The sequence below is a fragment of the Elephas maximus genome, chromosome 27 (genome assembly GCF_024166365.1).
Source record: "Elephas maximus indicus isolate mEleMax1 chromosome 27, mEleMax1 primary haplotype, whole genome shotgun sequence".
Classification (NCBI taxonomy): Eukaryota; Metazoa; Chordata; class Mammalia; order Proboscidea; family Elephantidae; genus Elephas; species Elephas maximus.
This window is the reverse complement of record NC_064845.1, coordinates 31,853,499-31,925,587: the sequence shown is the minus strand read 5'-3', so window position 1 is coordinate 31,925,587 and position 72,089 is coordinate 31,853,499.

Sequence of the window (72,089 nt, the reverse complement as noted above, 5' to 3'; positions counted from 1 at the left end):
ACAGGTCCTGGACCACCTGGTGATGTCGATCCTGATCCTGTACCGATACCGAAGCTCAATAGAGCACCACCTATCCCATCACCAGATGGAGATCATGAAGCAGAGCTGGATTTTTACCCTGGGCAAATTCCAAAACACACTCAAGGACTACTTCCTGAATCAGGTCCTGCTCTTGCAGCAACATTGGAGCTGGGTACAACAACAGGTCCAACATCACCAAGTTCAACACTGGCACCTGACAGAGAGCCTGCTAAAAGAATGGATTCTCTCCCTGGGCCAAGACCATAAGGAGCTCCTGGACCGCCTGCTGAGGTCCATCATGCACCTGGGCTAGCACTGGAGCTCCATAGAGCACCATCACCAGCTCCAGCACTGGCAGCAAATGGAGAGCCAGCTGGAAGATCAGATTCTTATCCTGGGCTACATCCAGAGCTGGCTCCTGGACCACTGGCTGATGTCAATCCTGCTCCTGTTCCTCTACCAACACCAGAGCTCACTGTACCCCAAAGGCCTCCATCTCGATCTCTGGCCCGGGCACCAGGAGAAGAGCCTGATGGAGGGCTCAATTCCCATCCTGGGCCACCTACAGAAATGGTTCCTCAACCACCTGCTCCTGCAGGAACACTGGAAGTCCTTAGGGCACCAGGTATTTCATCACCAGGTCCAGCGATGGCGCTAGACAGAGAGTCAGCTGGAGGGGTGGATTTCCATCCTGGGCCACCTACAACTAGTGCCAGACAAAAAACTGATATGGATCCTGCTCCTACTCCAACACTGGAACCCCACATAGGCTATAAAGTCCTCCACCTCTAGCTCTGCCTCGGGCACCAGATGCAGAGCCAGTTGCCCTACCTCCTCCACAGCAGCTCCTCCACAGCCAGGGAACATCAACCTCAGAACCAGACATTTTCTTCTATTCACCTCAGTGGGTATTTTTTTTTTTTTTTGCTTTTGTTCTAGTACTTTTCCAGCTCAATTTATATTTATAGCTTATACTATATTACCTGGTAGATTTCTTATTAAATAGAGTTTTGTATTAATAGCTTTCAAGTGTGCCATATAGTGGCTTTACCTACTTTCATAATCCTATTCAACCATCACCAGTATCTACTTCAGAACACTTTCATCACCACTGTGATGGTTCTTGTTATGCGTCAACTTGCGTAGGCCATGATTCTCAGGGATTTGTCAGAAGTTATGTAATCCTTCTCCATTTTGTGATCTGACGTGAGCAGCCAGTCACTTGGAAGAGAAATTTCCTTGGGGATGTGGCATGAAAATTAATATATCTTCTGGGGTATGCAGTCACTAATCTGGCCAATGCCTTTTTCTCTCTTCCTGTTTTAAAGGGCCACCAGAAGCAGTTTGCCTTCAGCTGGTAAGGCCAGCAATACACCTTCACTATTTTTTTCGAGGCCACATCAACTCTCAAGCCCTATGTGATAATTCAGTCCACAGGGAACTTGATTACTTTTCCCTTCCAAAAGACGTCACACTGGTCCATTACATTAATGGCATTATGCTGACTGAACCTAGTAAGAAACAAGTATCAATACTCTAGACTTTTTGGTAAGACATTTGCATGCTAGAGGGTGGAAAATAATTCTGACAAAAATTCAGGTGCCTACATCTCAGTGAAACTTCTAGGGCTCCAGTGAAGTGGGGCATGTTGAGATATTCCCTGTGAAGTGGAGGGTAAGCTGATATATGTGGCCCTTCCGACAACCAAAGAAGAGGCACAACACTTGTTGGGCCTCTTTGGATTTTGGAGACATCACGTCCCTCATTTGGGAGCACTCTTCCAGCCTACTTATCACATGACTTGAAAAGCTGCTAGTTTTGAGCAGGGCCCACAGCAAGAGGAAGCTTTGGAACAGGTTCAGGCTGATGTCCAAGCTACTCTGCCACAAGGGCCACATGATCTGGCAGAACCAAAGATTCTAGAAGTGTCAGTGGGAGACAGAGATGCTCTCTGGAGTCTCTGGCAGGCCTCTACTAGTGAATTACAGTGCAGATCCTTAGGATTTTGGAGCAAAACCCCACCATCCTCCATATTTAATTACTCTCCTTTTGAGAAACAGGTTTTGGCTTGTTACACAGCCTTAGTAGAAACTGAACACTTAACCATTGGACACCAAGTCACCATGTGCCTTAGCTGCTCATCATGAACTGGGTGTGGTCTGACAAACAGAGCCATAAAGCTGGATGTGCTCAGCAGCACTCCATCATTAAATGCAAGTGGTATCTATCATATCACGCCTGATCAGGACCTGAAGGCTCAAGTAAGTCACATGAGGAAATGTCCCAAATGCCCATGGTCTCCACTCCTGTTACATTACCTGCCCTTTCCTAGTCTTCATCTATGGCCTCATGATCAGTTGACTGAGGAAGTGAAAACTGGTGTCTGGTTTACAAATGTTTCTCTGCATGATATACAGGCACCATTTGAACATGGACAGTGGCAGCAAAGCACTACAGCCCCTTTCTGGGACCTCCCTGAAGGACACTGGTGAGGGAATAACCTCTCAATGGGCAGGACTTCAATCAGTGCACATGAGTTTTCACTTTACTTGCAAGGATAAATGGCCAGATATGCAATAGTACACTGATTCATGGGTTGTGGCCAATTTTTTGACTGGATAGCCAGGGACTTGGAAGGAACATGATTGGAAATTTGGAGCCAAGGAAGTATAAAGAAGTGGCATGTGACAGAGCTCTCTGAACAGGCCAAAGAAGTGAAGATATTTGTATCTTGTGTGAATGCTCTGACTTACACAGCGTTTTCTAAAGAAGCAAAACTGGTAAAGTGTATAAAGATGTATATATAGAGAGAGATTTATATCAAGAGAATGGCTCATACGGCTTTAAAAGCCATAACATCCCAAGTCTGTGGGTCAGGATAGACGCCTATTCTGATTCACGTAGCCTCAGGTGCTGGTGAATCCAATATCGGTAGGCTGGAGAACACAGCTGTTGTTCACAGTCTGTGAAGATGAACCAACTTCAAGATAGGCAGGCAAGACCGCAGGGAAAAGGGTAGCTGAAGTCCCAAAAACTGGAGGTCAGACGAGCAGGGCCAGCTACAGAATTCCGAGCAAGCAAAAGCTCCCGAGCCCTGCCAGAATGTCTGCACACACTGGATGCAGACCACATGCCCAAGGAAACTCCCCTTCAATCAACTGGCTATTCACACCATATTGCACCATTGGGGTGATCACATACGAAATCTCAACAGGGAAGTGACCACAACATAATATGACGACCAAAACTCTGAGAATCATGGCATAGCCAAGTTGACACACAATCTTAACTATCACAGTTCACCCCTTATCAATTTGGCACCTGTAAACATGTCTTCAACCATATATAATCTCTGAATAAAGATAATTACAAAGTCATTCTCATGTCTAACGTGATATAACGAACACACAACCAAAAATGTACTAGGTCTGTTTACATCTTATATTTTATAAATGGAGAAAACAAAAATATTTGATGCACACATACAAAGCAGAAATACTCATAACTGTTACAGCCCTCGTTTCTGGAACTGATCACGTGGTCGTAACTAGTATTTAGAACTACCTTCTTCCATCACCCATTCCATATTCCCTGTCCTCAGCAGCACCTCAGCTGGTCGTGGCTCTCTGCGTGGTGGGGTGACCCAAACTATCATTCCTAAAGGGTCTGGGCCATTAGTAGTCATGTCGGAATGGAATTGCTGTAATTTTCCATTGACTTTTATCACAGGGCACGTGTGATTGTTAAGATTGTGTGTGTCAACTTGGCTAGGCCATGATTCTCAATGTTTTGGCAGCTGTAGGATGTTGTGATCACTTCCCTGTTGAAATTTGATATGTGATCACCCCCATAATGGAATCCTCTGAGTGGTATCAGTGTAGGTAGGGCCTGTGGTGGCTCACTTCCCCCTCAGCCTTTATCTTTTTGCCCTCTACTACCTACTTCCTTTTTGCTCACCATGCCAAGGCTCTTGATTTGTTCTGGATCCTGCACCTGTCTCTTGTTCATTCGACCTCCAGTTCTTGGGACTGGAGCTAGCAGCTTACCTGCTGATCTTGGGATTCATCATCCTTCACAGCCTGTGAGCAGGAGCCCTGCTCTCCAGCCTGCTAATCTTGGGTTTGCCAGCCCCTGTGGATACACGAATCAAGGGAAGCCTCTATCCTGATGCACGGACTTGCAACTCTACAATCGCGTAAGCTGTTTCCTTGATGTAAATCTCTCTCTATACATATTTATACGCTATTCTAGTTTTGCTTCTCTAGAGAACCCAGCCTAAGACATTTGGCACTGAGAGTGGTTCTAGAGATGAATTGTAAGGATGAGTTTTCTAAATTAGCTCCCAAGTCTGCTTAGAGTCAAAAATGTTGATGACTTTGCTTTCAGTAGTAAAGAGGGCACTGCTAATCCATGGCATGAGGTGGCAATTCAAATATGCAAATTCTCACCACCAATAGATCAGGTGCTGGAGAAAGGTGAGGCTCTGAGTGATTGCATATGTGATACCTTTCAAAAACTTTCTCATACTGAGATGTATAAGGAAGCTGGTTGGTTGGTCCTACTTTCACTAGACAAACTGGTGAAAGAAAGATGTGCTCAGGACTTCAGTGTCAAAGCTCGAGTGCAGCATAAACAACCTCAAAGTTTCCACTTGTACTTTGAAAGAAAGCCTTCTTTCTTGTAGCAACACTGCTGATATTGCCAAAAACCAAACCAGAGTCTTACTGTAAGACTGGCTGAATTACAACACCACTTCAATTGCCAACCTCAGAGGTGTCTGAAGTTAAAGTGAGGGCATTGATTGGGAAGAAATGAGATCCTGAAACTTGGGATGGGGACATATGGGCAGATAATAAGAAAGTTGGAGACACTGAGCCCCTAAATTTCATTTAATCACCCCGTCCTATAGAACCACTTCCATCTGAAGAGACTACGTCATGTTTGTCTGCTATACAACCCTGCCCAGTAAAGGCATTAGCCCCTCCACTTCCATCTAATGAGATTAGCCCCAGCCCAGCTGCCTCTAAAGAGCCCTTGCCTGAGTCATTGCCTGGGGCATCATCTGAGGCAGATGCTTTACAACACAATGCTGAATGTTCTCAAAACAATCCCACACTACGGATTCTGACTTCAAGACCTATAACTAGATTTAAGCCCCAGCGAGTCCCAAAAAGCTGAAGTAGAAAATGTGACCCAGGAGGAGGTATGCTACACTCCAACAGAACTGCTTGACTTTTCTAATATGTACAAACAGGAACCTGGGGAATAGGTGTGGGAATGGTTATTAAGGGTGCAGGATAAAGCTGCAAGGAACATAAAGATGGATCAGTCTGAGTTTATTGATATGGGTCCACTAAGCACAGATTCTTCATTCAATGTTTTACCTCAAGAAGTTAGGAAAAGATCTAATAGTTCCTTTGGTTCGGTTGCTGAAGCATAGATTATGCAGTGCCCTACACTAAATCAAGCTGAATTTCCAGACCTGCCTTGGTATACTGTAGAAGAAGGTATTCAGAGGCTTAGGGAAATTGGCATACTAAGATGGATTTATCAGGTTTAACCCACACACTCACACATGGATGCCCAGAGAACACAACTTTTACCACAACTGTGAGGAACAAATTTGGGAAGGGAAATCCAGCATCCTTGAAGACTGCTGTGAGTGCTATTTTATGTAAATCAGATTTGACAATGGGAACTGCCCTAACTATATTAAGACAGTTAAATACAATGGGGTTGATTGGACTCCTTAACAGTGGAAGCCAAGTGGTTGCACTCAATAGACAAAGGCAAGAGGGACAAAGACAAGGTGGGCATGGTTACAGTAATAGGCAGCAGAGTCAAAGCAGTAATTAGAATAGTCTGACTCATATAGACTTATGACTACTTAGTCATGGTGTCCCTAGGAGTGAAATAGATAGGAAATCTACACTGCCAAAAATTTATACTCTTAATCTCTCTCCTAGCCTTCCTCAAAGGGACTTACGACCTTTTATGAGAGTGACTTTTCATTGGAGAAAAGAAAATAATCAGACTTTTTGGGGTATACTAGATACAAGCTCTGAACTGACACTAATTCCAGGAGACCCAAAACAGCACTGTAGCCCACCAGTCAGGGTAGGGACATATAGAGATCAGTTTATTAATGGAGTGTTGGCTCATGTTTGTTTCACAGTAGATTCACTGGGTCCCCAAATCTTCCCATAGTGATTTTTCCAGTTCCAGAAGGTAGTATTGGAATAGATATACTCAACAGCCTGCAGAAGCCCCACATTGAATCCCCAACAAATGGAGAAAGAGGTATTTTGGTAAGAAAAGCCAACTGGAAGCCATTACAACTGCCCTTATCTAGGAAAATAGTAAACCAAAAGCAATACTGGATTCCTGGAGGAACTGCAGACATTACTGCCACCGTCAAGGACCTGAAGGATACAGGGGAGGTGATTCTCAACACATCTCCCATTCAATTCTCTTATTTGGCCTGTGCAAAAAACAAATGGGTCTTGGAGAATGATAGCAGATCATCAAAACCTAACCAGGTTGTGACTTCAATTGCAGATGGTGTTCCAGATGTACTTTCATTGCTTGAGCAAATTAATACATGTCCTGGTAGCTGGTATGCAGCTATTGACCTGGCTAATGCCATACCTGTTTGGAAGGACCATCAGAAGTTTGCTTTCAGCTGGCAAGGCCAGCAGTGCGCCTTCTTTTGCCTACCTCAGCGCTCCATGAGCTTTCTAGCCCTGTGGCATAATTTAGTCGGCAGAGATCTTAATTGCCTTTCCCTTCTGTAAGATGTCACACTGGTCCACTACATGGATGATATTATGCTGATTGGACCTAGTAAGAAGAAGTAGCAGTGACTTTGGACTTATTAGTAAAACATTTGGCTGCTAGAGGGTGGTAAACTAATCCCACAAAAACTCAGGTACCTACCAGCTCAGTGAAATTTTTAGGGGTCCAGTGGTATGGGGCTTGTCGAGATATTTCTTCTAAAGTGAAGGATAAGTAATTGCATCTGGCTGATCCCACAACTAAAAAGTAGGCACAATGCCTAGTGTGTCTCTTTGGAATTTGGAGGCAACATATTTTTCATTTGGACATGCTACTCCAGCCTATTTATCAAGTGACTGGAAAAGCTGCTAGTGTTGAATGGGGCCCAGAACAACAGAAGGCTCTGCAACAGGTTCAGGGTGCTGTGCAAGGCGCTGTGCCACTTAGACCATGTGATCCAGCAGATCCAGTGGTGCTTGAAGTGACAGTGGCAGATGGAGATTCTGTATGGAGTCTTTAGCAGGCCCCTATTGGTGAACCACCACACAGACCCTTAGGATTTGGAGCAAAGCCCTGCCATCCTCTGCAGATAATTACTCTCCTTTTGAAAAACAGCTTTTGGCTTGATACTGGGCCTTAGTGGAAACTGAACACTTAACCACGGGCCACCAAGTCACCATACAGGCTGAGCTGCCCATCATGAACTGGGTGATGTATGACCCACAGAATCATAAAGTTGGATGCACACAGCAGCACTCCATCATTAAATGGGAGCAGTATATACAAGATCAGGCCCGAGCAGGACTTGAAAGCATGAGTAAGTTGCATGATGAAATAGCCCAAATGCCCAAGGTCTCTATTCCTATCACATTACCTTCCATCTCCCAGTCTGCACCTGTGGCCTCATGGGGAGTTCCTTCTGATCAGTTGACTGAAAAAGAGAAACTTGTGCCTGGTTTACAGGTGATTCTTTGCAATATGCAGACACCACTCAGAAGTGAGCAGTGGCAGCACTATAGCCCCTTTCTGGGACCTCCCTAAAGGACAGTGCTGATGGGAAATCCTCCCAATCGGCAGAACTTCGAGCACTGCACCTGGTTGTTCACTTTGTTTGGAAGGGGAAATGGCCAGATGTGAGATTGTATACTGATTCATGGGCTGTGGGCAATGGTTTGGCTGGATGGTCAGGGATTTGGAAGGAACATGACTGGAAAATTGCGAGACCAGGATTTACGGGAAAGAGGCATGTGGATAGTCCTCTCTGAATGGGCTGAAGAAGTGAAGACATTTGTGTCATGTGAATTCTCATCAAAGTGTGGCCTTGGCAGGGGATTATTTTAACAATCAAATGGATAGGATGATGTGTTCTGTGGAAACCAGTCATCCTCTTTCCCCAGCTACTCCCGTCATTGTTCAATGGGCTCATGAACAAAGTGGCCCTGGTGGCAGGAATGGAGGTTATGCATGGAACCAACAACATGGACTTCTACTCACCAAGGCTGACTTGGCTACAGCCACTGCGGAGCACACAATCTGCTGGCAGCAGAGACCAACACTGAGTCCCCAGTATGGCACCATCCCTTGATGTGATCAGCCAAGAACCTGGTGGCAAGCTGATTACATTGGACTACCTCCATCATGGAGAAGGCACCGTTTTGTTCTTAATGGAATAGACACTCTGGATAGGATTTGCCTTCCCAGTATACAATGCTTCTGCCAAAACTACTATCTGTGAACTTACAGAATGTCTTATTCACCATTATGGTATCATATACAGCATTGCCTCTGATTAAGGGACTCACTTTATAGGAAATGAAGTGCAGTAGGCCCATGTTCGTGGAAGTCACTAATCTTACCATGTCCCCCGTCATTCAGAAAAGCTGGTTTGATAGAACAATGGAATGGCCTCCAAAATCACAATTACAGTGCTAGGCAGGTGGCAATACCTTGCAGGTTTGGGGCAGTGTTCTCCAGGAGGCTCCATTTGCTCTAAACCAGCGTCCAATATATGGTACTGTTTCTCCCATAACCAGAATTCATGGGTCCAGGAATCAAGGTGTGGAAATGGAAGTGGCACCACTCACTATTACCCCTAATGATCTACTCATAAGATTTTTGCTTCCTGTCTCTGCAACCTTATGCTTTGCAGGTCTAGAGGTCTTAGTTCCAAAGGGAGGAATGCTCCCATCTGGAGACATGTCACTGATTCCATTGAACTGGAAGCTAAGAATACCACCTGGCCACGTTGGGCTCCTTATGCCTCTGGATCAACAGGCGAGGAAGGGAGTTGCCATATTGGCTGGTGTGATTGATTCCGAATACCAAGAAGAAATTGGATTGATATTACATAATGGAAGTAAAGAAGAGTACATCTGGAATTCAGGAGATCCCTTAGGGTATCTCTTAGGACTACCATGTCCTGTGATTAAAGTCAATGGAAAACTACAGCAACCCAATTCTGACATGACTACTAATGGCACAGAACATTCAGGAATGAAGGTTTGGGTCATCCCACCAGGCAAAAATCATGACCTGTGTTTGATGAAGGCAAAGCAATGTGGAATGGGTGGTGGTAGAAGGTAGTTCTAAATACCCTTTACTGCCAGTTACAGCCATGTGACCAGTTGCAGAAACGAGGACTGTAATTGTTATGTGTATTTCTGCTTTGTATGTGTGCATCAAATATTTTTGTTTTCTTCACTGATAAAATATAAGATGGAAACAGGACTAGCGCATTTTTGGCTGGACGTGTGTTAGCTGTATCACGTTAGGTGCAGGTGTGACTTTGTAATTGTCTTTATTCAGATATTTTGTATGGTTTGGGGAGATGTGTACAGGTGCCAAGTTGACAAGCAGTGGACTGTGATGGTTAAGACTGCGTGTCAACTGTGGGTGGGCCATGATTATCAGAGTTTTGGCAATTCTACAGCGTTGTGATCACTTCCCTGTTGAAATTTGATATGTAATCACCCTCATGATGGAATCCGCTGAGTGGTATCAGTGGGGGCAGGGCGTGTGGCAGTTCACTGCCCCCCCGCCTTCATCACTCCTCCCTCCGTTGCCTACTTCCTCCCTGCTTGCCTCACAAGGTTTTTGGCTGGTTCTGGACCCTACAGCTACCTCGCGTTCATCTGACCTCTGGTTCTTGGGACTTGGGCTAGCAACTTATCTGCCAGTCTTGGGATTCATCAGCCTTCACAGCCTGTGAGGGAAAGACCTGCCCTTTGATAGGCTGCCTATCTTTGGTTCGCTAAATAAGAGCTGTCACATGAACAGACATATGCACACCCATGTTCACTGTGGCACTATTCACAACAGCAAAAAGATAGAAACAACCTAAACGCCCATCATTAAATGAACAAATAAAGAAATTATGGTACATACTCACGATGGAATATTATCCGTGAAACACCTCACAACATGGATGAATCTGGAAGGCATTATGCTGAGTGAAATAAGTCAGTCACAAAAGAACAAATATTATATGAGGCCAATATTATAAGAACTCAAGAAAACATTTAAACAGAAAAAAGGATTCTTTGACGGCTACAAGGGTGGGGAGGAAGGGGTAGGGGAAGCTGTTAACTAGATAATAGACAAGGATCAACTTCAGTGAGGGGAAGGACAACACACAGTACAGGGGAAGTCAGCACAGCTGGACCAAAGCAAAAGCAAAGAAGTTTCCTAGACACATCCAAACACTTTGAGGGACAGAGTAGGTGGGACTGGGGTCTGGGGATCATAGTTTCTGAGGACATCTGGGTCAATTGCCACAACATACTTTATAAAGAAAATGTTCAACATCCCATTTTCGTGAGTAGCATCTGGGGTCTTAAAGCTTGTGAGCTGCCATCTAAGATCCAGTGATTGGTCCCATCCCACTCATAGCAAAAGAGAATGAAGGAAACCAAAGACACAAGGAAAATATTAGCCCAAAGGACTAAAGGACCAAATGAACCAAAGATTTCACCAATCTGAGACCTGAAGAACTAGATGGTGCTTGACTACCACCAACGACCACCGTGACAGGAAACACAACTGAGGGTCCTTGGGCAGTGCAGGAGAAAAATGTAGAACAGAATTCAAATTCACATAAAAAGGCCAGACTTAACCATGTGACAGGGACCGGAGGAACCCAGAAATCAGGGATCCCGAACACTCTGTTATCCCAGAACTGAAACCATTCCCAAAGCCTATTCTTCAGATAAAGAATAGGCAGGGTTATAAAACAAAATATAATACATGTGAGGAACATGCTTCTTAGTTCAATCAGATATACGAGACCAAATGGGCAGCTCCTGTCAAAAAGCAAGACAAGAAGGCCGGAAGGGACAGGAACTGGACAAATGGACACAGGAAACCCAGGCTGAAAGATGGAGGGTGCTGGTACATTGTGGGGACAGCAACCAATGTCAAAAACAATATATGCATAAATTTTTGAATGAGAAATTGACTTGAGCTGTAAACTTTCACCTAAAGCACAATAAGAAAAAATGGTAATTATAAAAAGATTTCACCAAAAGAGTAAAAAGACAGCCTACAGACTGGGAAAAAGGTTTTGGCTATGACAAATCCTACAAAGGTCTCATCTCTAAAATCTATAGGAAAATCCAACACCTCTACAACAAAAAGACAAATAATTCAATTTAAAAATGGGCAAAGGATATGAACACACACTTCACCAAAGAAGACACTCAGGCAGCTAACAGACAAGTGAGGAAATGATCGCACTCACTAGCCATTAGAGAAATGCAAATCAAAACTACAATAAGATACCATCTCACCCTGACATTACTGACATGAATGAAAAAAAAACAGAAAATAACAAACGTCGGAGAGGATGCAGGGAGCTTGGAATTCTTATGCATTGCTACTGGGAACATAAAATAGTATAAGCATTTTGGAAAATACGGGGATTCCTTAAAAAGCTAGAAATAAAAATGCCACATAATCCAGCAATCTCACTCCTAGGAATATATCCTAGAGAAAAAAGAGTCATCATACAAATAGATGGATGCACATCCATGTTCATTGCAGCATTATTCCTGATAGCTAAAAGATGAAAACAACCTAAGTGCCCATCAAGAGATGAATGGATAAACAAACTATGGTACATACACACAGTGGAATACTACCCAACGATAAAGAACAATGACAAATCTGCAAAACATCTCACAACATGCATGAATCTGAAGGGTATTATGCTGAGTGAAATAAGTCAGTCACAAAAGGACAAATATTCTGTGAGACCACAATTATAAAAACTCATGAAAAGGTTTACAAACATGAAGAAACAATCTCTGATGGTTACTAGGGAGGGGAGGAGTCAGTATGGAAAAACACTAACTAGACAATAGATAAGTGGTAACTTTAGTGAAGGGTAAGACAGTACACAATACTGGGGGTGTCACTTCTACTTGATCAGGGTAAGGTCATGGAAGCTTCATAGACACAGCCAAATTCCCTGAGGGACCAAATTACTAGGCTGAGGGCTGGGGACTATGGTCTCAGGGGACATCTACATCAATTAGCACAACATAGTTTACAAAGAAAATATTCTACATTCTACTTGATGAGTAGTGTCTGTGGTCTTCAAAGCTTGTGAGCATCCATCTAAGATACCCCACTTGCCCCACCCCATCTGAAACAAGGGAGAATGAAGAAACCAAAGACACAAGGGAAAGATAGGTTCAAAGAACTAATGGAAAACAACTACCACAGTCTCCACTAGACTGAGTCCAGCTCAACTAGATGGTGCCCAGCTACCACCACCAACTGCTCTGACAGGGATCACAATAGAGGGTCCTGGACAGATCTGGAGAAAAACGTAGAACAGAATTCTAACTCCAAAAAAAAAAAAAAAAAAACCAGGCTTACTGATCTGACAGACTGGAGAAACCATGAGAGTATGGTCCCCAGACACACTTAGAACTGAATTTATTCCTGAGGTTCACACTTCAGCCAAAGATTAGACAGGCCCATAAAAGAAAATGAGACTAAATGGGCGCACTAGTCCAGGGGAAAGGACGAGAAGGCAGAAGGGGACAGGGAAGCTGGTAATGGGGAACCCAAGGCAGAGAAGAGAGTGTTGACATGTTGTGAGGGTGGCAATCAATGTCACAAAATAATATGTGTATTACTGTATAATCAGAAACTAGTTTGCTCTGTAAACCTTCACCTAAAGTACAATAACAAAAATGAGAATGAAAACACAACAAAAACTTTTAGGATACAGCAAAAGCAGTGGTCAGAGGAAAATTTAAAGCAATAAATGTATACATCAATAAAAAAGAAAGGGCCAAAATCAATAGTTTAACCCTACCACTCAAACAAATAGAAAAGAAGCAGCAAAAGGAGTCCCCATTCAACAGAAATAAAATAAAATAAAGTTCAGAGCAGAAAAGAATGAAACAGAAAACAAAACAAAAAATAGAAAGAATCAACAAGACTAGAAGTTGGTTCTTTGACAGGATCAATAAAGCTGAAAAACCACTGGCCAAAATTGAAAAAGGAAAAAAAATCAGAAGATGGAAATAACCAAAATAAGAAATAAGATGGGTGATATAACAACAGTACCAACTGAGGTAAAAAGGATCATAAAAGAATATTCTCAAAAATTATATTCCAACAAATCTGACAACCCAGAAGTAATGGACTAATTTCTAGAAACACACCACCTAGCTAAACTAACTCAAAAGAGGTAGAAAATTTGAACAGGCCAATAACAGAAAAAGAAATTGAAGATGTCATTAAAACAACAACAACAACAAAAAGTCCCAGCCAAGTCAGCTCCACTGGAAAATTCTACCAAACATTCAGAGAAGAGTTGATACCAATTCTACTCAGACTCTTCCAGGACATAGAAAAGGAAGGAATAGTCCCTAATTCATGCTATGAAGCCAGTAATATCCTGATATCAAACCAGGCAAAGACATTATTAAAAAAGAAAATTATAGACCAAGAGCCCTTATGAATATAGACGCAAAAACTCTCAACAAATTTCTAGCCAACCAACACTACGTAATGATTAAAGGGACAATTCATCGTGAAGACTTAACTACAATAAAACCTATGCACCCAATGACAGGGCTCCAAAAGACATAAAACAAACACTAAGAGCAATAAAAAGAGAAATTGACAGTTCCACAATAATAGTGGGAGACCTCAACACACCAGTCTCAGTAACAGAGAGAACATCTAGAAAAAGAAACTCAACAGAGATATAGAAGAGATAAAGGGCACAATCAGAGTTACCAGCCATCCTGCGGGAGAAAAGTTACAGCAGTCTACTTCTGTAAAGCGCCCTTGAAAACCCTACAATGAGTTCGTCTCTGTAGGGTCGCTATGAGTTGGAGTTGACTGGACAACAGTGGGTTTGGTTTGCTGTTTCGGCATGTGCGGTGATTACTGATAAGGGGATGGGCTTCTGCCATTTTGCTGTTTGTTTTCTGTGTGTCTTATACCTGTTTTGTCTTCATTTCTTTCTACATGGCCATATTTTGTGTTGTTATTTTTTACAGTAAACCATTTTGATTCTCTTCTCATTTCCTTTTGTGTAAATTTTTAAGATATTTTTTCATTGTGATTACACTTAATATCCTAAATTTATAAAAATCTAGTTTTAATTGATACCAATTTAACTTCAGTAGCATACAAAAATTCTATTCCTATACAGCTCCACCCCCTTTATTTTGTTGCCACAAGTTATACTTTTATAAATTATATGTCCCTAAACAAAAATTTATAGTTGTGAAGTAGTCCGTTGTATGTATGCAGCACAATATGTTTATCCATTTCTGTGTTGATGGGCGCTTAGGTTGTTTCCATCTTTTTGCTGTTGTGAATGGGAGGTGGAAGAAGGTAGTTCTAAATACTGGTTACAGCCACGTGATCAGTTGCAGAAACGAGGGCTGTAACAGTTATGAGGTTGGGAAATGACAGTCAGCGGGAGTTTCTTTTTTTAAATATTTTATTGAGCTTCAGATGACGATTACAAAGCAAATGGTTTACCGTTCAAGGATTTGCACACAGAATGTCCCAGGACATCGGTCTCAGGCCCCGCAGTGTGTCAGCACTCTCCCCATTTCTGCCCTGGGGTCCCTGTTACCGTTCATCTGATTTTCCTACCCCTTCCGGCCTTATCATTTTTGCTTTTGGGCACATCTTACCCTTTGGGTCTCCTATAATTAACTGTTCAAAGGAGCTAGTTCCTCTGAGGTGTTATTATTTATTTTCTAGGCCTGTCTATTGCTGAAAGGTGGTCTCTGGAAATGGCTTCAGTTCCATCTTAGCAGGGTGTCTTAGGGCCACAGTCTCGGCAGTTCCTCCAGTCTCTATAAAACCAGTAAGTCTGGTCTTTTTTCTGGGTGTGATTTTTGTTCTACATTTTCCTCCCGCTCTGCCCTGGACCCTCTATTAGGATCACAGTCACAGCAGTCGGTAGTGGTAGCTGGGCACCATCTAGTTCTTCTGGTCTCAGGGTCGTGTTGGCTGTGGTTCGTGTAGTAGCAGGAGTTTGTTTGAATATCAGGTTAGTCATTTCCCAAACTGACTCCTGAACATTAGCCAGAATTATGTGTGTATGGTTGAAAGAGTTGTATTTGTTGGAGACACCTGCTGTTCCTGGTAGAAAAGCTTACAGCAGTGTCTAATGAAATTTTGCCTCACAATAATGAAATGGAATGTGACATTCAGAAGTTCTCTCACTCCTCTCCTTGGCTTATGGGATTCCCAGGGCATGGCCTCACATTCAGTTGATGTAGACCTTCTTCTGATTCTTGGATTCTAAACTGAGAAAATAACAAGGTCTCCTGATTGGTTACTTGAGAAGAAAATAAAATTGGCCTGAGAGCCTGGCCTCCCTCTGGCAAGGTATTACTGCTCTTATTAACAGGTTTCTTTGGTATGGTCAGCGAATTCACATGCTACAATGCTATCATCTAACTTTCTACCTCGCCACATAAATTTAGACCTTGGTGGAAACCACTCTTGGAATCTATGCAGTGAAATTCACTTCAACCAACCACAGCATTAATGTTTTGTTATGAACAAACTCATAAATTCAGCCAGAGATGGAATGCAGATTTCATTTAACTGACTGGGTATAACTGTCAGGAGCAGCACTGTCCTGAGACAGTATTTGAAAATGCACTGAGGCTCAGTGGAAAATCATTCTGTAATTGTTTAATAAAGAGCCCTGGTGGTGCAGTGGTTAAGCACTCAGCTGCTAACCAAAAGATCTGTGGTTCAAACCCACCAGCTGCTGCTCTGTGGCAGAAAAATACAGCAGTCTTCTTCCATAAAGATTACACCCTAGGAAACACTATGGGACAGTCCTACTCTGTCCTATAGGTTCATTATGAGTCAGAACCGATTTGACAGCAATGGGTTTTAAGTGTTTAATAATGTCTGCCATGGGCTTCACAAATGGGGATCCGTGGCTTCAGTGCTGTTATGGATTAAATTGTGTTCCCCAAAATATATGTTAAATTCCTGGCTCTGCACCTATGGATGTGATCCTGTTTGGAAATCAGGCTTTTCTTTTGTTACGTTATTGAGTCATACTAGAGTATTGAGTAGGTGGGTCCTAAACATAAACACTTCTGAGTTATGAAAAGACCACATCGGACACAGAGACATACACACACAGGAAAAGACAGAGCTCATGTGAGGATTTTCCACAAGCCAAGAAACACCAAGGAACCAAGGGATGCTCTGGGTTACAAATAAGGAAGGAATCGATATGGCCAAGACTCTAATTTGGACTTTTAGCCTCCAGAACTGTGAGAAAAAAAATTTCTGTTCTTTAAAGCCACACACTTGTGGTATCTGTGCTACAGCAGCACTAGGAAACTCAGACAGGTGCTGTGTATCTGTCATCCCTATGCTAGACAACATGGGGGTATAACGCCCAGAGGGAGAATGGGAAGTAGAGTAGGAGCACAGAGATCACAGACATTAATTGCCACCAGGAACTATCATTGGTGGCATCATGGAAGAGCTGGTATTTGAGCTGGACCTCGAAAGATGAGTGGATTGGAGGGCAAATAAGAAGGGCAAAGGCACTGCAGCAATAACAGACACATGAACACACAGCATGTCAGAGGAAGGGCAGAGTTTTTTCTAACAAAGGCGGAAGGAGCTGCATTGAAAGGTAATACTACAAAGGCAGCCTGAAGCCAAATTCAGAAAGGCATGGAATGCCACGTTATGGAGTTTGTTTTCTAACGACAGGTAGCCAGCAAAATTTTCAAACAAAGTTGTAGCATGGTTAGATCTGCATTGTAGGAGGATAAGTTTGTCTTCTATGATTGGGTAGGTGAAGCAAGATGTAGAACACAGCAAGTTCTTTTATTAACGTATCTGTAATGTAAGTTTCTCAAAAGTCTAAAACTGAGTTGAGAGGGCTTTTTAATGTAAGTTTCTCAAAAGTCTAAAACTGAGTTGAGAGGGCTTATTGTGGCAGACACTATTGGTTGCTAATCCCAACAACCATCTGTTCTTCTTTCTCAGTTTATAAAATCTTGATTTTGTCCAGGCAGCAAAATGCACAAAGAAGGTGGGCCTTCCAGCTTGGCTCAGGGGCTAAATCATGATTTCTCTAAGCCAAATTTACCACCCATTGCCTTTTGCTAGCGATTGGTTCAGGTGTGCCCCAGTTCTGAACAGAGAAACTGAAAGTGAAGTCTACTAGGGGAGGACTTTGGGTATTGTAAGTATTTTGATCCCTGATTAAAATATAGATGGCAAAGAGGCATATACCTTCTTACTGCCCTGAACACAACTACATGAGGATGTAATGTCTGCGGCAGCAGCAGCCATCTTGCAACCATGAGACAGAAAACTAATGTTGAAAAAAATAATACATAGGAGGACAGCAAAGGCAAAAGATAGTAAAAGTATATTTAAAAAAAAAAAAAAAAACCAAACCCGTTGCTGTGGAGTCAATTCCGACCCATAGTGGCCCTACAGGACAGAGTAGAATTGTCCCATAGGGTTTCCAAGGAGCACCTTGTGGATTCGAACTGCCAGCCTTTTGGTTGACAGCCACAGCACTTAACCACTATGCAGCCAGAGTTTCCACAAAAGTATATAGGTCCTTGATAATATCATTGAAGGCCTGCTGTTACATGGCGTGTTTAAATGTATTGTTTGAGATACTGTGCTATTCAAAAGTATTTTAAGTGATATGTTGTATTTCTATCGCTGTATCTAGATTTATTCCAGAGTCTGCCCTAAGCCATATTGCAGTAACTGGTATTGGACTTATCCTCCCGTGGTAAATAGGTATTAAACTGGACAAAACATATGAAGCAACAGTTTTCAGTCATTTTCAACAGGTAATGGAAGATTGTAATCCTTGGGGGAAAGGAAACACGTGAGCTTTGTCCCATATTCACATTGACTCTCTGCCTAGTAGCATTTTCCTGACCGTGTTGCAGGAAGATGAAATATACCCTGAGAGCAATGTATTGTTATGCTAAGGAAACAGAGGTGAGCTTTTAAGGCTGAAGTTGTAACTAAAATTTGCAGGGAGGGTATCAGAGAGGAGAAAATTGGGGATGGAGGAGGAGGGAAAATAGTTTGGGTAGGTGTCCTTGGGTCGTAGGTTGAGGACTAGGCTGTACAAGAAAGAAGTAATACCAATCTGACACAAACACTTTCAGAAAACAGAGAAGGAAAGCACACTTCCCAACACTGGCCAACTTTTGTATGGCCAGCAGAACCGTGATACCAAAACCTCACAAGGTCATTCAAAGAAAAGATAATAGTACACTAATATCCCTCAAGTAGACAGACACAAAAATCTTTAACACAATATCATCAAGTCAAATCTCCCAACATATAAAAAGGATAATATAACCAAGTGAAATTTGTTTCTGAAATGCAAGGTAGATTTAATATTTGAAAATTAGTCCACGTAAGTCACTGTACTGAGAATAAAGCAGAAAAATCAGGATTACAAACACATTTGAGGCATTTGACAAAATTCGATGCACATGCAAGATAAAATTTTCGGAACCAGGAGCAGAAAAGAGCTTCACAAATCTGAAAAAAAGCAGCATCAAAAAACCTGCAACTAATGTTTTCCTTCATGGGGAAATGTTGAACACTTTCACCCTACAATCCAGAGTAAGACAAGTCTGTTTGTTCTCACCACTTGCAAACATTGCCCTTGGGGTGTCAGCCATGCATTAAAGCAAGGAAAGAAAGAAAAAAAAAGGCATAATTTTGGAAAGAAGTAAAGCTGTCTTCATTTATGGTCAACAAGACTATGTACATGAAAATTGTAAAGAATCTATGAAACTACTAATAGAACCAAAATGTGTATTTAGCAAAGTCACAGGATACCAGGTCAATACACAAAATCAACTGTACTTCTATACTCTGGCAGCAAACATTTGGAAAATAGAGCCTTAAAAATACCATTTAAAGTAGTTATGTATCTATATATACATATGCACAGATATAAAATAGGAATAAATTTAACAAAAGTCACGCGAGTCCTATACATAAAAAACTGCAAGAGGTGGCTGAGAGATATGGATGGTTACTGTTATGTGTCGACTAGGCTAGGCTATGATTCTCAGTGATTTGGTAGAAACTATGCAATCGCCTTCCATTTGGGGACCTGATGTGACCAGCCAATGAGTTGAAGGAGGGAGTTTCCTTGGGGGTGTGACCTGCCTCCAGTATATCAATGGACGTTCTGGCAAAGCCCTCTCTCATTGCCTGACCTCTGGTTCTTGGGATGGGAGCCTGCAGAAGTATTCAGCCTGCTGCCTGGTCTGCAGATTTTAGGTTCATCAGTCCCCACAGCCCCATAAGCCAGCAGTGGTCTCCCAGCAGAGGCCACCAGCCTGTAGCCTGATCTGCAGATTTGGGGTTTGTCAGCCCCTGCAGCCACATTAGCCAGCAGAGGTCTTCAGCCTGTCACCAGGCTCACAGATTTGAGACTTGCCAGCCTCCACAATTGCATGAGCCATTTCCTTGAAGTAAATCTTTGTCTATATTTTTATACATGCTTCACTGGTTTTGCGCCTCTAAAGACCCTAGAGTAATACAGAGATACTAAAGAAGATCTGAGTGAATTGAAAAAAGAACAATGTTTGAGACTCACCCTACCTGATCTCAAGGCTTACTATAAAGGTACAGTGATCAAGACAGTGTGGTATTGGTGAAGGAGAGGCAGATTAATGGAACAGATTAGAGTGCAGACATAGAACCACACATTTATGGTCAATAGATTTTGGACAGAGATGCTAAAATAATTCAGTAGGAGAAGGGAAAGTCTTTTTTAATAAATGTTGCTGTTACAACTGGATAAATACATGGAAAATTAATAAGAGCTGAACCATAAATCTAATGTAAAAGCTGAAACTATAAAGCTTACAGGAGACAACATAGGAGACCATCTTGCGATCCTGAGGTAGGCAAAATTTCTTAGATACCACATAAAAAGCAAAAAAAAAAATAAAAGAAAAAATATATAAATTAGATTTCATCAAAATTAAATCTGCTCATAAAAAGGCACCTTAAAAAATGACCAGGTAAGCTCCAGATTAGGAGAAAATACGTGCAATACATATATATGACATAGGATTTGTACTCAGAATATATTAAAAACTGCTACAAATGAATGATAAAGACACAATCTAATTTTTTAAATAGGCAAAAGACTGGTTTTTTTTTTTTTGTACTCCAAGTTGTTGTGGTTATGTGCTGTCAGATCACCAAGTTTGTTCTTCCAGGGAGCTGCTGGTGAGTTTAAACTGGCAACCTTTCAGTTAGCAGCCAAGCCCTTCACCATTGCATCTTCAGGGCTCCTTACTCATCAAATAAGTTAAATGAATAGTCTATGAGCATATCACTGATCAGCAGGAAAATATAACTTAAAACCATAGTAAGATAGAATTTCACAGCCACCAGAATAGCTAAAATTTTTAAGTACAATGACATCTAATGTTGGCAAGGATGTGGAGCACCTAGAACTCTCATATAAGATTAAACGTACATCTATCCAATGACTTAGCAATTCTGTTACCACAGAGAATAACTTAATTACCTTATCGTTTGTGAAAAACAAAAACGTATGCCCACAAGACTTGTGCAAAAATATTTATAGCAGCATTATTCATAAACGCCCCAAACTAGTAACTATACAAACACCCATGAGCATGAGAATTGTGGCATATTTATAGAATGGAATTCTACTCACAATAAAAAAGAATGAACTACTAATACATGCAGTAACATGTAAGAAACGAAAGCTTTTTGTTAAGCAAAAGCTGGATAAAAGAAGGTATATACTGTACAAGTTCATTTATATTAAGTTTATGAACGGGCAAAGTTAATCTACCACACAAAAAAACTAGAGCAGTGTTTCCTTGTGCGGATTCACTGGAAGGGGGACAAGCAAATTTTCTGGAGTGATGGAAATGTTCTACATCTTAATATGAGTGGGTTATGGATTGAATTGTGCCCCTCAAAACATGTGTTGGGATCCTAACCCCTATACATGTGTGGTGCAGTAGTTAAGCATTTGGCCGCTAACCACAAGTTCAGTGCTTGGATCCTACCAGCCACTCCATGGGAGAAAGATGTTGCCTTGGAAACCCTATAGGGCAGTTCTGTCCTATAGGGTCGTTATGAGTCAGAGCCAACTCAATAGCAATGGTTATACATGTGTATGTAATTTCATCTGGGAATAGGGTTTCTTTGTTATGTTAATGAGGCTATATCAGTGTAGGGTGTGTCTTCAGCCAATTACTTCTGAGATATAAAAGATCAGGCACAGAAGCAAGCAAGCAGAAATATGAGAAAGACAGATGCCTGTGGAGATCTGCAAGGAATGACAAGAAGAACGCTAGAGAAGCTGAGATGAGGATTTTCCCCTACAGCAGACAGAGAGCCTTCTCCTAGAGCCGGCACCCTGAATTAGGGCTTCTAACCTTCTAAACTGTGAGAAAATTACTTTCTGCTTGCTAAAGCCACCCACTTGTGGTATTTATGTTAAAGCAGCATTAGACAACTAAGACAGAGTGCTAATTATACGGTTGTATACATTTGTCAAAATTCATTGAATTGTACATTTGGAATCCGTGTACTTTACTGTACTGAAATTTTACTTCGATAAAAAATATATAAAATAACAATTAGTAATTAAGTTCCTTTGCTCCTTTGCTAAATTTTCTCAATTCTCCATAGTTTACCCTTCGTAATATTCATCATGCTTTAACTTTTGTTTGTCTCCCCTACCCCTTCCTATTTGAATCTCCATAGGGAAAGAGACCATTGCTTGTTCATCACAGTATTCCCAGGACCAAAAAGTATTCAAAATATAACAGGTGCTTAATTATTATTTCTCTAATCAACAAATAAATGAGAGTAAAAAAAAAAGCTGGGAGGTAATCTACCAAGAAGCTGCATTAAGATGGTCACTCAATTTTATGCTTCCTGATAGCCAAGGCAAAAAGAGCAATATTATCTGTCCTATCGTTAGGTCTGTTAGAAGGATGTGTGATATTGGTATGTCAATGGAATTATGGCCAAGGTACTCAGGGATACCTAAATTCTATCAACAGGCAACTACCCTTTGCCATGAGGTCCCTGAATAAGATTAGGCACAGTGCCGGCAAATGTGAAGCAATGCTGCACTTTCTTTTTAGCTGGGCACGTTCTTTACCTGGCCCCAACTATAACTCAGATAAGCTTATAAATTGGGCTGGATGACATGAAGTACACATTTTTCCTAAGCTAGTAGAGTGAGGCCTAAGTAGCTTCAGACCAAAGCAGATCATGAGAGCAGCTTCATCTCTTTCTAGAATTCCCCTTCACCTCTTAACCAAATCTAGGGCACAGCTCTTATCCATGTCATTAGAGGAATTATTCACCCAACATGTAGCCAGAGAGAAGCCAACATAAATAAATCTGCTACAAAGAATCTCAAAAGAGAGACTTGGGGATTGAGAAGTGAAAAGAGGTAGAGTAGGTACAGAATACAACCTTGAGAGTTTAGGCAAGGGCAAGGAAGAGCTGTCATTCTCCTTAGCCCAGTGTCTTGCTAAACTCCACTGGCCTCTGGCATACTGTTATTCTGACTATGTACCCAGAATGCAGCACCTGCAAAGGCAACTAGGTTATTTCTGCCTTGCACTGCCAAGCTGGGTAAATTGGTCAAGGACTTCTCTGTCAAGCATCCAGGTCTACCCTGGGAGGTGAGAATAAACATAAACCATCTCTTAAGCACAGAAGGAGAATATGCTTTCATGAGAAGGGGACAAGGTATTGTAATAAAAGGGCTTCAAATGTTGATCTGTTGATGAAGCTGGATGTGAGAAACTAAAGCCGTATCTGATATACATTACCTATAATATGTAAACATATTTTTTAAATAACTATAAGTGATGAACCCCCACATGTCTGTCAGTTTGTTGTACTGTGGGGGCTTGCATGTTGCTGTGATGCTGGAAGCTAGGCCATCGGTATTCCAATATCAGTAGGGTCACCCATGGCAGACAGGTTTCAGCTGAGCTTCTGGACTAAGACAGACTAAGAAGGAGGACCCAGCAGTCTACTTCTGAAAAGAATTAGCCAGTGAAAACCTTATGAATAGCAGCAGAACACTGATATAGTGCCAGAAAATGAACTCCCTAGGCTGCAAGATGCTCAAAAGATGACGGAGAAAGAGTTGCCTCCTCAAAGTAGAGTCGACCTTAATGACATGAATGCAGCCAAGCTTTTGGGACCTTCATCTGCTGATGTGGCACCACTCAAAATGAGAACAAACTGCTGCAAACATCCATTAATAATCAAAATGTGGAATGTATGAAGTATGAATCTAGGAAAATGGGAAATCATCAAAAATGAAATGGAACGCATAAACAACGATCACCTAGGCATTAGTGAGCTGAAGTGGGCTGTTACTGGCCGTTTTGAATCAGACAATCATATAGTCTACTATGCCAGGAATGACAGCTTGAAGAAAAATGGTGCCACATTCATCGGCAGAAAGAACGTTTCAACATCTATCCTGAAGAACTACACTGTTGGTGATAAGATAATATCCATATGCCTACGAGGAAAACCAGTTAATACGACTATTATTCAAATTACACACCAACCACTAAGGCCAAAGATGAAGAAACTGAAGATTTTTACTGGCTTCTGCAGTCTGAAATTGATTGAACATGCAATCAGGATGCACTAACAATTACTGGTGATTGGAATGTGAAAGTTGGAAACAAGATGATCAGTAGTTGGCCTTAGTGATAGAAACGATGCTGGAGAGCAAATGGTAGAATTTTGGAACACCAGCAATTTCTTCATTGCAAATACCTTTTTTCACCAACATAAACAACTAGTATACACATGGACCTTGCCAGATGTAATACACAGGAATCAAATCAACTACATCCGTGGAAAGAGACAATGGAAAAGCTCAATATCATCAGTCAGAACAAGGCCAGGGGCTGACTGTGGAACAGACCATCAATTGCTCATATGTAAGTTCAATTTGAAACTGAAGAAAATTAGAACAAGTCAATGGGAGCCAAAGTAACTCCCTGAATTTAGAGACCATCTCAAGAATAGATTTGAAGTGTTGAACACTAATGACCGAAGACCAGGGGAGTTATGGAATGACATCAAAGACACCACAGAAAAAGAAAGCAAGAGAAGAAAGCATAGCAGGGGCAGGGGTTTGGGGACCACGGTTTCAGGGGACTTCTAAGTCAACTGGCATAATAAAATCTACTAAGAAAACATTCTGCATCCCACTTTGGAGAGTGGCATCTGGGGTCTTAAATGCTAACAAGCACCCATCTAAGATACATCAACATGTCTCAACCCACCTGGAGCAAGTGACAATGAAAAACACCAAAGATACAAGGTAATTATGATCCCAAGAAGCAGAAAGGGCCAAATAAAGCAGAGACTACATTAGCCTGAGACCAGAAGAACTAGATGTTGGCCTGCAACAACCAAAGACTGCCCTGACAGGGAACACAACAGAGAGCCCAAGGGAGCAGGAGAGCAGTATGATGCAGACCCCATATTCACGTAACAGGACCAGACTTAATGGTCTGACTGAGACTGGAGGGACCCTGGAGACCATGGTCTCCAGACCTTCCGTTAGCCCAAGACAGGAACCATTCCCAAAGCCAATTCTTCAGACAGGGACTCGACTGGACTTTGGGATAGAAAATGGTTCTGGGGAAGAATGAGCTTCTTGAATCAAGTAGACACATGAGATTATGTTGGCATCTCCTGTCTGGAGGAGAGATGAGAGGGCAGACAGGGTCAGAAGCTGGCCAAATGGACACAATAAGAGAGAGTGGAGGGAAAGAGTGTGTTTTTTCATTAGGGGGAGAGCAATCAGGAGTATACAGCAAGGTGTTTATAAATTTTTGCATGAGAGTCCAACTTGATTCGTAAACTTTAACTTAAAGCACCATAAAAATAAAAGAAAGCAAGAGGCATTAAAAAGACAGGAAAGAAAAGACCAAAATGGATGTCAAAAGAGACTCTGAATTTTGCTCTTGAACGTCGAGCAGCTAAAGCAAAAGGAAGAATTGATGAAGTAAAGAACTTCACAGAAGATTTCAAAGGATGTCTCAAGAAGACAAAGTAAATATTATAATGACATGTGTAAAGAGCTGGAGATAGAAAACCAAAAGGGAAGAACATGCTCGGTATTTCTCAAGCTAAAAGAACTGAAGAAAAAATTCAAGCCTCGAGTTGCGACAGTGAAGGATTCTATGGGGAAAATATTAAACAACACAGGAAGCATCAAAAGAAGATGGAGAGAATACACATAATCATTATACCAAAAAGAATTGGTCAACGTTCAACCATTTCAAGAGGTAGCATATGATCAGGAACCGACAGTACCGAAGGAATAAGTTCAAGCTGCACTGAAGGTATTTACAAAAAAACAAGACTCCAAGAATTGACGGAATACCAACTGAGATGTTTCAACAAACAGAGACAACACTGGAAGAGAGCTACCTGGCCAACTGACTGGAAGAGATGCATATTTATGCCTATTCCCAAGAAAGGTGATCCAACAGAATGTAGAAATTATCGAACGATATCATTAACATCACACTCAAGCAAAGTTTCGCTGAAGAGCATTCAAAAGTAGGTGTAGCAGTATATCGACAGGGAACTGCTAGAAATTCAAGCCAGATTCAGAAGAGGGTGTGCAACCAGGGATATCATTGGTGATGTCAGATGGACACTGGCTGAAAGCAGAGAATACCAGAAGGATGTTTACCTGTGTTTTATTGACTATGCAAAGACATTCATTCGACTCTGTGGATCATAACAAATTATGGATAACATTGTGAAGCATGAGAATTCCAAAACAATTAATTGTCTCATGAGGAAACTGTACATAGATCAAGAGGCAGTTGTTCGGAGAGAACAAGGGAATACTGTGTGGTTTAAAGTGAGGAAAGGTGCGGGTTAGGGTTGTATTCTTTCATCATACTTATTCAATCTGTATGCTTAGCAAATAATTCGAGAAGCTGGACTATATGAAAAAGAATGGGGCATCAGGATTGGAGGAAGACTCATTAACAACCTGCAGTATGCAGATGACACAACCTTGCTTGCCCAAAGTGAAGAGGACTTGAGGCATTTACTGATGAAACTCAAAGATCATAGCCTTTAGTATGGATTACGCCTTCACATAAAGAAAACAAAAATCCTCACAACTGGACCAATAAACAACATCATGATAAATCAAAAAAAGATTGAAGTTGTCAAGGATTTCATTTTACTTGGATGCACAATCAACATCCCTGGAAGCAGCAGTCAAGAAATGAAAACACTCATTGCATTGGGCAAATCCGCTGCAAAAGACCACTTTAAAGTGTTGGAAAGCAAAGATGTCACCTTGATGACTAAGGTGTGAGTTACCCAAGCCACGTTATTTTCAATCGCATCTTAAGCATAAGAAAGCTGGACTATGAATAAGGGAGATGGAAGAAGAATTGATGCCTTTGAATTGTGACATTGGTGAAGAATATTGAATACACCATGGACTGTCAAAAGAATGAAGAAATTTGTCTCGGAAGAAGTACAACCAGAATGCTCCTTAGAAGCAAAGATGGTGAGGCTAAGTCTTACATACCTTGGACATGTTGTCAGGAGGGATCAATCCCTGGAGAAGGACATCATGCTTGGTAAAATACAGGGTCAGCGGAAAGAGGAAGACCCTCAATGAGATGGATTGACACAGCAGCTCCAACAATGTGCTCAAGTGTAACAACGATTGTCAGCATGGCGCAGGACCAGGCAGTGTTTCATTCTGTGGTTCATATGGTTGCTATAAGTCGGAGCCAACTGGACGGCACCTAACAACAACAACAAAGTAACGCACAACTATCATTAGCAAAGCCTAGAACGATGCATAGCACTTAACTAGATACATAATAAATAAAGGTTTATTGAATGAAAATTGAGAAACATAGTTTAATGTACAATTTTACAACAGTCGTTGTCGAATTTAGCATGCATCAGAATCATCTGGAGGGCTTGTTAAAATACAGATGCTGGGTCCCACACCCAGACTTTCTGAATCAGTACATCTGGGATGGGGCCTGAGAATATGCATTTCTAGCAAGTTCCCTTTCTAGTAAGTTCCCAGGTGATGCTGGCACTGCTGGCTTGGAACTGTACTTAAATAGCCATTGCCTTACAACGTTAGGAGCCCTTGGCCTTGTGTGAGACTGTTTTGGCTCTTTTCTTCGCTTTGTAAGGATGTGCAGGTTCCTACCCTATCCAACATATTAGTCTGTAAAGTGGGAATAATGCTAGTGCCTACCTCATGGGGTTATGGTGAATTTAAATGAGATGGTGCAAGTAAAGCATCTAGCCCAGGGCAAGCACTTAATAAATATTAAGTATTGTTATTGTAAAAGAGTTCCAACATGTAAAGCCCTTATCACCCAGCACGTAGTCAGTTTTCAGTAATTAGGTGCTGTCGAGTCAATTTCGACTCACGGAGACCCCATGTGTGCCAGAGTAGAACTAAAACCCTATGGTTTTCAGTGGCTGATTTTTTGGAAGTAGACTGCCAGGCCTTTCTTCTGAGGCACCTCCACGTGAACTCAAACTTTCAGTTAGCAGCCAAGTGCATTCACTATTTGCACCACCCAGGGACTCCCAATCATTGTTATTTTCATATTAGCAAGAGTCAGAGTGATCTTTCTGACACAGCAATCTGATCCAGCATCTACACCCCAAGCACCAGGCCTAGTAGTAACAGACATTCAATAATCGCTGTCCACCAGAGGTTTCTGACAGTTTTCCTCTGTCCTTGAAGAAAAAGACCAAGAAAAAGGCACAAGGCCTTCTGCTTGGTCCTTGCTTATTTCTCTCCAAGCTCTTCTCTTAGCAATTCCACTCCACTTGTTCCTCTCCAAGCTTCTCACCTATGGAACTACTTGAAGTTATCAAAAATACATTTTGTGATCTATCTCTGGGGATTTCACTTTTCCTTGAATATGCTCCCTGCTCACCCTGTTGCCCACGTCACCTCCACTTTTCCTTGGCTAACTACTGCCCCTCTCTAAATTTTTCCCAAATCCCCCTATTCCCCACCAAGTTTAAATTTGTTGTTGCTAGCTGACATCCAGTTGGCCCCCAACTCATGGCAATCTCATGCACAAAGAGATTGGACCACTGTGGGCCACAGGGTTTTCATCAGATGATTTTTTTGAATGTAGATTGTCAGGCATTTCTTCCTAATCCATCTTAGTCTGGAAGGTCTACTGAAACCTGTTCAGTTTTCAAGATGGTAGAATAGACAGATGCTTTGGGAAAACCCTTTTACAACAAAGACCCAAAAAAACAAGTGAGACAAGTATACTGATAATAAGCTAGGAGCCCTGAACATCAAAGGCAAGCTTAGAAAATGAACTGAGGGGTAGGAAGAGGAAGAGACAGTTCAGAAGCAGAGAGGAGTTACAGGACCTGAATCGTGGGGAGCCCTCAGAAACCGTTCCCGGAAGTGGTGGCAGAAGGCTGGTACTAGCGTTTGGCTGCAGTTTCCACAGGGAGAAGCAGCCAGCCACTCAGCCTACTCACACCTCCAGAACAAGAGAACAGGGCTCTTGGCAAAAGCTAAGCACTTGCATATATTCTACAGGGCCCATTTCCCCCACCCCCACCCCCGCTCGCATCGTGGCTTCAGCGGCTGATTTCCGTAGCCGGAAATGGCCCTGTTGAGCGCCTAGAACCATCCTCCCAGCCTTGGAGAAAGAATAAATTTGCAATAAATTTGCAATTGGGGGAAAAGATAATTTGCCAGCGCCACTAACTGAGGGAGCTCAGGACAGAAGCGGCTCCTGTCCAGGCATAAATGGTCCATGGAATTTCAGTACCTTTTCCCTCTGCATAGACCATACTTCAGGAGAATAGGCCCTTGTTGGCAGACTCCAGCCGTTTCAGCTATGCGGCAGAGAGGTGAGTGTTTGATGTTTGACATTGCTTTGCCTATGAAACAGAATCCTTGTCTACCCAAATAAGGGGCCTAAGGACTGGTGGCTCCACTCAGGTCACCCAACCACCCGTGACAGGGGTCCAAGGAAAACTGGTAGCTCCCAATCCTTACAACCAAAAACACTGGGTGCTCATGGTCCATCTGCAGAACCCACCCACCTGTATGCTCTAGGGAACAGAGACACGCTTTCCTCAGACACACGTGGGGGACTATTCTCAGCCCCTGCCTTGTTCAGAGTGTAACACCCTGCTGCAACCAGATACCAGTGCCTACACCAATCACCTCTGCCCCTCTAAGACTGTAGGACAGAGCCCATACCACTTGATGATCAGCTACCTGGACCCCTGAGCTGAATTCATACAAGAAAAGTGAATGGACTCCTAGAGTGATATACCTGATAACAGCTCTAGCCATCTAGGGACAGGACATCAGAACTCCAAAAGCAAAAATAATCAAGCTAGCTCACTCAACCAACCCATTGGGGCATATCAAAGCGAAACAAAGGAAGAAGTACGACACAATAAGCAAACATAAAAAAACTAATACAATAACTTATAGATAGCTCGGAGACAACAGTCAATATCAAGTCACGTAAAGAAACAGACCATGATCACCTCAATAGTCTCTCAAAACAAAGAATCCAGGGATCTTCTAGATGAGAGTGCATCCCTGGAATTAGCAGAGCCAGAATACAAAAGTTTAATATACAGAACACTTTAAGACATCAGGAAGGAAATGAGGCAATATGCAGAACAAGCCAAGGAACACACAGATAAAGGAGTTTAAGAAACTAGAAAGATTATTCAGGAACATAATGAAAAGTTTAATAAGCTGGAAAAATCCATAGACAGATTAAAAAAAAAAAAGACAGATAGCAATCAGAAATTCAGAAGATTAACAATAAAATTGCAGAAGTAGACAAGTCAATAGAAAGTCAGAGGAGCAGAACTGAGCAAGTAGAAGTTTGAATTTTTGAACTTGAAGACAAATCACTTGGCACTAATATGTTTGAAGAAGAATCAGATAAAATAATTTAAAAAAATGAAGAAACCTTAAGAATCATGTAGGACTCTATCAAGAGAAATAACCTACGAGTGATTGGAGTACCAGAACAGGGAGGGATAACAGAAAATACAGAGAGAATTGTTGAAGATTTGTTGGCAGAAAACTTCCCTGATACTGTGAAAGATGAGAAGATATCTATCTAAGGTGCTCATCGAACTCCACATAAGGTAGATCTTAAAAGAAAGTCACCAAGACATATTATAATCAAACTTGCCAAAACCAAAGATAAAGAGACAATTATAAGAACAGCGAGGGATAAACGAAAAGTCACCTATAAAGGAGAGCCAATAAGAATAAGCTCGGATTACTCGGCAGAAACCATGCAGGCAAGAAGGCAATGGGATGACATATTTAAAAAACTAAAGGAAAAAATTGCCTCCCAAGACTCATATATCCAGGGAAACTGTCTCTTAAATATGAAGGTGAAATTAAGACATTTCCAGATAAACACAAGTTTAGGGAATTTGTAAAAAACAAACCAAAACTACAAGAAATACTAAAAGGAGTTCTTTGGTTAGAAAATCAATAATATCAGGTATCAAACTAAGACTAGAATACTGGGCAGAGCAACCAGAAGTCAACCCAGGCAGGGAAATAAAAAAAAAACAAAGCAAGATTATTTTCTAAAAAAGCTCAAAACAGGGTAACAGAGATGTTATTATATAAAAGAAGACAACATTAAAATAATAAAGAGGGACTAAGAAATGTAATCATATACCTTCCATATGGAGAGGAAGATGCAGCAATACAAAGAAATAAAAGTTAGGATTAAATTTAGAAAAATAGGGGAAAATTATAAGATAACCGTAAAAGAGACAAACTATCCTACTCATCAAAATAAAATACGAGAAAAAAATAGAGACTTAGCAGAAACAAAATCAAAACAAATATGAGGAAAGGACAATATATAATCTACTCAACACATAAAGTTAAGTGGGAAAAAGAAAATGTCAACAACACACAAAAAAAGACATCAAAATGACAGCCCTAAATTCATACCTATCCATAATTACCTTGAATGGAAATGGAGTAAATGCACCAATAAAGAGATAGAGAGTGGCAGAATGGATTAAAAACCAAGATCCATCTATATACTGCCTACAAGAGACACATCTTAGACTTAGAGACACAAACAAGCTAAAACTCAAAGGATAGAAATAAATATATCAAGCAAACAACAATCAAAAAAGAGCAGGAGTGGAAATATTAATTTCTGAGAAAATAGACTATAAAGTTAATCCATCAGAAAGGATAAGGAAGAAAACTATATAATGATTAAAGGGAAAATACACCAAGAAGATATAACCATATTAAATACTTATGCACACAATGACAGGGCTGCAAGATACATAAAAAAAACTCTATCAGCATTGAAAAGTGAGATAGGCAGCTCCACAATAACAGTAGGAAACTTCAACACACCACTTTCAGGACATCCAGAAAGAAGCTCAATACAAACACGGAGGATCTAAATGCCACAATCAACCAACTTGACCTCGTAGAATATACAGAACACTCCACCCAACAGCAACCAACTATACTTTCTTTTCTAATGCACATGGAACATTCTCTAGAATAGACCACATATTAGGTCATAAAGCAAGCCTTAGCAGAATCCAAAACATTGGAATATTACAAAGCATCTTCTCTGACCATAAGACTATAACAGCGGAAATCAATCACAGGAAAGGAAATTGAACACTTGGAAACTGAACAATACCCTGCTCAAAAAAGACTGGATTATAGAAGACATTAAGGGTGGAGTAAAGCAATTCATAGAATCCAATGAAAATGAAAACACTTCCTGTCAGAACCTTTGGGACACAGCAAAAGCGGTGCTCACAGGCCAATTTATATTAATAAATGCACATATCCAAAAAGAAGAAAGGGCCAGAATCAAAGAATTATCCCTACAACTTGACAAATAGGAAGAGAGCGACAAAAGAAACCCACAGGCACCAGAAGAAAAAAAATTATAAAAATTAGAGTTGAACTAAATGAAATAGAAAACAGAAAAACAATTTAAAGAATTAACAAAACCAAAAGTTGTTTTTTTGAAAAACTCAACAAGATTGATAAGCCACTGGCTGAACTGACAAAAGAAAAACAGGAGAGGAAGCAGATAACCCAAATAAGAAATGAGATGGGCGATATTACAACAGACCCAACTGAAATTAAAAGAATCATATCCGATTACTATGAAAAACTATACTCAAACAAATTTGAAAACCTTGAAGAAATGGATGAATTCCTAGAAACACACTACCTACCTAAACAGAGGTACAACAACTAAATAGACCCATAACAGAAGAAAAGATTCTAAAGGTAATCAAAAAACTCACAACAAAAAAAAAGCCCTGGTCCAGATGGCTTCACTGAAGAGTTCTACCAAACTTTCAGAGAAGAGTTAACACCACTACTACTGAAGGTATTTCAGAGCACAGAAAAGGACGGAATACTACCAAACTCATTCTATGAAGCCACCATATCCCTGATACCAAAACCAGGTAAAGACACCACAAAAAAAGAAAATTACAGACCTATATCCCTCATGAATGTAGATGCAAAAATCCTGAACAAAATTCTATCCAATAGAATTCAACAACATATCAAAAAAAAAAAAAAAAAAATTCACCATGACCAAGTGGGATTCAAACCAGGTATGCAGGGATGGTTTAACATTAGAAAAACAATTAATGGTATCCGCACATAAATAAAATAAAAGACAAAAATCACATGATTTTATCAATTGATGCAGAAAAGGCATTTGACAAAGTTCAACACTCATTCATGATAAATACTCTCAGAACAATAGGAATAGAAGGAAAATTTCTCAAAATAATAAAGGGCATTTATACAAAGCCAACAGCCAACATCACTCTAAAATAAGAGAGCCTGAAAACATTATCATTGAGATCAGGAACCAGGCAAGGATGCCCTTTATCCCCACCCTTGTTTAACATTGTGCTGGAAGTCCTAGCCAGAGTAATTAGGCTAGATAAAGAAATAAAGGACATCCAGATTGGCAAGGAAGAAGTAAAAGTATCTGTATTTGCAGATGACATGATCTTATACTCAGAAAACCCTAAGGAATCCTCCAGAAAACTACTGAAACTAATAGAAGAGTTCAGCAGAGTATCGGGATACAAGAGAAACATACAAAAATCAGTTGGATTCCTCTATACCAACAAAAAGAACATCGAAGAGGAAATCACCAAATCAATACCATTTACAGTAGCCCCCAACAAGATAAAATACTTAGGAATAAATCTTACCAGAGATGTAAAAGACTTATACAAAGAAAACTACAGTACACTTCTGCAAGAAACCAGAAGAAACTTACATAAGTGGAAGAACATACCTTGCTCATGGATAGGGAGACTTAACATTATAAAAATGTCTATTCTACCAAAAGCGGTCTATACATTTAATGCAATTCTGATCCAAATCCCAAAGACATTCTTTAATGAGATGGAGAAAAAAATCACCAATTTCATATGGAAGGGAAAGAGGCCCCGGATCAATAAGGCATTACTGAAAAAGAACAAAGTGGAAGGCCTTAGTTTACCTGATTTTAGAACCTATTATACCACCACAGTAGTCAAAACAGCCTGGTACTGGTACAACAACAGATACATGGACCAATGGAACAGAATTGAGAATCCAGACATAAATCCATCCACATATGAGTAGTTGATATTTCACAAAGGCCCCAAATCAGTTAAATGGGGAAAAGACAGTCTTTTAAACAAATGGTGCTGGCATAACTGGATATCCAATCTGCAAAAAAAAATGAAACAAGACCCATACCTCACTCCATGCACAAAAACTAACTCAAAATGGATCAAAGACCTAAATATAAAATCTAAAATGATAAAGATCATGGAAGAAAATAGGGACAATGTCAGGAGCCCTAATACATGGCATAAATAGTATAAAAACACTATAAAGAATGTAGAAGGAAAACTAGATAACTGGGAGCTCCTAAAAATCAAACACTTATGCTCATCCAAAGACTTCACCAAAAGAGTAAAAAGACTACCTACAGACTGGGAAAAAGTTTTTAGCTATGACATTTCTGAGCAGCGCCTGATCTCTAAAATCTACGTGATACTGCAAAAACTCAACTGCAAAAAGAAAAATAACCCAGTTAAAAAATGGGTAAAATATATGAATAGACACTTCACTAAAGAAGACATTCAGGTAGCCAACAGATATATGAGGAAATGTTCACAATCATTAGCCATTAGAGAAATGCAGATCAAAACTACAAAGAGATTTCATCTCACTCCAACAAGGATGACGTCAATCCAAAAAACACAAAATAATAAATATTGGAGAGGCTCTGGAGAGACTGGAATACTTATACACTGGTGGTGGGAATGTCAAATGGAACAGCCACTTTGGAAATCAATTTGGCACTTCTTTTTAAAGCTAGAAATAGAACTACCATACGATCCAGCAATCCCACTTCTTGGAATATATCCTAGAGAAATAAAAACCTTTACACAAACAGATATATGCATACCCATGTTTATTGCTGCACTGCAAAAAGATGGAAGCAACCAAGGTGCCCATCAACCGATGAATGGATAAATAAATTATGGTGTATTCACAGAATGGAATACTACACATAGATAAAGAACAGTGAGGAATCTGTGAAACTTTTCATAATATGGAGGAACCTGGGAGGCATTATGCTGAGTGAAATGAGTCAGTTGCCAAAGAACAAATATTGTATAAGACCAGTATTATAAGAACTTGAGAAATAGTTTAAACTGAGAAGAAAACATTTTTTTGTGGTTATGAGGGGGGGAGGGAGGGAGGGTGGGAGAGGGACATTCACTAATTAGATAGCAGATAAGAACTACTTTAGGTGAAGGGAAAGACAGCACACAATACAGGAGAGGTCAGCACAATTGGACTAAACCAAAAGCAGAGAAGTTTCCTGAATAAACTGAATGCTTCGAAGGCCAGCATAGCAGGGGCAGTGGTCTGGGGATCATGGTTTCAGGGGACATCTAAGTCAATTGGCATAATAAAATATATTATGAAAATATTCTGCATCCCACTTTGAAAAGTGGAGTCTGGGGTCTTAAACGCTAGCAAGCAGCCATCTAAGATACATCAGTTGGTCTCAACCCACCTGGATTAAAGGAGAATGAAGAACAGCAAGGACACAAGGCGATTCCAAGCCCAAGAGACAGAAAGGGCCACATGAACCAGAGACTACATCATCCTGAGAACAGAAGAACTAGATGGGGCCAGCTACAACCTATGACTTCCCTGACAGGGAACAGAACAGAGACTCCCTTAGGGAGCAGGAGAGCACTGGGATGCAGACTCCAAATTCTCATAAGACCAGACTTAATGGTCTGACTGAGACTATAAGGACCCCCTGGTCATGGCCCCCAGACCCTCTGTTGGCCCAGGATAGGAACCATTCCTGAAGCCAACTCTTCAGACATGGATTGGACTGGACAATGGGTTGGAGAGGGATGCTGGTGAGGTGGACACTTGAGACTATGTTGGTATCTCCAGCCTGGACGGGAGATGAGAGGGTGGAGGGGGTTAGAAGCTGGTGAAATGGACACAAAAAGAGAGAGTGGAGGGAGGGAGCAGGCTGTTTCATTAGGGGGAGTGTTACTGGGGGTGTGTAGTGGGGTGTATATGGGTTTTTGTGTGAGAGACTGACTTGATTTGTAAACTTTCACTTAAAGGACAATAAAAATTATTTAAAAAAAGAGTTGAAGCAAAAAGCAGACAAAATGAGGAAAAAATGGACAAATTTATGGAAAAGGCATACAAATTCATGGAAAATACAGACAAAAAATGGAAGAATTCAGGAAAATAATACAGGAACAAAATCCAAAAGAATATATTCACAGCTAGAAATTGTACAAAAGCAATTAGAAATCCAAAGGATAAAAAAGAAGACTTCAGAAATGGACAGTGTCATAGAATGGCTGAGGAGTAGGTTTGAAATGATGGAAGACAGGATCAGCAAAACTGAATTCAAACACTTGGATACAAACTTGTTTGAGGAAAAATCAGAAAAAAGAATGAAGAAAAATGAGAAAACCCTGAGAATTACGTGCAATACATTCAAAAGCAGAAATTTGTGAGTGATCAGAGTTCCAGAACAGGGAGAGAAAACGGAAAACAAAGGATCATTGAAGGATTGCTGACAGAAAACTTCCTTAATATCATGAATGATGAAAAGCTGTCCATCCAAGAAGCTTAACAAAACCCATATAGGATAGACCCCAAAAGAAACACCAAGGCGTAACATAATTACACTTACTAAAACCAAAGACAAAGAAAACATCCTGAGAGCCGTTTGAGAAGAACAAAAAGTCACATGTGAGGAGAAACTATAAGACTAAGCTCTGATTATTCAGCAGAAACCACTCAGGCAAGAAGGCAATGGGATGACATATATAAAACCTTGAAAGAAAAACAATTGCTAACCAAGAATAATATATACTGTAAAAATTTGTTCAAATACAATGGTAAAATTTGGACATGTGCAGATAAACAGAAATTAAGGTAATATGTAAAAAAAATAAAAAACAAACTTACAAGAATTATTAAAGGGAGTCCTTCGGTCTGAGAACAAACAACATCAGACCACAGCCTGAATCTAGGACACAAGAGTGTATGTCTTGCCAAATACCAACCTAGGAATTGAACTCTCAAAGACTATCCAAAATCAAAAAAATTGCCACAGGAAACCAGAAAGGTTAATCTGTAAATGACAACAACATCAGAACAATAAAAGAAGGTGTAGTACTTTCTAATGGAGGGGAAGGCAAGGCAATGCCAAGTAATAAGAGACTGCTTCAAACCTGTGAAGATAAGGGTAAATTTCGAGGTAACCACAAAAAATGTTAACAAACGTACCTGTCAAAATAAACAAGAAAAACATAAAGGCTCAATTAAAAACAAAAAAAACAAAACTACAAAAACAAAATAATTGAAAAACAAATCCACAAACAAAAGGAACTCAGTACAGGAGAGTAAGAGGAACAAACAAAACATTAGCACAACAACAACAAAAAAAGCACTACAAAATGACAGCAATAAACTCACACCTATCAATAATTACACTGAATGGAAATGGTCTAAATGACATAAAAAGACACACAATGATAGAATGGATTAAAAAAACAGGATCCATCAATATGCTGCCTACCAGAGACACACCTTAGAAACAAAGACGTAAATTTCTTAAAAATCAGAGAATGGAAAAAAAAATATATCAAGTAAATAACTACCAAAAAAGAACAGGAGTGGCGATACTAATCTCAGATAAGATAGACTTTAAAACAAAATTTCCACCATAAAAGACGGAGAAAGACGCTATATGATGATTAAAAGGATCATCCATCATGAAGATTTAACCATAATAAACATCTACACACCCAATGACAGGGCTCCAAAATACATAAAACAAACTCTAATAGCACTGAAAAGAGAAATCGACATTTCCATGATAATAGTGGGAGACTTCAACACATCATTCTGTGTAAAGGACAGAATGTCTAGAAAGAAGTTCAACAAAGATAAGAGCTAAAGGGCACAATCAGCCAACTTAACCTCATAGACATCTATGGAACACTCCACCCGACAGCTGCAAAGTACACATTCTTTTCCAACACACATGGAACTTTCTCCAGAATAGACCACATCTTAGGCCACAGAGCAATGCTCAACAAAATCAAGAACACTGAGTTCATATAAACTAACTTCTCTGACCACAATACTATCGAAGTAGAAATTAACAACAGGAAGAGTAAGGAAAAAAAAAAAAAATCAATTACATGGAAACCGAATAACACCCTGCTTAAAAACCGCTGGGTAATAGAAGAAATCAGAAATGTAATAAAAAAAATTCCTAGAATCAAGTGAGAATGAAAACACATCATACCAAAACCTTCAGGACACTGCAAAGGCAGTCCTCAGAGGTCAATTTATAGAAATAGATGCACACACCAAAAAAGAACAAAGGGACAAATCAAAACATTAGCTAGCTACGAAACTTGAACAAATAGAAATAGAACAGCAAAAGAAGTCCACAGCCACCAGAAGAAAAGAAATAAATAATAAAGATTAGAGCAGAAATAAATGAAATAGAAAAACAATAAAAAATAGAAAAAATCAACAAACAACTGGCCAAATTGACAAAAGAAAAACAGGAGAGGACACAAAATAACCCAAATAAGAAATGAAAAGGGGACATTACAACAGGCCTGACTGAAATAAAAAAGATCATAACAGAGTATTATAAAAACCTATGCTCCAACAAATTTGAAAACCTAGAGGAAATAGAAAAATTTCTAAAGACATACTACCAACCCAAACTAACACAAAATGACATTGAAAATCTGAACAGACCAATAAAAAGAGAAGAGATTGGAAAGGGAACAAAAAACTCCTTATCAAAAAAAGCCATGGCCCAGATGACTTCACTGGAGAATTCTACGAAATATTCAGAGAAGAGCTTACACCAGTATTACTCAAACTATTTCAGAACATAGAAAAGGAAGCAATACTTCTGAATTTATTCTATGAAGCTAGCACAACCCTGATACCAAAACCAGGCAAAGACGCCACAAAAAAAGAAAATTGCAGACCAATATGTCTCATGAATATAGATGTAAAAATTCTCAACAAAATTCTTGCCAATAGAATTCAACATCATATCAAAAAAATAATTCACCACTACCAGTAGGATTCATACTAGGTGTGAAAGGATGGTTCAACATTAGAAAACCAATCAACGTAATACACCACATAAATAAAAGGAAAGAAAAGAATCATATGATCATCTCAATTGACGCTGAAAATAATTTGACCAAGTTGAACACTCATTCCTGATAAAAACTCTCAATAAAATAGGTATACCCACCAAAATAGGTATAGAAGGTAAATTTGTCAACGTACTAAAGGGCATCTATGCAAAACCAATGGCCAACATCATTCTTAACAGAGAGGCTGCAAACATTCCTCTTGAGGACGGGAGCAAGAGAGGATGGCCTTTATCACCAGTCTTATTTAACATTGTGTTGAAAGTCCTAGCTAGAGCAACGAGGCCAGAAGCAGAAATAAAGTGCATCCAAATTGGTAACGAAGAAGTTAAACTAACTCTATTTGTGAATAATAAGATACTATATGTTTTATATGTAGAAAACCCAAAAGACTCCATGAGAAAACTACTGGAACTAATAAAAAGATTCAGCAGAGCAGCAGGATACAAGATAAACATACAAAAATCAGTTAGATTCCTATACACCAATAAAGAGAACAATGAAAAGGAAAACAGGAAAATAATGTCATTTATGATAACATATAAACCCAGCGAGGGATGTAAAAGACCAATACAAAGAAAACTACAAAACTCTACTGGAAGAAGCCAAAAGAGATCTACATAAATGGAAAAACATACCATGCTCACGGATAGGTAGACTCAACATTGTGAAAATGACAATTCTACCCAAAGTGAGTTACAAATACAGTGCAAAACCGATCCAAATACCAACAATATTCTTTAAAGAGATGGAAAATTTATCATTAACTTTACAGGAAAAGGGAAGAAGCTCCAGATAAGTAAAGCAGTACTGAAGAAGCAGAATAATGTAGGAGGACTCACTACTTGACCTCAGAACCTACTATACAGCTAGAGTAATCAAAACAGCCCAGTACTGGTACAATGACAGGTACATTGACCATTGGAACAAAATTGAGAAGCCCGATGTAAATCCATCCATTTACAGTCACCTGATCTTTGACAAGGGCCCAAAACCCATCAAATGGGGGGAAGAGAGAGTCTTTTTAACAAATGGTGCTAGCTAAACTGGATGTCCATCTCCAAAAAGAAAAAAGAAAGAAACAGGATCCAGGCCTCACACCATACACAAAAACTAACTCAAAATGGATCAAAGACCTAAATATAAAGTCAAAAACTATGAAGTTCATAGAAGAAAAAATAGGATCAATGCTAGAGGCCCTAATACACAGCATTAACAGGATACACTCCACAACCAACAACACACAAACCCCAGAAGATAAGCTGGATGACTGGGATCTTCTAAAAATTAAACACTCATGCTTATCAAAAGACTTCACCAAAAGAGTGAAAAGAACATACAGACTGGGGAAAAAAGTTTGGCTATTACAAATCAGACAAAGGTTTAATTTCTAAAATCTACGAGAAAATCCAACATCTCTACAATAAAAAGACAAAAAAATCCTATTAAAAATGGGTAAAGGAAATGAACTGACACTTCTCTAAAGAAGACATTCAAGTGGCCAACAGACACGTGAGGAAATGCTCGAAATCACTAGCCATTAGAGAAATGCACATCAAAATCACAATGAGATACCATCTCACCCAGGCATTAATGGCATGAATCAAAAAAACAGGAAATAAATGCTGGAGAGGCTGCAGGGAGATCGGAACTCTTATGCACTGCTGGTGGGAAAGCAAAACGATACAACCATTTTGGAAAACGATATGGTGCTTCCTTAGAAAGCTAGAAATAGAAATGCCTTACTATCCAGCAATCTCATTCCTAGGAATGGAATATATCCAAGAGAAATAAGAGTCATCACACGAGTAAACATAAGCACATTCATGTTCATTGCAGCACTGTTCACAAGAGCAAAAAAATGAAAACAACCTAGATGCCCATCAACAGATGAATGTATAAACAAACTGTGATACATACACACCATGGAGTATGATGCAATGCTAAAGAACAACAATGAATCTGTGAGGCATTTCATAACCTGCATGAATCTGGAGGGCATTATGCTAAGTGAAATAAGTCAATCACAAAAGGACAAACATTGTTTGAGATTGCTACTGCACTAAAAAGGTTTATACACAAAAAGAAACAATCTTTGGTGGTTATGAGGGAGGGAAGAGGTTGGGATGGAAAAACACTAAATAAACAATAGATAAATGGTAACTTTTGTGAAGGGTAAGACAGTACATGTCTGTTTGTCGTGCTGTGGGGGCTTGTGTGGCTGTCATGCTGGAAACTATGCCACCGGTATTCAGATACCAGTAGGGTCATCCAAGGAGGACAGGTTTCAGCTGAGCTTACGGACTAAGACAGACTAGGAAGAAAGACCCAGTAGTCTACTTCTGAAAAGCATTAGTCTGTGAAAACCTTATGAATAGCAGCGGCACATTGCCTGATATAGTGCTGGAAGATGAGCCCCCCAGGTTAGAAGGCACTCAAAAGATGACTGGGGAAGAGCTGCCTCCTCAAAGTAGAGTCAACCTTAATGATGTGGATGGAGTAAAGTTTTCAGGACCTTCCTTTGCTGATGTGGCAAGACTCAAAATGAGAAGAAACAGCTGCAAACATCCATTAATAATCAGAACCTGGAATGTACGAAATATGAATCTAGGAAAATCGGGAATCATCAAAAATGCAATGGAATGCATGAACATCGATATCCTAGGCATTAGTGAGCTGAAATGCACTGGTATTGGCCATTTTGAATTGGACAATCATATAGCCTACTGTGCTGGGAATGACAACTTGAAGAGGAATGGTGTTGCTTTCATCGTCAAAAAGAACATTTCAGGATCTATCCTGAAGTACAACGCTGTCAGTGATAGGATAATATCCATACACCTACAAGGAAGAGCAGTTAATATGACTATTATTCAAATTTATGCACCAACCACTAGGGCCAAAGATGAAGAAATAGTAGATTTTTATCAGCTGCCACAGTCTGAAATTGATCGAACATGCAATCAAGATGCATTGATAATCACTGGCGATTGGAATGCAAAAGTTGCAGACAAGGAAGGATCAGTAGTTGGAAAATATGGCCTTGGTGGTAGAAACAATGCCGGAGATTGAATGATAGAATTTTGCAAGACCAATGACTTCTTCATTGCAAATACCTTCTTTCACCAACATGAACAGTGACTATACACATGGACCTCACCAGATGGAACACATGGAAATCAAATTGACTACATCTGTGGAAAGAGACGATGGAAAAGTTCAATATCCTCAGTCAGAACAAGGCCAGGGGCTGACTGCGGAACAGACCATCAACTGGTCATATGCAAGTTGATGCTGAAACTGAAGAAAATCAGAGCAAGTCTATGAGAGCCAAAACATGACCTTGAGTATATCCCACCTGAATTTAGAGGCTATCTGAAGAATAGATTTGACGCATTGAACAGTAGTGACCGAAGTTTTGGACGAGTTGTGGAACGACATCAAGGACATCATACACAAAGAAAGCAAGAGGTCACCGAAAAGACAGGAAAGAAAGAAAAGACCAAGATGGATGTCAGGTGAGGCTCTGAAACTTGCTCTTGAACATAGAGCAGCTACAGCAAAATGAAGAATTGATGAAGTAAAAGAACTGACTGGAAGATTTCAAAGGGTGTCTCGAGAAGACAAAGTAAAGTATTATAATGACAGGTTCAAAGAGCTGGAGAAGGAAAACCAAAAGGGAAGAGCACGCTCGGCGTTTCTCAAGCTGAAAGAACTGAAGAGAAAATTCAAGCCTCGAGTTGCAATAAAGAAGGATTCTATGGGGAAAATATTAAATGATGCAGGAAGCATCAAAAGACGATGGAAGGAATACACAGAGTCATTATACCAAAAAGAATTACTTGATGTTCAACCATTTCAAGAAGTGGCATATGATCAGGAACCAATGGTACCAAAGAAAGAAGGCTCCAGGAATTGATGGAATATCAATTGAGATGTTTCAACAAACAGACGCAGCACTGCAGGTGCTCACTCTTCTATGCCAAGAAATATGGAAGACAGCTTCCTGGCCAACTGACTGGAAGAGATCCATATTTATGCCTATTCCCAAGAAAGGTGATCCAACCGAATGTGGAAATTATAGAACAATATCATTAATATCACACACAAGAAAATTTTGCTGAATATCATTGAAAAACGACTGCAGCAGTATATCGACAGGGAACTGCCAGAAGTTCAGGCTGGTTTCGGAGGAGGACGTGGAACCAGGGATATCATTGCTGATGTCAGATGGATCCTGGCTGAAAGCAGAGAATACCAGAAGGATGTTTACCTGTGTTTTATTGATTACGCAAAGGCTTTTGACTGTGTGGATCATAACAAATTATGGATAACATTGCGAAGAATGGGAATTCCAGAACACTTAATTGTGCTCATGAGGAAACTTTGCATAGATCAAGAGGCAGTTGTTCAGACAGAACAAGGGGATGCTGATTGGTTTAAAGTCAGGAAAGGTGTGCATCAGGGTTTTATTTTTTCACCATACCTATTCAATCTGTATGCTGAGCAAATAATACGAGAAACCTGACTATATGAAGAAGAACGGGGCATCAGGATTGGAGGAAGACTCATTAACAACCTGCATTATGCAGATGACACAACCTTGCTTGCTGAAAGTGAAGAGGACTTGAAGCACTTACTAATGAAGATCAAAGACCACAGCCTTCAGTATGGATTGTGCCTCAACATAAAGAAAACAAAAATCCTCACAACTGGACCAATGAGCAACATCATGATAAATGGAGAAAAGATCGAAGTTGTCAAGGATTTCATTTTACTTGGATCCACAATCAACAGCCATGGAAGCAGCAGTCAAGAAATCAAAAGATGCTCTGCATTGGGTAAATCTGCTGCAAAGGACCTCTTTAAAGTGTTCAAGAGCAAAGATGTCACCTTGAAGACTAAGGTGCAAATGACCCAAGCCATGGTATTTTCAATCACATCATATGCATGTGAAAGCTGGACAATGAATAAGGAAGACCAAAGAAGAATTGACACCTTTGAACTGTGGTGCTTGCAAAGAATATTGAATATACCATGGACTGCCAAAAAAAAAAATGAACAAATATGTCTTAGAAGAAGTACAAACAGAATGCTCCTTGGAAGCAAGGATGGTGAGACTTTGTCTTACATACTTTGGACATGTTGCCAGTAGGGATCAGCCCCTGGAGAAGGATATCATGCTTGGTAACGTACAGGGTCAGCAGAAAAGAGGAAGACCCTCAACGAGGTGGATTGACACAGTGGCTGCAACAATGAGCTCAAGCATAACAACAATTTTAAGGATGGCTCAGGACCAGGCAATGTTTCATTCTGTTGTGCATAGGGTTGCTATGAGTCGGAATCGACTCGACAGTACCTAACAACAACAAGACAGTAAAAAATACTGGGGAAGCCAGCACAACTTGTACAAGGCAAGGGCATGGAAGCTCCAGATATACATCCAAATTGCCTGAGGGACAAGATAGCTGGGCTGAGGGCTGTGGTGTCCATGGTCTCAGGGAACATCTAGCTCAATCGGCATAACATATTTTATAAAGAAAATATTCTACATTCTACCTTGGTGAATAGTGTCTGAATTCTTAAAAGCCTGTGAGCGGCCATCTAGTATACTCCACTCGTCTCACCCCTCCTGGAGCAAGGAAAAATGAAGAAAACTAAAGATACAAGGGTAAGATTAGACCAAAAATTAATGAACCACATCTACCACAGCCTCCACTGGACTGAGCACAGTACAACTAGATGATACCCAGATACTCTTACTGACTCCTCTGACAGGGATCACAATAGAGGGTCACGGATGAGCTGGAGAAAAATGTAGAACAAAATTCTAACTCAGAAAAGGAAGACCAGACTTGCTGGCGTGGCAGAGAATGGAGAAACCCTGAGAGTATGATCCCTGGACATCCTTTCAGCTCAGTAATGAAGTAAGGTTCACTCTTCAGCCAAAGATTAGACAGGCCCATAAAATAAAATGAAACTAAAGGGACGCACCAGTCCAGGCGCAAAGACTAGAAGGTAGGAGGGGACAGGAAAGCTGGTAATAGGAACCCAAGGTTGAGAAGGGAGAGTGTTGACATGTCGTGGTATTGTTAACGAATGTCATAAAACAATGTGTGTGCTGTTTAATGTGAAACTAGTTTGTTCCGTAAATCTTCATGTAAAACACAATTTAAAAACTGTGAAAAAAATTAATCATGTTGCTCAGCAAAAACAAACAAAAGAACAACAAATTTAATTCAGGCATTGGTTAAATAAAAGGGAAAATAATCAGACAGCTTTATTAATGGCTAAAAAATAGAAAAACATAAAATTATGTTATGTGATAAATTGAGATGTACTTAAGAAAATAAAAGTATATTTTTGTACCAGATTAAAAGATGTAGTTGCAAATGTTTAGGCATTTCTGAATAATAGCTATACTATGTTGTTACTGTTGTAGGTACCCTCAAGTGCATTCCAACTCATAGCAGCCACACGTACAACAGAACAAAAGGCTGGTCCTGCGCCATCCTGAAAATCTTGTTATGCTCGAGCCCGTTGTTGCAGCCACTGTGTCAATCCATCTCTTTGAGGATCCTCCCCGTTTTCGCTGACACTATATCAAGCATGTTGCCCTTCACGAAGGACTGGTCCCTCGTGATAACATGTCCAAAGTATGTGAGATGAAGTCTTGCCATCCTTGCTTCTAATGAGCATTCTGGCTGTACTTGTTCCAAGACAGACTTGCTTCTTCTTCTGGCAGCCCATGGTATATGCAATATTATTTGCCAACACCGTAATTAAAAGGCATTAATTCTTTTTAACTCTTCCTTATTCTTGTCCAGCTTTCATATGCATATGAGGCGAATGAAAACACCATGGCTTGGGTCAGGCACACCTTAGTCCTTAAAGTGACATGTTTGCTTTTTAACACTTTATGGAGATCTTTTCCAGCAGCTTTGCCCAATGTAATTTCTCCTTCGACTTCTTGACTGCTGCCTCTATGGGTGTTGATTGTGGATCCAAGTAAAACGAAATCCTTGACAACTTCAGACTTTTCTCCATTTATCATGATAATGCCTATTGATCAAGTTGTGAGGATTTATGTTTTCTTTCTGGTGAGGTGTAATTCATACTGAAGGCTGTGGTCTTTGATCTTCATTAGTAAGTGCTTCAAGTCCTCTTCACTTTCAGCAAGCAAGGTTGTGTCATCTGCATAACACAGGTTGTTAATGAGTCTTCCTCCAATCCTGATGTCCTGTTCTTCTTCATATGGTCCGGTTTCTTGGATTATTTGCTCAGCATACAGATTGAGTAAGTATGGTGAATTATACAACCACGACACACACCTTTCCAGTTTTAAACCACAGAGTATCCCTTTGTTCTGTTCAAATGACTACTTCTTGGTCTAAGTACAGCTTCCTCATGAGCACAATTAAGTGTTCAGAATTCCCATTCTTTGCAATGTTATCCGTAATTTGCTATGATCCAATGCCCTTGCATAGTCAATAAAACATCTTTCCGGTATTCTCTGCTTTCAGCCAGGATCCACCTGACATCAGCAGTGATATGCCTTGTTCCACATCCTCTTCTGAATCTGGCTTGAATTTCTGGCAGTTCCCTGTTGACATACTGCTACAATCACTTTTGAATGATCGTCCTCAAAATTTTACTTGTGCGCAAATGATATTGTTCAATATTAATGATATTGTTCAATAATTTTCACATTCTCTTGTATCACCTTTCTTTGGAATGGGTGCAGATATGCATCTCTTCCAGTTGGTTGGCCAGGCAGAGTCTTCCACAGTTCTTGACATAGATGAGTGAGCACTTCCAGCACTGCATCCATTTGTTGAAACATCTCAGTTGGTATTCCATCAATTCTTGGAGCCTTGTTTTTCACCAGTGATTTCAGTACAGCTCTTCCTTCAGTACCACTGGTTCTTGATCATATGCGACGTCCTGTAATGGTTGAATGTGGACCAATTCTCTTTGGTACAGTGATTCTGTATTTGTCCTTCTTTTGATTCTTCCTGCGTCATTTAGCATTTTCCCTGCAGAATCCTTCAATATTGCAACTTGAGGCTTGAATTTTTCCTTCATTACTTTCAGCTTCAGAAATATTGAGCTTGTTCTTCCCTTTTGGTTTTCTAACTCCAGGTCTTTGCACATTTCATTATAACACTTTAGTTTGTCTTCTTGGGCTGCCCTTTGAAATCTGTTCGTCTCTTTTATTTCATCATTTCTTCCTTTTGCTTTATCTGCTAGGCATTCAAGAGCAAGTTTCAGAGTCTTTTCTGATATCTGTTTTATTCTTTTCTTTCTTTCCTGTCTTTTTAATGGCCTCTTGCTTTCTTCACATAAGATGCCCTTGGTGTCATCCTTCAACTCATCTGGTCTCCAGTCATTAGTGTTCAATGCATCAAATCCACTCTGTATATTGAGGCGGGATATACTCAATTTGTACTTTCAATCTCGTGGACTTGTTCCAGTTTTCTTCAACTTCTACTTGAACTTGCATATGAGCAATTGGCGATCTGTTCCACAGTTGACTGCTGGCCTTGTTCTGACTGATGAGACTGAGTTTTTCCACCTCTTCCCACAGTTGTCGATTTAACTCCTGTGTATTCCATCTGGCAAAGTCCATGTATATAGTTTCCATTCACGTTGGTGAAAAAAGGCATTTGCAACGAAGAAGTCATTAATCTTTTAAAATTCTATCATGTGATCTCCAGAGTCATTTCTATCACCAAGGCCATAATTTCTATCTACCAATCATTCTTATTTGTTTCCAGCTTGTGTGTTCCAATTGCCAGTAATTATCAATACATTTTGATTGCACATGGATCAATTTCAGAGTGTAGAAGTTGGTAAAAAATCTTCAAGTTCTTCATCTTTGGCCTTAGTGATTGGTGCATAAATCTGAATAATAGTTGTATTAATTGGTCTCCCTTGCAGGCATATGGATATGATCCTATCACTGTTAGCATTGTATTTCAGGGTAGATCTTGAAATGTTGTTTTTGATGATGAACATGAGGCCATCCTCTTCAAGTTGTCATTCCTGACATAGCAGACCATGATTTTCTGATTTAAAATGGCCAATACCAGTTCAATTATGTCTAGATATCCACCTTTATGCATTCCATTTCATTTTTAATGATTTCCAATTTTCCTAGGTTCATAATTCATACATTCCACCTTCTGATTATTAATGGATGTTTACAGCTGTTTCTTCTCATTTTGTGTTGTGCCACGTCAACAAATAAAGGTCCATAAGTCTTGACTCCTTCCACACCATTAAGGTTGACTTCACTTTGAGGAAACAGCTCTTCCCGGGTCATATTTTGAGTGCCTTCTGACATGAGGGGCTCATCATCTGGCACTATATCAGACAATGGCCCCCTGTTATCCATGAGTTTTTTACTGGCTAATTTTTTTCAGAAGTAGACTGCCAGCTCCTTCTTCATAGCCTGTCTTAATCTGAAAGCTGGGCTGAAACCTCTCCATCATGGGTGACCCTGCTGGTATTTGAATACCAGTGGCATAGCTTCCAGCATCACAGTAAAATGCAACCCCCCACAGTATGACAAACTGACAGATGGGTGGGGGAGCTAAAATATAGCCGGTGTATTTGAAGAAATAAAAACTTGGAAAGATAAGGTCTATAGTGTATCAACGCCCGTGGAAGCAGCATTAGGGAACCAAAGAACACATAGCATTGAGCAAATCTGCTGCAAAAGCTCTCTTTGTTAAAAATAAAAGATATCACTTTAAGGAGTAAGGTGTGCATGATCCAAGCCATGATATTTTCAGTCATCTCATATGCATGGGAAAGCTAGATAATGAATAAGAAAGACCAAAGTAGAATTGATGACTTTGAATTATGGCAAACAAGAATCTCTTGGAAGAAATACAGCCATAGTACTTCTTGGGAGCCAGGATGTGGAGACTTTGTCTCATATACTTTGGATGTGTTATCAGGAGGGACCAGGTCCTGGAGAAGCACATCATGCTTGGTAGAGAAGAGGGTCATCAAAAAAGAAGAAGACCCCGTAAGAGATGGATTGACACAGTGGCTGCAACAATGGGCTCAGGCATAACAATGATTTTGAGGATGGCCCAGGACCAGGTTGTTTTGTTCTGTTGTACATAGGGTTGCCAGGAGTCAAAACCAACTCAATGGCACCAGAAAACAATTTGATGAAATAAAATTTCTGAAAGATAAGGTCTATAATGTAAGCAGAAACTTTATATAATTTATAAACTTTCCCTTTTGCTTATCTAATTAAAATTATCCAATGATAGTAAAGTATTAATATCATATAATAAAGGATTGAAATCATATAAAAAAGAATGTAAAATATTCCAAATGCTTTAGTAGATGCAAGTTTTTTTTTTTTTTAACTGACTAATTTTAATTATATACTTATCCTTCTAGCACGTTTACGGTACTGTTGTATTATTCCCCTACCTCCAAAGACATAGTCTCCCTGAAGACTGTGTTACTTGTCTTTTTGCCAAACTTTCTTGCTCAGAAAATTCATTAATGACTCTTGAATATATGTCACCAGGGACTCTTTGTTTTCACTTCATTGCATGTTCAATAATTTAAAATAATAATAATAAAATAAAAAGGGTTATGCCTTATATTGTAAAATCATTTCTCACTCTCTTGATGTTTTAGAGTGTCAACTCCTCCTACGGTGGATTGAATTCCTGACATATCCCAGCCCTTAAAGATAATTTATTTCCTATTCAGTGATAGAGATAGTAAAAATATACTGGGGGCTGAAAATAGCACTAAGCACATTGTGAGGAAGTCTGCTCAATATGTTGACGTGGAAATTGCTGGGAGCTCTAGGCATTGCCAGACCTGCCAGTGAATGTAAAGGCACAGATGTCTTTATAAAAATATCACTTTTCACATTGCTGTTTTAATTTTCCTATGTTTAAACAACCAACAGAAACTTTGATATATGAATAGAAGAGTAAGTATGATAAAGTTTGCCTCTTTGATTGTAATTCCTTTTTTAGCATCTAGGACATATTTTTCTCTGGAAAACAAAATGAACTTCAAATATGTTTTTTCTATGTAGCCAAGATATGGTCACAGCTAACTCTGCCCCTATCTCAGTGAGGATACACAAAGTTAAGCAATAAAGTGAAACTGCACATAAAACGAATAAATTGAGTACACATGGAAAAAAATTTTTTCCTATTCATTGATATCAGAAAACTTCAAGCCTTGAGATACTGATTGTATGTCGGAAACTTCTGAGTCCCTATTGGTGTAATTAATAGTTCAAGCTTGAGAAAAATCTGTAGAGCAGTTTATCACAAACTCAAAATCTAAAGGTTCTTGACATCTGACTTAAATATCTTATTATTAGGCAAAAGTGACAACAATGGAGAGAGAAATAATTCATTTCACTAGATGATCAGAGAGGGAAGAGAAGGCCGTCAGTATTTGGTCAGCAATAAATGTAATACACATATTGAGCAAAGGTAATGCACTTAAGCAGAAAAAAGCTAGATTGTGTGGGGTGGAACCACAGGACTTAGGGTTGTTTGTAGGAGTAAAACACATTTGTCCTAAAACCACAGCAGCAAACAAAAATCTTTTTTGTAATGAAGACCTGAAAGTCTACTTTGAATTGTATACAGTGAGCCCAGGTTTTCTGTTATGTATAAACATTGTTTAAAAAAATAATAAAATAAAAGACTCAAATGTCAAGAAAAGACATGAAAGCAACGGTGAAATTTTCCGATACAGAGAATAAAAGGCTAAATATGTTGAATATTTAACAGTTCAGATAATTTATAATCAAATTTCTCCAAATAGCAGATGCAGATTAGACAGAAGTCAGAAGTCAGTGATGAGAAACGGCACAGTAATATCATTCGTTCTGCTGGGACTGACCAATGACCCTCAGCCACAGGTTCTGATTCTTATCCTTCTCTTTCTCACCTACATGTTGAGTGTGACTGGGAATCTGACCATCATCACACTCACCTTTATGGATTCCCACCTGAAAACACCTATGTGCTTTTTCTTAAAAAATTTTTCCTTCTTAGAGATCTCATTCACCTCTGCTTGTATTCCTAGATACTTGTATAACATAGCAACAGGTAACAAGGTCATTACCTATAACGTCTGTATGAGCCAAGTGTTTTTTACTGACATCTGTGGAGCAATAGAACTTTTCTTCCTGGCTGCCATGTCCTATGACCGCTATGTGGCCATCTGCAAACCCTTGCATTATGTGACCATCATGAGCAGCAGAGCCTGTGGTATTGTCATTATCTGTTGTTGGATGGCTGGTTTATGTGTAATAACCCCACTACTATGCCTACGTTTAAATCTGGAGTTTTGTGATCCTAACATGCTCGACCATTTTACCTGTGATGCATTTCCTCTTGTGAAAATCTCATGCTCAGACACATGGATTGTGGAACAGACAGTTGACATCTCTGCTGCGCTGACCCTAAATATGACTCTTATTTGTGTGGTTCTGTCATACGGTAGCATCATTAGGACAATATTTAGATTCCCCTCTGTCCGCCAAAGAAAAAAGGCCCTTTTGACTTGTTCTTCCTACGTGATTGTGGTGTCCATCACCTATGGCACGTGCATTTTCATCTATACGAATCCTGCAGCAAAAGAAGAAGTGACCACTAATAAATTGGTTTCACTGCTTATTTCTTCTGTTTCCCCAACTTTGAGCCCATTTATTTATACCCCGAGGAATAATCAAGTTAAGAAGGCTTTCAAGGACTCATTTGAAAGGCTTGCATTGCTCTCAACTAAAAGGAAATTTTTTTTCTTTATTTCAAGGGACAGATCAATGGCCTTAGACATTTTTCCTTGAAGTGTATAACCTTATTTATTTATTTTTTTAACAATCTGTACTTTAGCTGCTTTTGAAGGATCTTCAGCAAAATTTTACTTGCATGTGATATTAATGATATTGTTAGATAATTTCCCCATTTGGTTGCATCACCTTTTTTGGGAATAGGCATAAATATGCATCTCTTCTGGTCGGTTGGCCTGGTAGCTGTCTTCCAAATTTCTTGGCATAGATGAGTGAGCACTTCCAGTGCTGCATCTGTTTTTTGAAACATCTCAATTGGTATTCCATCAATTCCTGGAGCCTTGATTTTTGACAGTGCTTTCAGTGCTTGGGCTTCTTCCTTCAGTGCCATCGGTTTTTGATCATATGCTTCCTGAAATGGTTGAATGTCGACCAATTCTGTTTGCTATAGTGACTCTGTATTTCTTCCATCTTCTTTTGATGCTTCCCACATTGTTCAATATTTTGCCTATTGAATCCTTCAATATCGCAACTCGAAGTTTGAATTTTTTCCTTAGTTCTTTCAGCTTAAGAAATGCTGAATGTGTTCTTCCCTTTGGTTTTCTAACTTCAAGTATTTGTACATTTCATTATAACACTTTGTCTTCTGGAACTGTCCTTTGAAATCTTCTGTTCGGCTCTTTTACTTCATCATTTCTTCCTTTCCCTTTAGCTACTCAATGTTCAAGAGTAAGTTTCAGAGTCTCTTCTTTCATCCATTTTGGTCTTTTCTTTCTTTTCTGTCTTTTTAATGACCCTTTGCTTTCTTCATGTATGACATCCTCGATATCATTCCACAACTTGTCAGATCTTACTTAGGTCATTAGTGCTCAACACGTTAAATCTATTCTTGAGATGGTCTCCAAATTTAGGTGGGATATAGTCAAAGTCATATTTCAGCTCTTGTGGACTTGTTTTAATTTCTTCAGCTACAACTTCAACTTGTATATGAGCAATTGATGGTCTGTTCCACAGTTGGCCCCTGGCCTTGTTCTGACTAGTGATACTGAGCCTTTCCATAGTCTCTTCCCACAGATGTAGTCGGTCTGATTCATATGTATTCTATTTGGCAAAGTCCACCTGTATAGCTGCTGTTTTTGCTGGTAAAAAAAAAAAGAAAGAAATCAGGTGATCCCTGGCATGTTTTCTTTCACCAAGGCCATATTTTCGAACAACCAATCCTTCTTCTTTATTTTCAGCTTTGGCAATACAATCACCAATAATTATCAATGCATCCTGTTTGCATGTCCCATCAACTTCAGACTGCAGAATTTGGTAAAAATCTTTAATTTCTTCATTTTAGGCCTTAGTGGTTGGTGCGTAAATTTGAAAAATAGTCATATTAACTGATCTTTCTTGTAGGTGTATGGATAATTACCCTACTACTGACAGCATCGTACTTCAGGATAAATTTTGAGTCATTAACAACCTGGGTTAGGCAGATGACACAATCTTGCTTGCTGAAAGTGAAGAGAACTTGAAGCACTTACTGATGAAGATCACAGACCACAGCCTTCAGTATGGATTACACCTCAACATGAAGAAAACAAAAATCCTCACAACTGGACCAATAGGCAACATCATGATAAACAGAGAAAAGTCTGAAGTTGTCAAGGATTTCATTTTACTTAGATCCACAATCAATACCCACGGAAGCAGCAGTCAAGAAATCAAAGGATGCATTGCATTGGGTCCATCTGCTGCAAAAGACCTCTTTAAAGTATTAAAAAGCAAAGATTTCACCCAGAAGAGTAAGGTGGGCCTGATCCAAGCCATGCTGTTTTCAATCACCTCATATGCATGCAAAAGCTGAACAATGAATAAGGAAAACCAAAGGGTTGATGCCTTCGAAAGTGATGTTGGCGAAGAATATTGAATATTTCATGGACTGCCAAAAGAACGAGCAAATCTGTCTTGGTGAAGTACAATCAGAATGCTCCTTAGAAGCAAGGATGGCGAGACTGCATATTACATACTTTGGGCATGTTGTCAGGAGGGATCAGTCCCTGGAGAAGGACAGCATGCTCGGTAAAGTAGAAGGTCAGTGAAAAAGAGGAAGACCCTCAATGAGATGGGTTGACACAGTGGCTGCAACAATGGGCCCAAGCATAACAATGACTGTGAGGATAGCCCTGGACCAGGCAGTGTTTTGTTCTGTTGTATATAAGGTTGCTTTGAGTCGGAGCCTACTTGACAATACCTCACAATGACAACAACAGCATACTTCAGCAACATATATTTTTCTCAACACTTCTTTAAAATAGCTTCTACGAACCCTGGTTAAGCCATTCTCTTATCTTTGTTGTCCAAAGCAATATGTGAAAAAGTTTTTGCATATCATTAAGAGAACATGTAAATAGATTTCTCAAAAACAATTTTTTTGGAATGAAATCAACTTCATAATATTAAATTTTAAGATATAATAAAAGCCATTAGTCTAGAAAATATACAGTAAAATTCATTGTTTTACACAAATATACGTAGTAATGATATCCAAACGTGTGAAACAAGAGTAATCTTATGGGAACACTCTAAAAAGAATGAATAATGACATAATGTAAAAATATGAGCAATAGTTTAGAAAGAGAATAATAATACTTTCCAAACTGAGAAATTAGGGAATTATGGAAACCTGAGCCATTAGTATTACAAACATATGGAAATGCTGAATTAAATTTACTAAAATGTTCTTTTGAATCTATAGCCAAAATCATTGCAGAGTTGTAAATTGATGGCATCAGAAGTAAAGATGCGATTAAAAATTGAGCAACAATCTGTAAATTGACTAGTAGATGCTCAGGTGATCCTAGGTTGGAGGGGGAGTGGGGCAGGGAAAGGGATCACATTGTAGAACCCAGGGATTTAGGATTAAAGTCTCAGGCTCATTGTGGTGAGAGCACTCGGAATGACTCAATAGCATAAAGTCAAAACTGTTAAATTGTTGCACACTTAATGAAAGGTTGGATTATATCCATGCTCATTTTCACAGAAAGATAAACCTTTTTTTCTGAAAATATTGTCTGCCACTTTTAAGGCTATGTGCCACGGGGAAAAATAGTCTCAAGTATATTTAATACATCAAGTGTATCAATTATAAATTAAGCTTTTGCAGTCCAAATTCTCTGAGAGCAATATAAATTATTAGATCTAAAAAATGAAAAGCCGCACAAATATAATTCATTGGAAATTAAGGTATTTATTTCCGATTAATTAAATGCTATCAGGATCTACATTAAATAATGCAGGGAGCATACAAGAAGATGGAAGAAATACACAGAGTCACCACACCAAAAGAACTGGTTGACATTCAATGATTTCAGGAGGTAACGTGTGATCAGGAACCCACGGTACTGAAGGAAGAAGTGCAAGCTGCACTGAAGGCATTGTTGAAAAACAAGGCTCCGGGAATTGATGGAATACCAGTTGAGATGATTCAACAAACAGATGCAACGCTGGAACTGCTCACTCATCTCTGCCTAGAAATTTGGGAGACAGCTGCCTGGCCATCACACTGGAAGAGATCCATATTTACGCCTATTCCCAAGAAAAGTGATCCAACCAAATGAAGAAATTATTGAACAATATCATCAACATCACATGCAAGCAAAATTTTGCTGAAGATCACTCAAAAGCTGCTGCAGCAGTATATCGACAGGGAACTGTCAGAAATTCAGGCTGGTTGTAGAAGAGAGCATGAACCAGGAATATCATTGCTGATGTCAGATTGATACTGGTTGAAAGCAGAGAATGCTAAAGATGTTTAACAGTGTTTTATTGACTGTGCAAAGGCATTCGACTGTGTGGATCATAACAAATTATGGATAACATTTGGGAGAATAGAAATTCTGGAACACTTAATGAGGAATCTGTACACAGAAGGTGAGGCAGTGGTTCAAAAAGAACGAGAGTCCTGCATGGCTTAAAGTCAGGAAAGGTGCGCTTCAGGTTGTATACTTTAACCGTATCTCTTCAACCTATATGATGAACAAATAACCGAGAAGCTGGACTATATGAAGAAGAATGGTGCTTCAGGATTGGAGGAAGACTCATTAACAATGTGGGTTAGGCAGATGACACAGTCTTACTTGCTGAAAGTGAAGAAGACTTGAGGCACTTACTGATGAAGAATAAAGACCACAGCCTTCAGTATGGATTACACCTCAACATAAAGAAAACAAAAATCCTCACAATGGGACCAATAAGCAACATTATGATAAAAGGAGGAAAGTTTGACGTTGTCAAGGATTTCATTTTATTTGGATTCACAATCAACATCCATGGAAGCAGCAGTCAAGAAATCAAAGAACAAATTGCATTGGGCAAAGCTACTGGAAAAGATGCCTATAAAGTGTTAAAAAGCAAAAATGTCACTTTAAGGACTAAGGTGTGCCTGACCCAAGCCATGGTGATTTCATTTGACTTATATGCATGTGAAAGCTGGACAAGAATAAGGAAGAGCTAAAAAGAATTAATGCCTTTTAATTATGGTGTTGGTAAATAATATTGCATATACAATGGGCTGCCAGAAGAACAAGCAAGTCTGTCTTGGAACAAGTACAGCCAGAATGCTCATTAGAAGCAAGGATGGCAAGACTTCATCTCACATACTTTGGACATGTTATCACGAGGGACCAGTCCTTGGTGAAGGGCAACATATTTGATGTAGTGTCAGTGAAAAAGGGGAAGATCCTCAAAGAGATGGATTGACACAGTGGCTGCAACAACAGGCTCAAGAATAACAAGATTTCGGGGGCCAAGATGGCGGACTAGGTGGACGCTTCTGCGGATCCCTCTTGCAACAAAGACTCGGAAAAACAAGTGAATCGATCACATATATAACAATCTACGAACTCTGAAAAACAAACACAGACTTAGAGACGGAGAACGAACAAATACGGGCAGACAGCGATCGTTTTCAGAACGAAGAGCCAGAGTACCAGGCAGGTGACCTTCGGAGCCCGGGTTGGGGCAGAGCCCAGGGGGGCAGGCGACACAGACAAGGGGCACAGCCCTACCCCCCCGAACCCATTCCGGGAGGGAGTCTAGCTGGTTGGCGCGGGCGGCGTAGCAGCACAGCCGGTGGGAGAAACACCCGGGAGGCAGTGACTGATCTTGGAGCAGGGAAAGCAGCGTCCCAGCCGGGGAACCGGCCCGCCGGGAGTTGGGCGGGAGGAGGGCGAGGTGCAAGCATGGGGATCATCTATATTTCCCTAAAGCGACCCCGGGGGAGGGGCGCCCAGATGTTCGTGAGGGCCACGTCCACCCAGTTCGCGCGAGCGGTGCAGTGCACCGGAGGGAGAAATCCCCGGGAGGAAGTGACTGGTCTCGGAGCGGGGAGAGCAGCGTCCCACCTGGGGAGCAGTCCTGCTGGGATCTCAGCAAGAGCGGCCGGGGTGTGAGCGCATTTTCCTAAATAGACTCCAGGGGCGAGCCCAGCTGTTCGTGAGGGCCACTCCCACTCAGAAATCCCTGGGAGGAAGTGACTGATCTTGGAGCGGGGAGAGTAGCATCCCAGCCAGGGAGCCGTCCTGCCGGGATTCTGGCAGACGGGGGCGGAGCGTGAACGTGGGGATCAGGTCTATATTCTGTGGTGCTACACTCCTAGCTCTATGATCCCTCCCCCGCCCTCCCCAGGTGGCTCCATTAACATCCGAATACCCTGAGCCAGAAGGAGAATTCAGATAGGGATCTGACTGCATTTTTTTTTAGCTGATTACCGGGAAAATCTAGTTTCCCAGTGATGGCTCGGAGACAACAGTCCATATCAAACCACATAAAGAAACAGACCATGACAGCTTCTCCAACCCCCCAAACAAAAGAATCAAAATCTTTCCCAAATGAAGATACAATCCTGGAATTATCAGATACAGAATATAAAAAACTAATATACAGAATGCTTAAAGATATCACAAATGAAATTAGGATAACTGCAAAAAAAGCCAAGGAACACACTGATAAAACTGTTGAAGAACTCAAAAAGGTTATTCAAGGACATAGTGGAAAAATTAATAAGTTGCAAGAATCCATAGAGAGACAGCATGTAGAAATCCAAAAGATTAACAATAAAATTACAGAATTAGACAACGCAATAGAAAGTCAGAGGAGCAGACTCGAGCAATTAGAATGTAGACTGGGACTTCTGGAGGACCAGGGAATCAACTCCAAAATAGCTGGAAAAAAATCAGATAAAAGAATTTAAAAAAATGAAGAAACCCTAAGAATCATGTGGGACTCTATCAAGAAGGATAACTTGCGAGTGATTGGAGTCCCAGAACAGGGAGGCGGGACAGAAAACACAGAGAAAATAGTTGAAGAACTCCTGACACAAAACTTCCCTGACATCATGAAAGACGAAAGGATATCTATCCAAGATGCTCATCGAACCCCATTTAAGATTCATCCAAAAAGAAAAACACCAAGACATATTATCATCAAACTTGCCAAAACCAAACACAAACAGAAAATTTTAAAAGCAGCCAGGGAGAAAAGAAAGGTTTCCTTCAAGGGAGAATCAATAAGAGTAAGTTCAGACTACTCAGCAGAAACCATGCAAGCAAGAAGGGAATGGGACGACGTATACAGAGCACTGAAGGAGAAAAACTGCCAACCAAGGATCATATATCCAGCAAAACTCTCTCTGAAATGTGAAGGCGAAATTAAGATATTTACAGATAAACACAAGTTTAGAGAATTTGCAAAAACTAAACCAAGACTGCAAGAAATGCTTAAGGAGATTGTTTGGCCTGATGACTAATAATATCAGGTACCAGCACAATACAAGGTCACAAAACAGAACGTCCTGATATCAACGCAACTGAAATAGGGAAAGCACAAAAACAAACAAAGTAAGATTAATTCTAAAAAATAAACAAATAAACAAAATAATACACATAACAGGAAATCATGGAAATCAATAGATAAAGGATCACAATAATCAAAAAGAGGGACTAAATATAGGAGGCATTGAACTGTCAGATGCAGAGTGATACAAGGCGATATAGAATGATACAAGTTAGGTTTTTACTTAGAAAAATAGGGGTAAATAATAAGGTAACCACAAAAAGGAATATCAATTCCATAACTCAAGAAAAACGTAACGACTCAACAAACATAAAGTTAAACATTATGAAAATGAGGATCTCACAATCTACTAAGAAAAACGTCTCAGCACAAAAAAGGATGTGGAAAAATGAAAAGACCAACAACACACATGAAAAGGCATCAAAATGACAGCACTAAACACTTATTTATCTATAATTACACTGAATGTAAATGGACTAAATGCACCAATAAAGAGACAGAGAGTCAAGGACTGGATAAAGAAACAAGATCCATCTATATGCTGCCTACAAGAGAAACACCTTAGACTTAGAGACACAAACAAACTAAAACTCAAAGGATGGAAAAAAATATATCAAGCAAACAATAAGCAAAAAAGAAGAGGAGTAGCAATATTAATTTCTGACAAAATAGACTTTAGACTTAAATCTGCCACAAAGGATAAAGAAGGACACTATATAATGATAAAAGGGACAATTGATCAGGAAGATATAACCATATTAAATATTTACGCACCCAATGACAGGGCTGCAAGATACATAAATCAAATTTTAACAGAATCGAAAAGTGAGATAGACACCTCCACATATATAGTAGGAGACTTCAACACACCACTTTCGGAGAAGGACAGGACATCCAGTAAGAAGCTCAATAGAGACACGGAAGACCTACTTACAACAATCAACCAACTTGACCTCATTGACTTATACAGAACTCTCCACCCAACTGCTGCAAAATATACTTTTTTTTCTAGTGCACATGGAACATTCTCTAGAATAGACCACATATTAGGTCATAAAACAAATCTTGGTAGAATCCAAAACATCGAAATATTACAAAGCATCTTCTCAGACCACAAGGCAATGAAGCTAGAAATCAATAACAGAAAAACTAGGGAAAAGAAATCAAATACTTGGAAAATGAACAATACCCTCCTGAAAAAAGACTAGGTTATAGAAGACATGAAGGAGGGAATAAGGAAATTCTTAGAAAGCAACGAGAATGAAAATACTTCCTATCAAAACCTCTGGGACACAGCAAAAGCAGTGCTCAGAGGCCAATTTATATCGATAAATGCACACAATCAAAAAGAAGAAAGAGACAAAATCAGAGAACTGTCCCGACGACTTGAACAAATAGAAAGTGAGCAACAAAAAAACCCATCAGGCACCAGAAGAAAGCAAATAATAAAAATTAGAGCTGAACTAAATGAATTAGAGAACAGAAAAACAATGGAAAGAATTAACAAAGCCAAAAGCTGGTTTTTTGAAAAAATTAACAAAATTGATAAACCATTGGCTAGACTGACTAAAGAAAAACAGGAAAGGAAACAAATAACCCGAATAAGAAACGAGAAGGACCACATCACAACAGAGCCAAATGAAATTAAAAGAATCATTTCAGATTACTGTGTAAAATTGTACTCTAACAAATTTGAAAACCTAGAAGAAATGGATAAATTCTTGGAAAAATACCACCTACCTAAACTAACACATTCAGAAGTAGAACAACTAAATAGACCCATAACAAAAAAAGAGGTTGAAACGGTAATCAAAAAACTCCCAACAAAAAAAGTCCTGGCCCAGACGGCTTCACTGCAGAGTTCTACCAAACCTTCAGAGAAGACTTAACACCACTACTACTGAAGGTATTTCAAAGCATAGAACAAGACAGAACACTACCCAACTCATTCTATGAAGCTACCATCTCCCTGATACCAAAACCAGGTAAAGACATTACAAAAAAAGAAAATTTTAGACCTATATCCCTCATGAACATAGATGCAAAAATCCTCAACAAAATTCTAGCCAATAGAATCCAACAACACATCAAAAAAATAATACACCCTGATCAAGTGGGATTTATACCAGGTATGCAAGGCTGGTTTAATATCAGAAAAACCATTAATGTAATCCATCACATAAATAAAACAAAAGATAAAAACCACATGATCTTATCAATAGATGCAGAAAAGGCATTTGACAAAGTTCAACACCAATTTATGATAAAAACTCTTACCAAAATAGGAATTGAAGGAAAATTCCTCAACATAATAAAGGGCATCTACGCAAAGCCAACAGCCAATATCACTCTAAATGGAAAGAACCTGAAAGCATTTCCCCTGAGAACGGGAACCAGACAAGGATGCCCTTTATCACCATTCTTATTCAACATCGTACTTGAAGTCCTAGCCAGGGCAATTAGGCTAGACAAAGAAATAAAGGGTATCCAGATTGGCAAGGAGGAAGTAAAGCTATCACTATTTGCAGATGACATGATCGTATACATGGAAAACCCTAAGGAATCCTCCAGAAAACTACTGAAACTAATAGAAGAGTTTGGAAGAGTCTCAGGTTATAAAATAAACATACAAAAATCACTTGGATTCCTCTACATCAACAAAAAGAACACTGAAGAGAAAATAACCAAATCAATACCATTCACAGTAACCCCCAAGAAGATAAAATACTTAGGAATAAATCTTACCAAGGATGTAAAAGACCTATACAAAGAAAACTATAAAACTCTGCGACAAGAAATTCAAAAGGACATAGTTAAGTGGAAGAACATACCTTGCTCATGGATAGGAAGACTTAACATAGTAAAAATGTCTATTCTACCAAAAGCCATCTATACATGTAACGCAATTCCAATCCAAATACCAATGTCATATTTTAAGGGGATAGAGAAACAAATCACTAATTTCATATGGAAGCGAAAGAACCCCCGGATAAGCAAAACATTACTGAAAAAGAAGAAGAAAGTGGGAGGCCTCACTCTACCTGATTTCAGAACCTATTATACATCCACAGTAGTCAAAACAGCCTGGTACTGGTACAACAACAGGCACATAGACCAATGGGATAGAATTGAGAACCCAGATATAAATCCATCCATGTATGGGCAGCTGATATTTGACAAAGGACCAGTGTCAGTTAATTGGGGAAATGATAGTGTTTTTAACAAATGGTGCTGGCATAACTGGATATCCATTTGCAAAAGAATGAAACAGGACCCATACCTCACACCACGCACAAAAACTAACTCCAAGTGGATCAAAGACCTAAACATAAAGACTAAAACGATAAAGATCATGGAAGAAAAAATAGGGACAACCCTAGGAGCCCTAATACAGGGCATAAACAGAATACAAAACATTACCAAAAATGATGAAGAGAAACCAGACAACTGGGAGCTCCTAAAAATCAAACACCTATGCTCATCTAAAAAAAAAAAGACTTCACCAAAAGAGTAAAAAGACCACCTACAGACTGGGAAAGAATATTCAGCTATGACATCTCAGACCAGCGCCTGATCTCTAAAATCTACATGACTCTGTCAAAACTCAACCACAAAAAGACAAACAACCCAATCAAGAAGTGGGCAAAGGATATGAACACACATTTCACTAAAGAAGATATTCAGGCAGCCAACAGATACATGAGAAAATGCTCCCGATCATTAGCCATTAGAGAAATGCAAATTAAAACTACGATGAGATTCCATCTCACACCAACTAGACTGGCATTAATCCAAAAAACACAAAATAATAAATGTTAGAGAGGCTGCAGAGAGATTGGAACTCTCATACACTGCTGGTGGGATTGTAAAATGGTACAACCACTTTGGAAATCCATCTGGCGTTACCTTAAACAGTTAGAAATAGAACTACCATACAACCCAGAAATCCCACTCCTCGGAATACACCCTAGAGATACAAGAGCCTTCACACAAACAGACATATGCACACCCATGTTTATTGCAGCTGTGTTTACAATAGCAAAAAGCTGGAAGCAACCAAGGATGAATGGGTAAATAAATTGTGGTATATTCACACAATGGAATACTACGCATTGATAAAGAACAGTGACGAATCTCTGAAACATTTCATAACATGGAGGAATCTGGAAGACATTATGCTGAGCGAAATGAGTCAGAGGCAAAAGGACAAATATTGTATAAGACCACTATTATAAGATCTTGAGAAATAGAAAAAACAGAGAAGAACACATACTTTTGTGGTTACAAAGAGGGGAGGGAGGGAGGGAGGGAGGGAGAGGGTTTTTTATTGATTAAAGAGTAGATAAGAACTGTTTTGGGTGAAGGGAAAGACAACACACAATATAAGGAAGGTCAGCCTAATTGGACTGGACTAAAAGCAAAGAGGTTTCCGGGATAAAATGAAAGCTTCAAAGGTCAGCGGAGCAGGGGCTGGGGTCTGGGGAACATGGTTTGAGGAGACTTCTAAGTCAACAGGCAAATAATTCTATTATGAAAACATTCTGCATCCCACTTTGAATTGTGGCTCCTGGGGTCCTAAATGCCAACAAGCGGCCATCTAAGATGCATCAATTGGTCTCAACCCACCTGGAGCAAAGGCAAAGGAAGAACACCAAGGCCACACGACAACTAAGAACCCAAGAGACAGAAAGGGCCACATGAACCAGAGACCTACATTATCCTGAGACCAGAAGAACTAGTTGGTGCCCGGCCACAATCGATGTCTGCCCTGCTAGGGACCACAACAGACAACTCCTGAGGGAGCAGGAGACCAATGGGATACAGACCCCAAATTCTCATAAAAAGACCATACCTAATGACATGAATGCGACTAGAGGAATTCCAGAGACAATGCTCCCCAGAACTTCTGATGGCACAGGACAGGAACCATCCCCGAAGACAACTCATCAGGCATGAAAAGGACTGGTCAGTGGGGGGGAGAGAGATGCTGATGAAGAGTGAGCCAATTAAATTAGGTGGACACTGGAGAGTGTGTTGGCAACTCTTGACTGGAGGGGAGATGGGAAGATAGAGAGGGAAGATGGCAAAATTGGCACGAAACGAGAGACTGAAAGGGCTGACTCAATAGGGGGAGAGCAAGTGGGAGAAGGGAGTAAGATGTATGTAAACCTACATGTGACAGACTGATTGGAATGGTAAATGTTCACTTGAAGCTTAATAAAAATTAATTAAAAAAAAAAAAAAGAATAACAAGATTTCGAGGATGGCGCAGGACCGGGCACCTAACAACAATGACATTCAGAATCTAATGAAATGCAGATACTATTTTACAAATTATTTGGAACATTGAAAAATCTATAATCAGAAGGATTTTTGTTATGGTAAGTGTATTCATTTCTTAGAAAAAATGTAAACTAGACAAAAAGAGAAGAACTTACTCTAATAAATGTGAAAGAAAGTAAAAAAATAAGCGGGAGCTATAACTTACTAAGGTAGAAAGTGAAATCAATCAAATAAGTTAAAGAAATTCAAAGGCCATTCTTTTAAAAGTCAAACATAGATAACCCTCATCCCAATGAATGTGAATTAATAAAAAAGCAGATAAATATTCAATATGTCATCGGAAGATTTTGTAAACACAGCAAGATGAGAAGAAAAGATAATCAATATAAATATGGGAAATAACATATGAAATTATTGCATTTAAGTGATTATAAAGTCTTACTTCACATTTTACTTTTCTGAAGTGATATGTCACCATAGAACAGCATCCAAAGTCGTTCAGAGTTTAATTTACAACATTTTCTTTCAGTTACTGGTACATAAAATAATGGCATGTCTCACAACTGATGGTGCCTCGTTGTTGTTGTTGTTAGGTGCCGTCAAGTCAGTTCCGACTCATAGTGCCCCTATGCAGAATAGAACGAAACACTGCCCGATCCTGCGCCATCCTTACAATCGTTGTTAAGCTTGAGCTTATTGTTGCAGCCACTGTGGCAATCCACCTTGTTGAGGGTCTTCCTCTTTTCCGCTGACCCTGTGCTCTGCCAAGCATGATGTCCTTCTCCCGAGACTGATCCCTGCTGACAACATGTCCAAAGTATGTAAGACTGTGTCCTTGCTTCTAAAGAGCATTCTGGTTGTACCTCTTCTAAGACAGATTTGTTCGTTCTTTTGGCAGTCCATGGTATATATTCAATACTCTTCGCCAACACCACAATTCAAAGGCATCAACTCGTCTTCGGTCTTCCTTATTCATTGTCCAGCTTTCACATGCATATGATCCGATTGAAAATACCATGGCTTGGGTCAGGCACACCTTAGTCTTCAGCGTGACATCTTTGCTCTTCAACACTTTGAAGAGGTCCTTTGCAGCAGATTTGCCCAATGCAATGCATCTTTTGATTTCTCGACTGCGGCTTCCATGGCTGTTGATTGTGGATCCAAGTAAAATGAAATTCTTGACAACTTCAGTCTTTTCTCCGTTTATCATGATGTTGCTCATTGGTCCAGTTGTGAGGACTTTTGTTTTCTTTATATTGAGGTGCAATCCATACTGAAGGCTGTGGTCTGTGATCTTCATTAGTAAGTGCTTCAAGTCCTCCTCACTTTCAGCAAGCAAGGTTGTGTCATCTGCATAACGCAGGTTGTTAATGGGCCTTCCTCCAATCCTGATGCCCTGTTCTTCTTCATATAGTTCAGCTTCTCGGATTATTTGTTCAGCATACAGATTAAATAGGTATGGAGAAAGAATACAACCCTGACGCACACCTTTTCTGACTGTAAACCAATCAGTATCCCCTTGTTCTGTCCAAACAACTGCCTCTTGATCTATGTAAAGGTTCCTCATGAGCACAGTTAAGTGTTCTGAAATTCCCATTCTTCGCAGTGTTATCCGTAGTTTGTTGTGATCCACACAGTCAAATGCCTTTGCATAATCAATAAAACACAGGTAAAGATCCTTCTGGTATTCTCTGCTTTCAGCCAGGATCCATCTGACATCAGCAATGATATCCCTGGTCCCATGTCCTCTTCTGAAACCCGCCTGAATTTCTGACAGTTCCCTGTCGATATACTGCTGTGGCCTCTTTCAATGATCTTTAGCAGAATTTTGCTGTGTGTGATATTAATGACATTGTTCTATAATTTCCACATTCGGTTGGATCACCTGTCTTGGGAATAGGCATAAATATGGATTTCTTCCAGTCAGTCGGCCAGGAAGCTGTCTTCCATATTTCTTGGCATAGACGAGTGAGCACCTCCAGCGCTGGATCTGTTTGTTGAAACATCTCAATTGATATTCCATCAATTCCTGGAGCCTTGTTTTTCGCCAATGCCTTCAGAGTGGCTTGGACTTAAAGTGATTAATTGTGGCATATCCTTTTCCCCCTGAAGATGTCGTTACATACCCAGGAAGCTTAAGAAACTCCATTAGGAAACGAGCAGAATTAATAGGAGAATTTAGTACTCTGGCTGTACAAATGGAAAATATTAAAAAAAAAAAAAAAAGGACTCTTCATAATAGCAATCCTTTGAAAACCCGTTGCCGTTGAGTTAATTCCAACTCATAGTGACCCTACAGAACAGAGTAGAACTGCTTCATAGGGTTTCCGAGGAGGGCCTGGTGCCGATATTTTGGTTAGCAGCTATTAGCAGCCATAGCTCTTAAACACTACACCGCCTGGGTTTCCGTAAAAGCAATGGGCATCTAGAAAACAATGAGCAAATATTATTTCTATCATAACTGTTAAAAAATTTAATTGCCAAGAGAGTAAATTAAACATAAAAAACACAGAGCACATATTAAAAACTACAAAATCTTTTATGAGAAAATAAAATATAATTTAAACAAAAGAATGGCAATCAATATTCTCCAATGAGAGTTTATAATATAAGCATGTATATATGTTTGTGTACATGTTTGTGTACATTGTAGAAACATTTATTCTCCTATTCATTTATTAAAATTTTATTCATTTATGTATATTCATCAAACACATAAGATATTAAAGAAAGACCACATTTTAATTCAGGTTATCTGCAGCAGGAATAAGTGATTCAATCAGAATGAAAAATGGTAGAAGAAGACAAAAAGTATTAAAGCAAAATATTGATCATGTTATCCCATTTATATGTATGGGGTTGGGTATACATAATGGGATGTGGATTAAAAAAAACTTTTTTTTTTTTTCAAATGAATTTCTGCCTACTGAGTGATAACTGTTGTTTGGTACCCTCTAGTTGGTTCCAACTCACAGGGACTCCCTGTATAACAGAAGGAAATGTTGCCTGGTCCTGTGCCATCCTCACAATCATTGCTATGTTTGAGCTCAATGTGGAATGTTAAATATCTGTTGCCAAGTTAAAAAAGAAAAATTAGTTTCAGGATATTTTCTTAGTGTTGATATTAAATCAGTAAAAATAAATAAAAATGCAAAAAGAAAAGCCTCTATGAATGCTTGTATGAGCAGAGACACTGGTGTAATAATATCCACACCAAAATCTGTTAATATTGACTATATCACTAAAAATGAATAAAGACAAGATTTGACTACTGCTCTGTTTAAATATTTTGCTCACTGTAATCAGAAAAATATTTTCAAACATTTTTTAAAATAATATTTTAGTTTTTGGTGAAAGTTTACAAAACTCAATCCATGACAAACTGTATATATATATCCACATGTTGCTTATCCGTTCATCCATTGATGAGCATTTCAGTTGTCTCCATTTTTTTGCTATTGTGAATAAAGCTGCAATGAACATAGATGTGTATGTGTCTGTTTGTGTCACTACTTTTAAGTCTCTAGGGTATATACTTAGGAGAGGGATTTCTGGATCATAGAGTACTTCATCAGACACAACTGTAGTAGACAGAATAATGGTTCTCAAAAATGTCCAAGTCCTAATCTCTAGAACCTGTGAATATATTACCTTACATGACAAAGAGAGTTTACAGATGTGATTAAATTAAGTCTCTTGAGATGGGGAGATTATCCTAGATTATCTGTGTCACCCATTGTAATCACAATGGTCTATATAAGGGAAAGAAGAAAACAGGAGCATAAGAGATGTGACAATGGAAGTAGAGGCTGGAGTGAAGTAAGGTCACCTGCCAAGAAATACTGGTAGAATATAGAAGAGTCAAGGAAATGGATTCCACCACCCCTAGAGCCTCCAGAAAGAACACATCCCTGCTGACTCACTTTAGACTTCACATCTCCAGAACCATAAAATAATAAATTGGTTTGTGGTAATTTGTCACAGTAGCAATAGGAAAATAATAAAACACTTCCTGTTCCTGGACTAGACCTAGACATTGTTCAAAAGGACATAGTTTCTTCTGGTTGGAGATAGTATTTGAAAACCATAATATGGACACTGGAAGTGCTTGTTGGTATTTGGTTAGCCATATTTTTAGGCCCTTTCAGTGAATAAAGCTATCTTTTTTCAGTGAATAAAGCTAGGGAATGTGATATTTATTAAATTAATACGTGAGTTCACAGTGATATTTCCAATTCAAACTCATGACTTCAGGAGTTTAGCTTATGTCACTAAAATATTTAATTAGTAATAATACATAATTTATCTATTTCTTGGATTGATGTTCAGAGAATTATAGTGCTAGCTACATGTGATAGGTAAGATTGTGTGTCAGCTTGGCTGCGCCATTATTCTCAGTGTGTTGGCAGTTGTATAATGTGATCACTTCCCTGTTGAAATTTGAAACGTTATCACCCCCATAATGGAATCTGCTGAGTGGTACCAGGGGGGTGGGGCCTGTGGCAACTCACTGCCCCCTCAGCCCCCATCTCTCCACCCTCTGCCACCTACTTCCTTCCTGCTCGCCTTGCCTAGATTTTTGGCTTGTTCTGGATCCAGCAGCTGCACCTTGTCTCCGGTTCTTGGGACTTGAGTTAGCAGCTTACTTGTTGATCTTGGGATTCGTCGATCATCACAGCCTGAAAGCAAGAGTCCTTCTCCCCAACCTACTTATCCTGATTTCGCCAGGCCCTGCAGCTACGTGAATCAGGAGAAACGTTGCAGTCTTGCCTGCTGACCTTGGGATTCCTTGACCTTCACAGCCTGTGAGTGGGAGCCCTGCTCTCCATCCTGCCAATCTTGGGCTCACCAGCTTCTGCAGCTCTGTGAATTGTGAGAGGCATCGATCCTGATCCACAGACTTGGGATGTTCCAACCTGTAAAATCACATGAGCTGTTTCCTTGGTATAAAGCTCTCTCTATTTTTTTTTTTTTTTTTTATGTATATATTTATACACTTTACTGGTTTTGCTTCTCTAGAGAAACCAGCCTAAGGCATTTGGTAGTGGGAGTGGTTCCAGAGAAACGAAATTGTAAGGATGAGTTTTCTAAATTGGTTCTCAAGCCTGGTTAGTCTTAAAGATATTGATGACTCTGCTTCTAGTTATAAAAAAGGCACTGATAATCCATGGCATGAGGTGACACTTCAAATATGCAAAATATCACCACCAATAGATCAGGTATTGGTGAAAGGCGAGGTTCTGGCTGATTACTTTTCTACAATTTTGTCATAATAAGAGGTATAAGGAAGCTGATTGGTTGGTCCTACTTTCTCTAGACAAGCTGGTGAAAGAAAGAGATGTGCTCAGAGCTTCAGAATCAAAGCTCAAGTGCTGCATAAATGACCTCAAATCTTCCACTTGTGCTTTGAAAGAAAGCCTAATTTCACATAGTAACAGAGCTGATATTGCCAAAAACCAAACCTAGACTCTTATTGTAAGAGTGGCTGAATTACAAAGCCAGCTCAACTGCCAAACTCAAGAGGTGTCTGAATTTAAAGTGAGGGTATTGATCAGGAAGAAGTGGGATCCTGAAACTTGGAATGGGGACATATGAGCAGGTAATCAGGAAACTGGAGACACTGAATCCCTAAATTCTGTTGAATCGCTCCTGCCAAAAGAACCACTCCCATCTGAAGAGATTACTTCATGCTTGTCTGCTACACCACCCTGCCCAGAAAAACCATTAGCCCCTCCACTCCCATCTAATGAGATTAGCCCTAGCCCAGCTGTCTCTAAAGAGCCCTTGCCTGATTCATTGCCTGTGGCATTGCCTGAGACAGATGCTTTACAAGACAATGCTGAATGTTCTCCAAACAATTCCACACTAAGGATTCTGGCTTCTAGACCTATAATTAGACTTAAGTCCCAGCGGACCCCAAAGCGTGAAGTACAAAGTGTGACGCAAGAGAAGGTATGCTATAATCCAAAAGAACTATTTGTCTTTTCTAATATTTACAAACAGAAACCTGGGGAATACTTATGGCAATGGCTATTAAAGGTGTGGGATAATGGTGCAAGGAGTATAAAGATGGATCAGTCTGAGTTTTTTTTATTGATATGGGTCCACTAAGCAGTCAGTGTTTCTGCTCAAGAAGTTAGGAAAGGATCTAATAGTTTGTTTGGTTGGATTGCTGAAGCATGGGTTTACTCAGTGGCCTACACTAAATCAAGTTGAAGTACCGGATCTGCCTTGGTATACTGCAGAAGACGATATCCAAAGGCTTAGGGAAATTGGCATGTGGATTTATCAGGTTAGACTCACAGATCCACACATGGAATGCCCAGAGGATACGCCTTTTACCATAACTGTGAGGAACAAATTTGTGAAGGGAGCACCAGCATCCTTGAAGACTGCTGTGATTGCAGGGATTATTGTCAACATCAAGGACTTAAAGGATGCAGGAGTGGTGTTTCCCACGACTTCCTCATTCAACTCACCTATTTCACCTGTGCAAAAAACAGATGGATCTTGGAGAATGACAGTGGATTATCTAAAACTTAACCAGGTGGTGATTCCAATTGCAGCTGCCATTCCAAATGTAGTTTCATTGCTTGAGCAAATTAATACATTTCCTGGTACCTGGTATACAGCTATTGGTCTGGCTAATGCCTATTTCTCCACACCTGTTTCAAAGGACCACCAGAAGCAGTTTGCCTTCAGCTGGCAAGGCCAGTAATACACCTTCACTTGCCTACCCCAGAGCTATATCAACTCTCCAGCCCTATGTCACAATTTAGTCCGCAGGAAACTTGATGTCATACTGGTCCATTACATTGATGACATTATGCTGATTAGACATAGTAAGGAAGACGTGTCAATGACTCTGGACTTACTGGTAAAATATTTGTGTGTTAAAAAAGAAAAAAAGGTGGGAAATTAATCCCACAAAAATTCAAGTGCCTTCAACCTCAGTGAAATTTCTGTGGTGTGGGGCATGTCGAGATATTCCTTCTAAAGTAAAGGATAAGTTACTGCATCTGACTGCTCCCACAACTAAAAAGGAGGCACAACATCTAATGATGCTCTTTGGATTTTGGAGGCAACATATTCCTCATTTGGGTGTGCTACTCCTGCCTATTTATCAAGTGACTGAAAAGCTGCTAGATTTGAATGGGGCCCAGAACAAGAAAAGGCTCTACACAGGTTCAGGCTGCTGTGCAAGCTGCTCTGCCACTTGGACCATATGATCCAGCTGTTCCAATGGTGCTTGAAGTGTCGGTGGCAGAGATGTTGTTTGGAGTCTTTGGCAGGCCCCTTTCGGTGAATCACAGCACTGATCTGTAGGATTTTGGAGCAAAGCCCTGTCATCCTCTACAGATAACTACTCACCTTTTGAAAAACAGCTTTTGGCATGTTACTGGGCCTTAGCAGAGACTGAACACTTAACCATGGGAACACCAAGTTTCCATGTGACCTGAGCTGCCCATCATGTACTAGGTGTTGTCTGACCCACAGAGTCATAAAGTTAGATGTCCACAGTAGCGCTCCATCCTTAAAGGGAAGTGGTATATACGAGGTAGGGCCCAAGCAGGACCTGAAGGCACAAGTAATTTGCATAAGGAAGTGGCCCAAATGCCTATGGTCTCCACTTATGTGACATTATTTTCCATCATCTCCTGATCTGCGTCTACAGACTCATGGGGATTTCCTTACGACCAGCTGACTGAAGAAGAGAAAAATCGTGCCCGATTTAAAGAAGGCTCTGTGCGATATGCAGGCACCACTCAAAAGTGGACAGCAGCAGCACTACAGGTCCTTTCTGGAACCTCCCTGAAGGACAGTGGTGAAGGGAAATCCTCACAACGGGCAGAACTTAGAGCAGTGCACCTGGTTGTTCACTTTGCTTGGAAGGAGAGATGGACAGATGTGTGATTGTATACTGATTCACTGGATGTGGCCAATGGTTCGGCTGAATGGTCATGGACTTGGAAGGAACATGATTGGAAAT